This window comes from Hyperoodon ampullatus (genome assembly GCF_949752795.1).
Source record: "Hyperoodon ampullatus genome assembly, chromosome: 13".
NCBI lineage: Eukaryota > Metazoa > Chordata > Mammalia > Artiodactyla > Ziphiidae > Hyperoodon > Hyperoodon ampullatus.
Window position 1 is genome coordinate 17461629 of NC_136926.1, and position 72089 is coordinate 17533717.

At 40.7% G+C, this 72089-nt stretch overlaps 1 protein-coding gene across 1 annotated transcript; it reads right to left on the reverse strand.

Moving 5' to 3' along the window:
- Window positions 1-5837: 5837 nt before the first annotated feature.
- On the reverse strand, window positions 5838-57095 carry SPPL3 (signal peptide peptidase like 3; the record flags this gene model as incomplete). Its single annotated transcript, XM_079718140.1, has 12 exons — window positions 5838-7584; window positions 8332-8441; window positions 9501-9700; window positions 10446-10609; window positions 11085-11191; window positions 15567-15679; window positions 16625-16703; window positions 17477-17596; window positions 24771-24859; window positions 46673-46750; window positions 48220-48297; window positions 56926-57095. The coding sequence occupies 12 exons, from the start codon at window positions 57093-57095 to the stop codon at window positions 7513-7515; spliced, it is 1380 nt and encodes a 459-aa protein (XP_079574266.1). The 3' UTR covers window positions 5838-7512.
- Window positions 57096-72089: the final 14994 nt, after the last annotated feature.

Consider the following 72089-nt stretch of genomic DNA (forward strand, 5'->3'; position numbering starts at 1 on the left):
AAGAAGACATACAGATGGGCCAAAAAAAACCATGAAAAGATGCTTAACATCACTAATTATTAGAGAAATGCAAATCAAAACTATAATGAGGTATTCACACCAGTCAGAATGGCCATAATCAAAAAATCTACAAACAATAATGCTGGAGAGGGTGTGCAGAAAAGGGAACCCTCTTGCACTGTTGGTGGGAATGTAAATTGGTACAGCCACTATGGAGAACAGTATGGAGGTTCCTTAAAAAACTAAAAATAGAGCTACCGTATGACCCAGCAATCCCACTCCTGGGCATGTATCTGGAGAAAACCATAATTCAAAAAGATGCATGGACCCCACTGTTCATTGCAGCACTATTTACAATAGCCAAGTCATGGAAGCAACCTAAATGTCCATCGACGGAGGAATGGATGAAGATGTGATGCGTATATAAATGGAATATCATCACTCAGCCATAAAAAGGAATGAAATAATGCCATTTGCAGCGACATGGATGGACCTAGAGATTGTCATACAGAGTGAAGTAAGTCATAAAGAGAAAGACAAATATATAATATCGCTTACATGTGGAATCTAGAAAAATGGTACAGATGAACTTATTTGCAGAGCAGAAACAGAGTCACAGATGTAGAAAACAAACTTACCAAGGTGGGGAGGGGGTGGGTGGGATGAATTGGGAGATTGGGATTGACATATACACACTACTATACATAAAATAGATAATAAGGACCTACTATATAGCACAGGGAACTCTACTCAATGCTCCGTGGTGACCTAAATGGGAAGGAAATCTAAAAAAGAGTGGATATATGTTTAACTGATTCACTTTGCTGTACAGCAGAAACTAATACAACATTGTAAAGCAACTATACGCCAATAAAAATTAAGAAAAGAAAAAGAGTAGCCTTCACCCTCTACCTAGTCTGGCTCCTGTTTCTCTCCTGTCTTGTGGGCTGACTAGAGCCAAGAGGCTTAGAAAGACGTTGCTCTTTATGTGAAAACAGGTTGGGAGTTTGGCCCACTGAGTCTTTTGTTCCAAGTGTGTTCAAGACAAGCCTTGAGATTTGAGAATACAGGCCCACAGTGACTGACCGGGTAGCTTTACAGTGTAGCAGTTACCTTTTCCCTCAAAACAAGCAGCAGAGCTGTAAAGTACAATAAAGTAAAAGAGGGCATAGGAAGCATTTATTATGAAAAAAATCAAAAGTATAGAAAAATAAAAATGTCAACCAATGAAAGGTCAGCGTTGGTTTGTTTGCAGAATCTGGTTAGAGGTTGATACTGTTGGCTTTAAGCAGCCAAAATGTTAAGGATCCGTTAGACAGACTCTGTCCCAGCTGAGTTACTGCAAGAACAAGTCCAGGACCCTTTGCAGGCCCCCCTCTGTGTTCTGTAGCCAGGACACTATGCTTCTGTTGCGAGCCTTCTGCTCGGACTGGGCTGCAAAATGATTAAGGCCTAAGCTGACCTCCTAAGGAATGGCTCCTAAGGGCCACTCCTGAAACCTGACCAGCGTGACCGGCTGGGCCCTTCCCCAGTGGAGCCATGGCAGCGGAGGGACTGCCCAGACATCCTAGGACACGCAGACCCGGACCACCTCTACTCAGGCTCACTCAGCTCCCACTCCTTGTGCCAAGTCCTTCAGCGTGTCCAGGAAAACGTCAAGATCCTGGACTGGCCTAGGATGATGGTAGAGACCCTGTTATCTATCCAGCAGCCACTCAATTTTGAAAGCCTAGACTAGGATTGAAGAGCCTTCACCCCTCAACAGTGGAAGGATAACCAGTTTCCTCAGTGATGAACTGAAAGTATTACAGAAGCTGTGGTCATTTGAATAAAGAAAGTGTGTGCATCTGTTTAAGTCTGATTTTTTCAACTGTATTTTAACTCCATGAAGACTGGTAAATTGTGGAGTACACGAAAACTCAGTAAACCTGAACAGTGCCTAATAGTCACTTAACACTTTAAGTAAGGTGCACCTTTATTCCCATTCCAGATCGGGAAACTAAGGCTCAGAGGGACTCTGTCACCAAAGCAAGGCCCCACGTGGCTGTGAGGGATGTGTGCTGGCGGGTGCCTCGACGCACAGGACCTTGTGGGAGCCATTCTCCTACCTCTCACTGTTGAGAACAGCTTGTATATTTCCTAAGGCTTTAAATACCATTTCTATGCTTTCATCCCAACTTTTTAGCTTTAGTTACTCTACTGGGTAGAACAGGACTCACTCTCTTTTCCTTAGCTCAGTTCTGGCAATTAACTGTTCAGGTCAGAAGCCAGAGTCATTTTCTAATCACCACATTCTGCATCCAATGTGGCACCAAGTTCTGCCTGTTCTTCCCACCCCCCCTTAGCCCGGGGCAGCTCTCACAGGAAGGCCTGTTGGCAAAACAGCTCAGTGAAGGCCAGATGGAGGCAGGGAGACCCAGTAGGTGACATCCAATGGCACAGGCCCCAAAAACATCAGTGGCTGCTGAACAGGCCAGGGCAGTGGGAGGTGGTAGCGGGGTGCGTTAGGGTGTTTCTCCATTCACAGAGCTCTGGCCGGGGCTGGGGCTCGACCTGACAGCGTTGGGGAACGCAGCACCGTTTCCACCACTGTCCAGCTGGCAAGACCAAGACTCATCTGCAGAGCGCTTCGTCATCTCAGAGGCCAAGGCTGGGCTGCTCCTCCCTGAACTACCAAGTCCTCAATCTCCTCTTTGAAGCCAGGATTCTGCCCTCCCCCTGTAAGCCTGCATAGCTGGGCACGGCTACTGTATACCCGGGGAAAAAACCTAAAATAATCAAGCCACAACACTGACCGAAAGTGGGAAGAAATCCAGTCTCCAATGGAAAAGGTTCAACTACTAGAAGTTAGGTGCATGAGCTTGCCGCACCCAGGAAGATCCAGTGGGCTGAGTGAACTCTCGTTAGAAAGTTGACGTGCAACCTGCCTGCAGGAGCAAGTCTGTGGCAAGGCAGAGGACTGGCCCCCAGAATCCCAAGGCTGGAATGCTGGCAGGCGGCCACCTTGCTGCCCTCTGCCTTTGTCCTCTGGACACCCACTTCCTGTCTTTCATTCCTCACGAGGCAGAAGTCTGCAGCCCACTGCCTGGCAGACCTCCCGACTCCCAGTTCCAACCCGTGTTTCCTCTCCCTAACAGGCTTCCCACTCCTCTCTTCCTGGGGTCTAGTGAGAACCCTAGGACTCAGTGGGCGCTGGAGGAAGCCCAGGGGCTCTCCTATTTCAGGACTCCTCAGAGCTTCTGTTCGCCTGCGAACCAGTGGCAGGTTTTACAGGTTCCACCCGACAGGGGACCGACTTTTTGGAACTTAAGAATTTTTGACTACGCAGAATCCAAATGAAAGAAACCATAACTAAGCCTGAGCCTTCCACGTGAATCTTCAATAACTCAAATATCTAAGAGCTCTACATCACAGCAAAGGGATCACTGCTGAAGAGCACCGCATGAAGTTAGAATTTCCACAGAGGACCGTAGGACACTGAGATAAAGCGCCTGCTAACTAACTGCTGGCTCTAAGTAGTGAGACTTCTGAACCGCACTTGGCACTGCTTTCAGCTGTCAGGGATACATTTGGCCCAGTGCTGGCCTGTGTCCCTCAGGAGCACTGGGCTTCACCTGCACCAATGGTACAGGAAAAAAGGGCACTTATAACCCTGCTTTCAACCTTCTCTTGGCCAGGCGCACCCAGCCCTGTGAATCAGCATTCCCAGCCACACCTTTGCCATTTACAGCTAAGCCCAGATTCGAGCACAGAAAGCTATGACTGCAGCTCTGTGCTGTGCTGCTGAGTAACCTCGTGGGGGGGATGCTCGCCACCCCACTTTCCCCACACATCAAGCAAGTTGAAGCAAGGCCTGCATTAGACCACGAGGGTAGGGATCAGGATGTCTGGTTCTGTTGAAGGAGCACCCAGTGACTAACACAGTTTAAGTGAAACATGACTGAATTACCTCAAATGGATGGCAAAGGGCTTTGAATTCCAAGGAAAAGGTTGGGGAGGAAACAAATTATGGCTTGCCACAGTCAAAAGAAGGAGTGGGAAAAATACTGTCCCGGGAGAGGCTCCATACACGAGAAGCTGGATTCCGAACCTGAAGAAGTTAAGAGCCTTGCAAGTAGAAAGCAGTCTGTAAATTGCATAGGAATAGAAATAATTTCTGGATTAAAAAAAAAACCCCAAACCCCTCTTACCTGGCTTATCCTTCTGAGAAGAGGGGAGGGCCCGAGTTTCACAACTAGATTTGCAGCTCTTCAGTAAAAACTCCTGTAGCAAGGTTGACACCTGTGTTAGGAGCCCTTGTTCTTGATTTCAATGACGGAAATTGCCAAAAAAATGGGACTGAGTGAAGGAAGGAGGTTGTCCAGGCCTGTATGCACTGGAAGACCAGAAGCAGAATGGGCTGGTTTCCTTCTGAGCCTGTGCTGTCTGACCTGTCTCTGTGGAGAAGAATTACAGTTGACATTCACATATGTACAAAACTGCTACATTCCAAGGCTCTGACATAAATGTTAGGCTTTACAAAACACAAATGTCTACATACAACACTGGATCTGGTCAGCAGTAATGTGAGAGCTGCTATGCAGACTCGGCAGATTCTATTTTTAACACTTCATTGGCAAAACTCCCCTCCATTCTTACAGAGAACTAGTCCTTTTGTTTTTCTTGTGGGTAACATAACTTACCTGCTTAACCAAGGCCTGTGTTGACAAAGGCAATTCAGATAGTAGCCTACCGCCCCCCTAGCCCCCTGCAAAGCCCCCCCAGTTTCAGTTTGAACTGTTCCTACACAGGGAGCTGTGCAGCTGTCTTATTCAGAAAAGGCATAAGTGGTAATAACAGTAGTGGAACGTGCTAGGCTTTGGATAAACTTCGCTGCCATATCTCCATTAGCTCAAATTAGAAAGAAGAAAGTTACTGTGAAAAAGTGAGAGTTCCAACATGCAGACTCTTTGGGGGAAGAAGATCCCCAGACCAGGGAGGGAGGGAGGGAGGAAGGGGGTCCATGCTGGAACTTTGTCAACATGCCTTGCCTTGCCTAATGCAAGAAACTTCTTAGATACAAAACCCCAAAACTCAGTATCTGAGAATCCAGGAAAAATAAGACCAGGATGTAAGTATATGAAGCAGGGGAGAGAGGGAGGCTGTAGGAGAAACTGAGAGCATGTGCTTTAACTGCACACCCCACCCTCAACCTCTCCCCATTAGAAGAGCCTGACACTTCCAGAACCGGGCAAATTCTAGCGTGTCTCCTGTGTTTAATTTAAAACAAAAGGAACATTTGCAGTTACTCTGCCAACGTTTCAAGGGCTCTGAAGACTACAACTGGAATCCAAATTACATTCAGGAGTCCTGTATGGGTATTTTCCCCCGAAACCTGCACAAAAGCAAGGACAAAAATTTACATTCTTTCCGTCTGGAATTTAGTTTTGTAATGAAAAGTTAGAAAAATTAAAATGACAAACTGCCAGGATATTATTTTTAACTATCATTGGCACTTGCCGTTCATCAGAGTCCTTCTGGAAGATTCCCCCCACCTCCTGCTCTGCTCCCTGTTTAAGTAGCCATTAGCATCCCTGAGGGCTAAAAAAGAAGTACAGCTGCTCAGCAGAGAGTACACGGGGGTACTTCTGGTCTTCACTAAACCCAGAGGCTGTTTTGAGTTCTGTGGACAGCAGAAGCCTCCGTTCTCTGACGTTTGTAGGCTGAACCAGAGCTGCAGGGGACCCCGTCTGGAGACAGACAGGGGCTTCCTGAAGTCAGTCTCATGAACAGGCAGAGCAGGTAGGAGGGGACGGGAGCGCCATTTGGTACCAACAACCAAAAGTGAAGATGAGTAACAAAGGCTAGAAAGGAGTCATTTATTTAAAAAAAAAAAAAAACCCAACAACAAAAAACATACAGTCTTCAGCAGGATCTGAAGACATGACGGAGGAGCGCACCCTCCTCACCGCCACGTGCACCACCTGTGAGTGCCACCCACCGCGACCTCCAGCCATGGGGCCCACAGCGCCCCAGTTTATACACAGGTCACCTGCTTAAGGGAGAGCCCGGGAAACATGGGCCCTTCTCCAACCCCTGCTCTCAGGTGGGCAGGCCAATCCCCGGCTTCTCTCTGCCTCCAAACAACAGGTAATATCCCCTCAGGCTGTGGACACCACTCCCACTAGTCACTGCTGGGACACTGGGTCTCCAGCCAAGGCCACAGCACATGGGCGGATTTAAGAGTCACAGCAGCTCATTCTTGCCACAATTCCTGGAACGTAGGGCCCATCTCCGGGGGTGTTTGACATTTGTCCCCAAAACCCAGTTGTCACAACAGGTAAACCAAGACTATAATCACAACAGCAAGGACAGGATCGTGTTGCTTTTTTCCTTTTTTTTTCTTAAAGGAGTGAGGGCATGGAAAATACAGCACACCAATGAAACAAAATGCCAAAAAAAATACAAAAAAATAGAAAATAGAAAAATGTATTTACAAGTAGTACATTACTATGATCAGAAAGCACAAAGACACCTGCTGCTATAATACATGCACTGTTTCAAGAAGAAACTATCAAAAACCCTGCAAGGGAGAAGCCTGTAAAAATGAAAAAAGGGTCAAAAAGTTTTAACTTTTCATCCCTAATTTGCTACACTGATCAAAACCAAATGAGCATCCCCTAAAGTCCATGAGTATATCAGTACAAATACTATACTGTTTTTTAACTGCATGTTCAGTTGTGGAGGGAAAGACAGCCGCTTATCCATATACAAGGAAGCCAGAGTGAACTGCTCTACATGCTAAAAATTACAGCAAGCCCCTGTCTGCTATACAGCATGATCTTAGCAGGTTTTAATTTTTGTTTATTCATATATATCCATGTGCATGTGTGTGTGTATGTATAAAAACCGTGCCCTCGTTCGCTGCCAACACAACATCTGGGTGGACATGAACTCATTACAACAAATTCTTATGTGTATGTTGTTAAGAAGTCACTCAGTGTCTGTGGATTTAATAAGTCACTTCACACCACAGAAAATATTTAATAAATCCAAAAAACGGAAAGAAGAATATAATGACAGAAGAGTTTCTGTCTCAGTTCTCTGAAACTGAGTCCCCCATAGGAAACTGGTCCCAAAAGTTCTTGAGGGTTCACTGAAGAAACCAGTTTGCTAATGTTTTTCATCCTTTTAGTGTTCAAAGGTATAGAACGACTCCTTGCCCTTGTCAGTTTAAACAGTCACATCTCCGTCCCCCAAAGGTTAACAGTCTGGTGCAGATCCATAAAAACAGGGGAGGGAGGAGCGCTGGGGAAGGCCTGTCACTTCAGGAGGGGCTCCAACCTCTCCAACGGCAGGAAGAGAAGGAACCACGCAGGCTCCAGCACCTCTCTCCTGCAAATGCATAATCCGGTCACATGGCAGTCCTTAGACAGGTACATCTCCGAGTACCAGGCCAGCTCTAAGAGGAAACAAAACCACGCGTGGACAGAAAAGGACTGAGAGGCCATTCTGGTCGCTCTCTGTGATCCATCATACTTCCAGGAATCGGGAGCTGCTGGACTTGGAGTGGAATGGCTCAGACCACATCCGCCGTAGGTCACCCTGGGAAAGAAGGAACTTCACTAAGTCATAGATTTCAACTCGAGGCATACATACCTACAAGTCCATTCTGACTCCTGATCTCAGATCAGATTGCTTCTGTGGAGAATCAAAGAACATTCAAATTTTACTCATTGAAAAGTAACCCCTCATTCTTTGAAGAACTCCTAGAAGGGCTCTTAGGCCCCTTGAGCGGGTAAGGGCTTTTACCAACTCCGTCCTGGTGGCAGTTTTATCACTTATGATTCAGATGATCTAGGCAAGATAATTAACCTCTGTGCCTGTTTCGTCATCTGTAAAATGTGGATGATAATATAAATCTTGTAAATCAGATAATGCCCTTAGTTTTTACAATGCATTTCTTAATTATTTCCAAACTTTAATGCAGAGTACTAAAGGGCTATTAGGTGGCAACAGGGTGCTGTTTTTTAAGAGAAGTAGGAAGTCTCTGTAGCGGGGCTTTAGGGATTTCAGTTAATTAATCCATGACCAGGTGGTAAGGGGTCTACTCATTAGTATTGTCAGCCAATGGCTGTAAGAACCTGGAAGAGGTTGCTAATATCAGGTTAGCAAAAACAAGCAAGCAAGCAAACAAAATCCTCCCCAAACAACAAAAACAAAAAGATCCCACTCTCAAGATCAAGAGCTTAGGGTCTTAAGCAGAACCACCTCTAGCAAGGAGAATACATACCCAAGTCCAGGGTCAATGCCATGTTATTGCTTTCACTGGTTTATAACTGCCTCTCTCACCTTTAAATAGGCCATCGTGAGGAGTGGCAATAAGGTAAATGGCACCAAGTAGAGCAGGGCGGGCTGGGCTGCTCGGTGGATTCGGGACGCCACAGTAGCAGTGAGCAGACCTGCGAGGAGAGAGAAACATTTGTGAATAACTCCAAGGGGACAGCCCCAAGAGAGGAGAGCCACTGTTACCTGGCTGCTTCTTGGCACAGTCCTGAGATTGTACAGCTATAATGTGACACATTCCATCCAATGGTGGGGAGTGAAATGCCCAGCTTGAGCAGGTAAAGAAACAGGGAGCAGCACAGCTTTTAAAAGCGTAGAATTCCAAGGACCTGTGAGTAGCCCAAGTCCCACTCTGTGCCCAGGTCCCCGGTTCCAGGCCTCATTTCAGCCCTGGGTGTGCCTGGTCTCCCTCTGTCTCCTGTGGTATATGATGATAGACTTGGAGGCAGAAGACCTGGGTTCAAGTTTCAACTCTGCTGCTTATGACAGCCATATAACCTTGGCTAAGGCCTTTCACGTCTTGAGCCTCAGCCTGCGCATCCGTCTAATGGGGATACCACAGTTGCCCTGCCCCCACTCAGAGCCAGTGGAGTGGAGTGGCAATGAACCCACGCCTATGAGAGCACCGTGGACTATGAAGTGCTCCTTCAGTAGGAGACACAGAGGCAAGAAAGGTGCTCCTTTCCGTTCACTGTCGTAGCGGTTGGAGTACAGACAGGTTACTAGCCCAATTACAACCGTCTCTTACTGTCTGCCCGAAACGGAGCTGGCTAGAGAAAAGCTGGCCAAGGGAGAGTCCGAGGTCAGAGGTGATGGAAACGTTAGAGCAGATGAAGGGAAGTATCTGTCTAATAAAGTAGGAAATAAACGTGACATTCGTTAAACTCAAGCCGAAGATTTCATCGTGTGGTAGGTCTTCTCAGCTTTGAGGCCTGACCACCCTTTTCCTGCAATGTTCTTCAAACATATTATTGGATAGGGAACTAGGCTGCTGGCCAACACATAGAGCATTTTTCATCTCGTGGGTCAGTTTTTTTTCCTTTGTGGTTGTTTATAACAGCAACCAGAGTCACTGCTTTCCTTTCATCTGGCATCTGCAGCTAGAAGACCTGATTTAATTCCAGGGGTAGGACAGCCAGAGAGGGGCCTGCATGCAGTCTCTCTGGTTCTCTTACCTACGAAGTATCCAATGAGGGTGCAGTGAAAGTAGGAAACCTTCTGCATGCGTCCGGAGATGTTGGCGGGTCCAGAGGCACTGCAGGAGTCACCGTTGGCTTGCTTTTTGTAGTTGTCGTAACGAAGGACAAAGCACAACAGGAGTCCAGGCATCACGATGTCTCCAATGCCCAACATAGAGAAGTGACTGCCAGTGGAGCTGGAATGTAGTGTCACATGTCAGGGGTGCCGCCTTCTACAACCCCGTTTCTCCTCCTGTGCAAAGTCTGTTCACTTTCTAAGAAGTCAAAGAACTTATCTGAACGGTAGATGGCAATCTCTATGGGTTTAACAACACTAGTTTTTAAGAGTCCAGAGATTAAGAGCCACAAGAGTACTGGCGATTGAGGTCTTCAGCCCCACCCTCAGCGCTTCGGGAGAGCACCGCATAAGTGACTGCTGGAGCCATCTGCTTGAGCGCTGCCGCCTCTAGAAATGTCAAGCAGCTCACTATGTGTCACATTCACTGCTAAGACTTCAAATAAGCACCTACTACTACCAGACATGGGAGATTAAAGCAGCACATTAATTTTTCCAAGATTATAGCTCCAGGAACTGTATAATTTTAGCATTAAGACATTTTTACAAATGTCTTAGAAGTAAAAAGATCCAGATTCTCCCATTAATTCCCTCTAGCCAACTTTAAACTATGGTAACAGCGGTAACATAGGGTTGTTTGATAACATTATTCAGTATTAAAAAGCTGCACCTGTATCACTTAATGATCAGTCTTTGCAAGTCAAGTCAGTATTCTTGTCCTCATTTGTAAAATGGAGATGACTCACAACCCTTTTCCAGTCCAGCATCAGAATGCTGATGACAAAGACAGACAAACTGGGGAACAGAGGGGCAGAGGAAGGCAGTGTCCTCACCATCATGAGATGAGGCCGACACGCCAGTCTTACCTGGGGAAGACCAGTTTTCCAGGCAGAGACAGGCGAGGAACATCACGCCCAACATTGGGCCCCAGGTGGAGCTTCCGGGATAGAACGTCAAGGGGATTGTCAGCAGGCTGTGTGGCCACCTTCACCATGACGTTGCTATTAAAGATGTAGGCAGAGAAAAACACCTGCCGAGGGGAGAGTCACCTTTACCAGAGGGAGCTGGAAGCACCCCGATCTCAGCAACAGCCCTCTTTGTTCTTAAGAGCAGAGTCTCAGTACTGCATCATCAAGCTTTTTAGACTGCACGCTTTGAGGAGAAAGAAAATCTTTGCTCCTGTGTGTACGTGTTCTCTCCACACCCACAGAGGAAGCCCTTACAGCAGAGCTGCCAGTGCTCCAGGGCAGAGAACCTTGCCTGCCTGCTCCCTTTTCCACCCCGAGAGTCACACGTGTACTCTCTATTGTAACAAGTCTCGACAAACACAGGCACAGAAAGCTGCCTGCTCACCTTTTAACAGGTACAGTGCAGGCCGGGAGTGGTCTCAGCCAGGAGGTACTCTGGCAAGCAGACTTTGGATATTTAGAGTTAAAAATTTTCCTGAGTGAATGTTCCAATTAAACACAAAGGAGAGCAGCAGCTCTGGGGAAACAGACACTCACCCAGAAGACATCGTAGATTAAAAGCCCTGAGAGAAGCAGGCAGGAGACCTTGAGGCTGGGCAGGCGGACGAAGGCGATCATAGCGACACAGAGACCCATGGCCAGGGCTGCGGAGGAGACAGCAGTCAGTGTAGAGCACAGGCTCAGCTTCTCTCCACAAGCTATTCAGCTCATAAACCTAACAGAGTTTGTAAGTCCCCCCAAAAATCAGGCAGCCCTAAACCTCAGTCTAAGATGTTTACACCCTACTAGTGCAAAGTGTCCACCGTTAGCCCACTGTGACCTGCTCGTATTTGGGGAAATCCCTTTTCTCATGCGATAGATGGTGCTCAACTATCTAAGACCCAGGGGACTGTTCTGAATGCTAAAGCTCTAAGCCAAGCTCAGTTCTGGCCTCCCAGCTCTCATCTCCTGCTTCCCCCCATTACTTCAGATGCATTGCCCTTGCTCCTTTAAAGCCAATGCACACCCTAGATCACATCTTTTTCACTTACTTAAGGACACTGTTCCAGCCACTCATTTTATGCTCATCCTCCCCACCTGGGTCTAAACTAAACACGACAACTCAGAACTGCTCAATGACAGGATTCTCCATGACTCCACACAATGTCATTCTATCCCTAATCTTCCAAACAAGAAACTCTGGGTTCCTTTTCATCTTATCGTAACCTTCATCACACACACTCAGGCTGCAACCACTCTGGGGTGCTCTTCTTGACTGTCATGGCACACCCCGGTCATGATTCCCATACTTCCTAGTGTGATGTGTGTATCCTTTCCCATTTTCCGTCTCTCTCCCCCACTTACTCTTCACTGCCATTGTCAAAAATCAGTTCACATCATTCCCTGCCTTAAATCACGAGGTCTCCTACTCTCTGATGGATCAAGTCTGACTGTGAAGGCATAAGTCACACAGAATGGCACTGCACCACACGCGCTTGGCCTCAAGCCTTTCTTTTGCTCCTATGCCTCCACCTACTCCTTCTAAGTTGGGCGATAGCCTCTTTCCAATCATGCCCACCAAGTCTCCCCACTGTACTCCATGTTTGAAGAGGCAGCATGCATCCCATCTGACTTCTTCAGAGAAGGTTCTTAATACAAGCATGTTGAATGAGAATCACTCCCATCCCCAACTGAACAGTGCCACCAGCCATGTCACATCCCTGAAACACACGCTCAACTATTCATCCAGTTTGCTCCTCTTTTTCTTCATTCATCAGCTTTTGCAAACATACCACACCACTTACTGGTCAAATTCTTTCAAGTCTTCCCAAATTTAAAAGATTAATTTGTAAGATGAAACTGAGTAGATAAAAAAGTTATAGATTTAGTTCAAAAAACTCTGAAGTACTTTCTTTCTTTCTTTTTTGCAGTATGCGGGCCTCTCACTGCTGTGGTCTCTCCTGTTGCGGAGCACAGGCTCCGGACGCACAGGCTCAGCGGCCATGGCTCACGGGCCCAGCTGCTCCGGGGCATGTGGGATCTTCCCAGACCGGGGCACAAACCCGTGTCCCCTGCATCGGCAGGCAGACTCTCAACCACTGCGCCACCAGGGAAGCCCTGAAGTACTTTCTTAATATTAATGCTTCTTGGTATAACTCTGAAAACATACTTCATGCCTCGCCCTTTAAAATAACCACATTTATCATTCTGTTTTCAGAAGAACATATTTCAGAATGTTACAGACACGTGCTAGAAAGCTATCTTTTCTGTTAGTAGCAGAAAACAAGTCAAACACACATCAAATACCAATCTGAGAAACAAAAAACTAAAAAGCTCAAAGACTCCGTTTTTTGTTTTTGTTATTTTTTGAGGGAAAACTAAGCTTGGTCACAAGGGCAATTTAACTAGTGTAAACTGCTAAGAGCTCCTTGGACAAGTAGATATTAGAAAGTAGCAACAATGACAGAAAACGATATAAAAGTTTACAAGTTAAGGCCAGTAAGGGTTTGGGGAGCCTCCCTGAACACTCAATGACAGCACCACTGTAGCTGAGCCGTCCTCAGAGCTGCCAGGGACACAGTGCCTGGAGGAGAGGAGCCCCTCAGACCTGGCACTGCCTCCAAAGAGCTCTGTTCCAAGGTCTGGATTAGCCTCGTGGTTGCTTGGAATGGGTAACAGGAAAAAGTGTGATCCATACCCATAACCTCTGCTTTCCAAATTCCTCCCTTAAAAAAATTCTTTAGATAGTGTTACAAACGGTATAAAATTGACTTCTGTGTTTTAGCTTCCTTCCCTTCTGAAACACCAAGAAAGGAAAAGGTGAACAGACTTTGTGGGGCAGAGCAGTTAGATAAACTTTCGTGAGATTAATAAACTATGAAAATAAGAGAAGTAATAAGGACTGAATGAAAAAAGAGATGGAGATGGTTACAGGGTCTTAAATAAAAGTCTAACAATGTCTTAAGGGAGAGAACAGAAGAATAATGGTGGACTTTGAGAAATGTCCTTCTATCAAAACAACTATCAAGATGTTTTGATAGTAAGTATGAAATATACACAGGAGTTCTGTGACTGTGGTTAGTCACTTCTTAGAACCTGTTTCCTCTTCTGTAAAATAAGAACAATAATAGTACCTACTTCAAAGAGCTGTATTCAGGATTACATGAGAAAGTCCATGTAAAACACCCAGCAGAGTGCCCAATGTATAAAAAGCACTCAATAAATGTTAGCTATTAGTACCTTTATAAAATGATATAGACATGTATTTATATTATTACACAAAAGAAGTCTCTATCATATAGAGACTCTAACATATTATATGTCTCTAACATATTATATGACATACATTATATATTCCACATATATTTATATATAATATGGATATTATATTACAGTATAATTCCATTTATATTAAGAAAGTATAGTCTACACAAAAATCTGTATTCCAATTTTCACAGTAGCATTATTCACAATAGCCAAAAAAGTGGAAACAACTGATGAATGGATAAATAAAATTGATGCATCTATACAATTAAACAGTATTTGGCCATAAAAAGCAATGGAGTACTGATACAAGTTACAATATGGATGAACCTTGAAAACATTATGCTGAGTGAAAGAAGGCAGACACAAAAGGTCATATGTAATTTTATTTAGGCAAAATGCCCACAAGAGGCAAATTCACAGAGACAGAAAGTAGATTAGTGGATGCCCGGGGCTGGGTGGGGAAACGAGGAAGTGACTGCTACTGGGTGTGGGTTTTGGAGGGTGGGTGTGAAGATGCTCTAAAATTGATTGTAGGGGACTTCCCTGGTGGCACAGAGGATAAGACTCTGCGTTCCCAATGTAGGGGGCCCGGGTTCAATCCCTGGTCAGGGAACTATATCCCACATGCATGCCGCAACTAGGAGTTCACATGCCGCAACTAGGAGTTCACATTCCACAACTAAGGCGCCAGTGAGCCACAACTAAGACCCAGCGCAACCGAAATAAATTTAAAAAACAAACAACAAAACAAACTGGGGACTTCCCTGGGGGCACAGTGGTTAAGAAACCACCTGCCAATGCACGGGACATGGGTTCGAGCCCTGGTCCAGGAAGATCCCACATGCCACAGAGCAACTAAGCTCGTGTGCCACAACTACCGAGCCTGTGCTCTAGAGCCCATGAGCCACAACTACTGAGCCCACGTGCCACAACTACTGAAGCCCGTGTGCCTAGAGCCTGTGTTCTGCAACAAGAGAAGCCACTGCAATGAGAGGCCTGCGCACTGCAATGAAGAGTAGCCCCCACTCAGCAACGAAGACCAGCCCCTGCTCAGCAACGAAGACCCAACGCAGCCAAAAATAAAAACAATTAAAAAAAACAAAAAAACCCCAAAAATGATTGTAGTGTTGGTTGCACAACTCTGCAAAAATACTAAAAACCACCGAATCGTACACTTTATTTTTTTAATAAGTTAAATTAATTAATTAATTTATTTATTTTGGCTGCACTGGGTCTTCATTGCTGCGCGCAGGCTTTCTCAAGTTGCAGCGAGCGGGAGCTACTCTTCGTTGCGGTATGCGGGCTTCTCACTGCGGTGGCTTCTCTTTGTTGCAGAGCTCGGCCTCTAGGCACATGGGCTTCAGTAGTTGTGGCTTGCAGGCTCTAGAGCGTAGGCTCAGTAGTTGTGGCGCACAGGCTTCATTGCTCCATGACATGTGGGATCTTCCAGGACCAGGGCTCGAACTGGAGTCCCCTGCATTGGCAGGCGGATTCTTAACCACTGCACCACCAGGGAAGTACCCCGAATTGTACACTTTAAATAGGTAAATTGTATGGTATGTGAATTACATCCTAAAAAAGCTGTTATTAAAAAAGATCTTAAGAATGTAGGTAAAAATAATAAAAAATTTGATACATAACACCATCTTTGTACATCTAATTTTCATGGTAATCAGAGGTACCACTACTAAAACACAGAAAGTAGAGGAAGAGAGGACAAATTTAACCATAAATGATATTAAAATTTCAACTCGTAACATAGTAGTTACTTACCATCCATGAGAAGCCAATGGCCAGTGAGAACCCAGATGAGGACGAGCATGACAGACAGAGAGAATGATAGTAATTCAGCAGCAGTGAAACGCCCACAACAACCAAAGGAAATCCTGGAAAATACACAACATGTATTGGACTAATGGACAATGAATTATATTCAGTAATCAAACTCTCCTTTGGTTCTTCATGATCAGAATTTGTGACGGCCAGATTAAAATAGTAGGCAATACCTAGATACCCAGAAATCCAAAATACCCAAATCTCTTTGGAAAAAACTACAGAAAGTTCAAAGGAATTATACTTCTGCACCCATTAGATAATGTACTTTTTACCCCAAGTTATCAACATGGGTATTGAGAAGTTTAAAGTGATAATATCAATCTTTAGAAAATCTAAATGTAGGGGAAATTCTAATTCTTATGAGGAAAACAAAATGAAGAAAGTCAACAATTCAATTCATTAAGCAAAGATGAATAAAATTAAGATGGTACATCTATGGTTATCACTAATTCCTGGGAAAATCAGCTGCCCCAAGTGACCGATTTCCTAAGTGCATACAGCATTCTCCATTAGCACAGCATTTTGTTTCCATGGAGCAACAGCTTTAGGAGTTAAGGTGTGAACACTGGGATTAAACCTAAGTGGCTAGTATATATTCTAGGTCATCAAAGACGAAAGGCAAAGAATGTTTGTGTCGAGCACTATTTTCATATTCTATTAACTAGTAAAGGAATGAAAATGTTGCTTCAAAAGAAAAGGAATGAAAATGTTGCTTCAAAAGAAAACTCATCTTTCAATGTAATCAAAGCAAGGAAGCATATTACAGTGACTCTGACTTCCTAAGATTTGTTTATATTTCCTCTGCTATGAAAAGGTACAAAAAGAAGTACTATCTTACAGTTTTAAAAAAAATCAAACTTTTCACTTTCCAGTCTTCTGGCATTTGTGTGCTTCAGTCAATACCAAAAATTCAGACCCCTAATACTGCCATCAAGTATGAGACAAAAACATACATATACAAGTTTACAATTTAGAGGAAAATCCCAAGTCCTTACTTGTTCTGAGGTGAACAGGGTCTTGTTAAATACTGGCACATCGGGAGAAGAAGAAAAGCAAAAGCTATCGTTGCAAGAACTAGAGAAAGAAAACGTATGGTTAATTTTTTTGTTGTTTATTATTTTACTAAGCATAAGAAAAATGGCATGACTTAAGGAAACAATCATTGCCCAGAATACTTTTCTCGACAAGTGCATACAATAGTATTAATTAACTAGAGAAGAAAAGTATCTTCCTTTAGCACCGCACAGACAACCTCTTAAAAAAAGATTACCTGATTTGAAGTAGGGGTAGCAGTGGTAGGTTTTCTCTTTCTCACCTATCTCAACAAGAAATGATAAACAGCGGGCCAGGGTATGATCTAACAAGTCTAGCATTTTGATGTTTCACCCATGTCCATCATCTCTCAGCTTGAAAACTGATCAGATAGCTGACAGTCAAATTACTGTGATTAGCTAGGAGTGTTTCTATCTGCAGAAACATGGGTAGGGGTTGCCAATGACTACTCTGCCAAACTGGACTTTCTGGTAACCTATCAGACAAGGAGTCACAGCCAAAGCAATCCTGCTCTGGTGCCACAAAGCTTATGAATTTTCAACCCCTGGCCTTTCATTCAGATTGGGTTGGCAGGTCTGAACTGATGATACAGGTATCAAGTATCTTGCAGGACTGAACTGATGATACAGGTATCAAGTGGTTCAAGGAGGAGTGGGGGGAGAAAAAGCCAGACTTATGAAGAAAAACTTGCACGGTGCAGTGCATAAATCTTAATTTTTAAATGATGATTTTAAAAAAGGTTTAAAAATTTCCTTTCAGCTTAATGTTAAGATCAGATAGAGGAACTCATTTACCTGCTGTACATATTGTAAAAACTACTTGAACTGAGTCAAAGAAGAAGAACATTACTAGGAGAGAGACAGATGCTCCAATTGGAAGGAACAGGGCCTGGGTAGAGTCAATAGTTTGGATACCTGAAAGAGAAAAAGGGACATATCAACAACTTACCTAACAGACACTGTACCCATGTACTTCAGATACATTAACTCATAAAATGCAGACAGTTCTAGGGATTATTATATAAAATATAGATTATCTAGGCCCTTGGATTCTCTCCTTCCCAGTGAGACTGTGAGCTCCTTGCTGTCCTCATAGTGCCTTTATTATAGTAGGTGCCCAAGAAATACTTGTTGAATTGACTTACTACCTCCTGGTGCTAACCATCTGGATGACAGGGTGCCAAAACAAACAAACAAACAACAAACAAGAACATTAAGAGGTAGTAAAAATTCATTTTAGTCAGTTTGAGTACATCTGTGGTCCTGTATATATAGGTTTGGTAAAAGAGGTGGTTTAAACCCCCTGACTAAAATAATTTCTCATCATCTGTGGATTTAATGTACTCATGTTAATTCTGCCCCATTGCTGCTAATAGTTGAGGACTGACTTTGGTGGGGGAGGGGGGAGAACAAGATGTATCTGGAAACAGTAAATCAAAAACATTTCTTTGTGGGAACATTTTAGAGTAAATAGGAGATAAATGGGGGAACCAGAAGCTCTTGGGATAGAGCAGGATTTAGCACAGTGGTTTTCTCAAGTCTTGGCTGCTCATTAGAATCACCTGGACAGCTTTAAAAAAATCACAGTGCCCGGGCCCAACCCCAGAGCCAACTAAACTGAAATCTCAAGGGGTTAGTAGGTCCAGGAAAAACTCCCCACAAGATTTTATTTTGGGGGCTTCCCTCGTGGCACAGTGGTTAAGAATCCACCTGCCAGTGCAGGGGACACGGGTTCGAGCCCTGGTCCGGGAAGATCCCACATGCCGCAGAGCAACTAAGCCCATGCACTACAACTACTGAGCCTGCGCTCTAGAGCCTGTGAGCCACAACTACTGAGCCCACGTGCCACAACTACTGAAGCCTGCACGCTTAGGGCCCGTGCTTCCCAACAAGAGAAGCCACCACAATGAGAGGCCCGCGCGCCGAAACGAAGAGTAGTCCCTGCTCGCCACAGCTAGAGAAAGCCTGCGTGCAGCAACGAAGACCCAATGCAGCCAAAAATAAATAAATAAATTAAAAACAAAAACTGCTCATCAGTATTCAAATTTACCTGTCCTCAAGAAAGTTATTTAGGGATTTTTTTTAACATCTTTATTGGAGTATCATTGCTTTACAATGGTGTGTTAGTTTCTGCTTTATAACAAAGTGAATCAGCTATACATATACATATGTTCCCATATCTCTTCCCTCTTGCGTCTCCCTCCCTCCCACTCTCTCTATCCCACCCCTCTAGGTGGTCACAAAGCACCGAGCTGATCTCCCTGTGCTATGCGTATTTAGGGATTTTTGTGAAATGAATATTAAATATTTCTAACAAACAAAATTGCTTCTTATTGGCTAGGTAGATGAGTCAAATAATTCACTAAGGAATAGGGCAATTCAATTTCAGAAGAGTGAGCCATGTGTCAAGACAAACAGAAATGATCTGGAGAAGAGTCTGACCTGAACTGCAGTCAAACCCATTCATCTTGGCCCATGGATAGGTTTTTTTTTTTTTTTGGGGGGGGCGCATATCTTACAGTATCTTATGGGCATTTGTAAGGCAAAACTCTATGAACTCTCTAACTAAATGTCACCTAAAGAGTTGTTTGTATTTGAGTGTTCTACAACAGTTCAAAGAACTACTTGGGGAAGCTAGAGTTCAGGTGACTTTCACAACAGAAAATAATGGTTTCTCAAATAAATGATTATTTGTTATATAAGAAACAAATCTTTTTAAAAAAATCTATAAATCTGAAAACACACACTCACACTCCCCTCCTTCTGTAAAACAAAGCATCATATAGTCTACAGATTAATTACACTGGTTTAAAATATGAGAAGAAAAAAGATCAAATGACTGGCTAGAAGAAAGACTGTTTACTAAAGCAGGCATATAAGTATTTGTTTATAATCAATCTAAATTTTACAAGTTCAGTCTGCAATTAAAATGTGAAACAGAATACAAAGAACCTTTCTAGAATATTAGATAGAATGCACAGATTTTTTTTTGTTTTTTTTGCGGTACACGGGCCTCTCACTGTTGTGGCCTCTCCCATTGTGGAGCACAGGCTCCAGACGTGCAGGCCCAGCGGCCGTGGCTCATGGGCCCAGCCGCTCCGCGGCATGTGGGATCCTCCCGGAGCGGGGCATGAACCCGTGTCCCCCGCATCGGCAGGAGGACCCCCAACCACTGCGCCACCAGGGAAGCCCCAGATTTTTGTTTTTTGAAAGCACAGATTTTAAACCAGTAAGTATTAGACATTATTTCCATTAGTTTTATAGAAGGACTGCCCAAGAGAGTTTATCAAACAGCAATGTCACAGGGCAAGTGAAGCTCCTTTAATCGCTGACAATATGTTACCAAAAATAATGTACACAACTCTAATACTGCACTTCCTAAAGGTCTGGAAATAATGGTCCTGAAGGGGAAGGAGCTAATTAATTAGAAATTTTAGCCAAACTCCAGTGACAAAACAAAACAGAGCAAAAGCAAAACAGAGCAGCCATAATTGGGCGGACTTACTCAACTGCAGTGGCATTATCCTTAAAGGCAAAATCAACGTAAGAAACAGGCATGATGATGGAATTAAAAATTATGTACAGAGACATTATTTTTTGTATTTAGTGAACAGGTTGCAGAGCAATACGCCAATGTAGTACTGGTAACTGTTTATGAAAGTTACTGATTTTGCACCTCCATGAGAGAAGCAACGGATTTTTTTTAAAAAACTCATTTCCAGAGCTTATGGGGTTTGCAGTCTAGGTGGGGAGATTAAGATGTGTTTCTCTATTAATGAAGAGAATTCTAACTGTACATCTCCATCAGTCTTCACAGTTCAAATAAATTATAGGGGAAGCCTAGTAAAGAACTTCAAGATATCAGATAACTGGAGGTGGGGGCGGGGTTTAAACCCTCTTAATGCTAATTAGATGAAGGAGTGGTGTGCCAGAAGGGGAGAATTTCTATATAGGTTTCCTGGGGCAGATTCAGGGATAAGACAGGAGTTAGAACAAGGTTAGGGAAAATCAGAGAGGACCTGGAAGGAACTCCCTCCCCTCCACTTTCTAACCATTTTTACTGTAAAACGTAACACACATACAGAAAAGTACATGAAACAAAGATGTAGAGTTCAGTGAATCATCACATGGCTAATACCACCCAGGTCAAGAAAGAGAACCTTGCCAAGGCCATAAGTCTTTCTTGTGTCCCTCCCAATCACTGCTCTTTCTCTTTCCCCCAAAGGGAACTACTATTATATCTTGGCTTTTACGGTACTTTTTATTTGCTTTATGTTTTCTACCAAGCATGCATCCTAAAATACTAATATTTATTTTGCCTGTTTTCTGAACTTACTATAAACACTGAATTATGTAGTACGTATTTTTTTGTGTCTGGCTTCTTTCACTCAACATTGTTAGAAACATCCATGCTGTTATACATAGCTGTAGTTCACTAATTTTCATGTCTTTTCCACAAATTCCTTGATTCGTATTTTGGGAGTAGGCAACTGCAACTTTTAAAAAACCTATATCTACTCTTTCTCCTTCATTAATTAGTTCATAACACTTGGCCAAATCTTAACACTAAAGTCATACCCTCCTTTTCTTAGAACTCCCCCCAGTTCTTCTTCATTGTTAAGCATTTCAATCTCCTCAGCACCTACACCATCTCATGTTTCTGTTCATTTTTCTGGCTATTATTATTTCTTTGATTTTTGATGACTGCATCCAATTTTCCATGCCACCCCTTCAAACTGGAATGATACCATATTCCATAATCAAGTTCTGGCCTTCTCTGCAATGGCCATTTCTTACATTATGTTTTTCCTGATTATGTGGAAGTGGACTGCATTCTGTCCTGGTCTGTGCTTATCCTTTTTGGTATCCATGGCCCAGATTAGGCACTGAAGAAATACTTTTGTTGAGGATAATTTTAGCACAACACAGGAGGTAGATTTAAGGAAATTACCATCAAACAACCACCAACTACTCTTTAGATGCTGATTAACAATGAGAAATACAAAACTCATGTTACCAGGTAAATTCCTTCCACTGCATGGACTGACTTAACCATTTATTTATTTGAGGATAAAATGGTACTTAGATACATACTATTGATTTCTTTTAGATTTATGTGATGCAATGCACAACAGATTTGTAATCTGGTTTAAGCACATCATTTGTATATATGCTATATAACAGGAATTTAAAGGAGTTTCAAGTGTATGTAGTGATTTGGTTTAAACTATGGATAGAAGGTAAGCTGCTATGTAATAATTTAACCCTAAAATTGGATACTGACACTGGGTTTTACCTGGTTCCTGTGAAGTTATTGCTATGGTATTTTACTTAATATAAGGATCTGTGTCATAAGTTTTTGCGTGTGTGTGTCATAAGTTTAAGAAAAGGCTCATTCTATTTAAATGATTCTACTTACTGTATTTGTCATGCCCACTTTACATTGCTGGGAACAATGAAACACATTTAACTCAGTGAAAATTGGGCAAGTATAATTTAGTTGATGGGGTATTATAATAACTAGAGAAAATGAAATAGATATTAAGTGATCTCTTTTCAATTTAGTTTCTAAGATCCTCCATCAATATTCTATTAAACTTTATATTAGATCTCCAGTCTTTCCTATTAGGCGGTGACCTTGATTTGTCCTACAAGTCACGCTTATTCTCCTCCTCTGTGCCTGTATTATATGCTCTTCCCACCTGGAGGAACTTCTCCAGCAATCCAAGTTCACTGTTTCATGTCAAATTCACTTTCTCCAGGAGAGTCCCTTACTAACTTGACCCACTGTTGCTCACTTTGGCTTGCCTTTCTCTTTTTTCTCTTTGTACATGGATGTCAAAATGACTTCCCTCTGGTGCTTACTCTGATCTATTGATAGTAGATTCTTGTTCAGAAGGATTCTGAGGCTATGGTAAGGGTCCATGAGAAAAAGTACCTGCTCTAGGTATAGTATGGAAAGTGGTATTTGCTCTGTCTTAGCACTTTATTAACACCTTGGGAAGTATTTTGGCCACACTGCCTACGTGACGGCTTGAGTACCAGCTCTTGTACTTTTGCATCTTTCAAAATATCTAATAAATGCCAAGTGCATGGTAGGTACCCAATATCAATCTCTTAGTATTATCAAATCAAGTCTCCTTACTTCCAATTCAGTTCTCTTTCTATAATAAGCATTACCAATTTTCTAGTACAATTTACATACCATAAAATTTACCCAGTTTAAGTGTGTAATTCAATACCTTTTTTTTTGTTTTTGGTAAGTTTACCAAGTGTGAAACCATCACTATAATCTAGTTTTAGAATATCTTCATCACCTCAAGAAGATCCCTCATGCCAGTTTACTGTTAATTCTCCTTCCCATCCCTTGCCCCAAGCAACCACAAATCTGTTTTCTGTCTCTATATAGTTGCCTTTTTGGAAATTTCATATAAATGGACTCATAAAATACATAGTTTTTCTATCTGGCTTTTTTTACTTAACAATTTTTTTAAAATTAATTTATTTATTTAGTTATTTTTGGCTGCGTTGGGTCTTTGTTGCTGCACGTGGGCTTTTTTTTTCTAGTTGGGGCGAGCGGGGGCTACTCTTCCTTGCAGTGAGCAGGCCTCTCATTGCGGTGGCTTCTCTTGTTGCGGAGCACGGGCTCTAGGCGCGCGGGCTTCATTAGTTGTGGCACGTGGGCTCAGTAGTTGTGGCTCACAGACTCTAGAGCGCAGGCTCAGTAGTTGTGGCGCACGGGCTTAATTGCTCTGCGGCATGTCAGATCTTCCCGGACCAGGGCTCGAACCCGTGTCCCCTGCATTGGCAGATGGATTCTTAACTACTGCACCACCAGGGAAGCCCTACTTAACAATTGAAAAAAAATTAATTTATTTTATTTTTGGTTGCGTTGGGTCTTCGCTGCTGTGTGCGGGCTTTCTCTAGTTGCGGTGCGTGGGCTTCTCATCATGGTGGCTTCTCATTTCGGAGCATGGGCTCTAGGTGCACAGGCTTCAGTAGTTGTTGCTTGCGGGCTTAGTTGCTCCGCGGCACGTGGGATCTTCCCGGACCAGGGCTCGAACCTGTGTTCCCTGCGTTGGCAGGCAGATTCTTAACCACTGCGCCACCAGGGAAGCCCTTAACAGTGTTTTGAGGTTCATCTATGTTGGAGCATATTTCAGTAATTAACTTTTTTTTAATGCTGAATAGTATTCCATTGTATGGACATACCATATTTTGTTTATCCATTAACTAGCTTATTGATCTTTGAGTTGCTTCTACTTTTTGGCTATGATGAATAATGCTGCTGAATACTTGCCATATAGCACACTTCTGTTTTTTCAAAGCAAATATTCTTTAAAATCTTAAGTATCAGAAAAGATACAGTAGTTTTACAAGTACTTCAAGTAGCTATCTTTAAGAATCACTAAATGAATTTATGATCAACACCTACAAAATTATCAACCTCACCAAAGGATTTAAATGAAGTTATAAGCAGGCAGATACCCACCTATCCTGTTCGTCTTTAAGAAAATAAAGAGGGCTTCCCTGGTGGCACAGTGGTTGGGAATCTGCCTGCCAATGCAGGGGACACGGGTTCAAGCTCTGGTCCAGGAAGATCCCACATGCCGCAGAGCAACTAAGCCCGTGTGCCACAACTACTGAGCCTGTGCTCTAAAGCCCACGAGCCACAACTACTGAAGCCTGCGTGCCTAGAGCCCATGCTCTGCAACAAGAGAAGCCATCACAATGAGAAGCCCGCGCACCACAACAAAGAGTAGCCCCCGCTCGCCACAACTAGAGAAAGCCCGCACACAGCAACGAAGACCCAATGCAGCCAAAAATAATAAAGTAAAATAAATTTATTAAAAAAAAGAAAATAAAGAATCTTGGCAGCAAGCTTTTAGGCATGAATTAAAAGCAGTACACAAGGAATCCGTAGTTCAGGTTCAGAACATAAGACTTTAACAAATTATACCATATAGATTTAATTTTATCATTATACCAAACATAATCCTTGAACCCAGTAAATTATCTACTGGGATTATAGAAAGAATCAAATTAAGATAACTACATGTAGAAAACTAATTGTCATAAAATGCCTTACTATTATTGGTGCTGTTGCCATTGAAAGACCCAGAAGAACTGTTACTGTCTTTCTCCTTATCTTGATTTTCAAAGTCCATATTAAGGGACCTGTGGGAAAAAATTGTATAAGTAAGTTTTAGTTTTACTTAAGAAGCAGACCAGAAAAGTCAGTAATGAAACATACTTTTAAATGCTAAAGCATTAGGAAAGAAAGGAAGATCTCTTTGAACAGCTCTGCAAAACACTTCTTGGTGCCACATTTAAAAAAACAATCTACATTCCTTACAGTGTCAGTTCAAGAGTTTTCCTGACTGCAGGTAAAAGCATTCCATTGTGGCTGAATATTCCAGCCATATCTCTGTGCACATCTTTAATTACTTCCTTATGCTAAATACCTAGAAGGAGAAATATTGGGTCAAAAGGCAAGCACAATTTTGAGACTTTTACATACCACACAATTGCTTCCAAAAAGGGTGGACCAATTCACTCTCTGAGAACAGTGTATAAGAGCACTTGTTTCTCTACACCTTGCCAGCTCTCATTCAACAACACGGATTTGAGTTTTTGCTATATCTGGGAATATCCAAGGTATTGGAGAGACAATAAAGAGTGAGTAAAATATGCTCTCATGGATTTTACATTCGAAGAGGGGGGAGACTGACAATAAACAAGAAAAATAAGTTAAATATAGGGTATGCTAATTGTAAGAGCTAAGGAGAAAAGGCAGGAAATGGAGAGGGTAGATCTGACATTTTAAACAGGGTAGGCAAGGGAAGGCCGCACTGGTGTGATTTCTGAGTCAAGACCTGAAGGAAGTAGACACAGTCAATCTGGGGGGCTAAAAATGCCGTCTCTGTCCTAATTTAGAATTCTTTAACTATTAAACAATTTTATGTACCTGAGCTTGCCCATTTTCTCTTTTTGTGAACTAACTGTTCAAGTCCTTAGCTCATTTTCTACTACTGCGTTCCTTTAAAGTGTTTGTGCGTCCAAAAGAACTTCCTGTGATGGTGGAAATGTTCGGTACCTGCACTGACCCATTTGGTAGATATTAGCCACGTGAACACTTGAAATGTGGGAGCACAACTGAGGAACTGAATTCTACATTTTATTTCATTTTAATTAATTTAAATTTAAATAATTGGAGAGCTAAAACTATAAAACTTTAGAAAAAAATCTTCGTGACCTTGGATTTGGCAGTGGATTCTTACATATGACACCAAACACACAAGTGAAAATTTGATAAACTGGATTTCATCAAAATTAAAACCTTGTGTGCTACAAAGAACACTTTCAAAAAAATGAAAACACAACCCCAAAGGATGGGAGAAAATATGTGCTATTATGTATCTGATAAGGGCCTTACATTTAGAATACAGAAAGAACTCCTCCAATTCAATACTAAAAAGACAACCCAATTAAAAAGTGGGCAGACTCTGAATAAATATTTCTCCAAAGAAGATAAGCAAATGGCCAATGAGCACATGGAAAGTTCTTTTTTTTGTTTTTTACACATATATACATGTACATGAAATATTTTTATTGTTGTTAGTTTTACAAAAACAGGGTCATATTATTCACATTTTCTGCATCTTGCTTTTCCTTTTTATTTTGAATTTTATTTTTATTTTTTTAAACAGCAGGTTCTTATTAGTTATCCATTTTATACACATCAGTGTATACATGTCAATCCCAATCTCCCAATTCAGCACACCACCACATCCACCCCCTGGGGCTTTCCCCCTTGGTGTCCATACGTTTGTTCTCTACATCTGCGTCACTATTTCTGCCCTGCAAACCAATTCATCTGTACCATTTTTCTAGGTTCCACATACATATGTTAATATACGATATTTGTTTTTCTCTTTCTGACTTACTTCACTCTGTGTGACAGTCTCTAGATTCATCCACGTCTCTACAAATGACCCAATTTCGTTCCTTTTTATGGCTGAGTAATATTCCATTGTATATATGTACCACATCTTCTTTATCCATTCGTCTGTCGATGGGCATTTAGGTTGCTTCCATGACCTGGCTATTGTAAATAGTGCAGCAATGAACACTGGGGTGCATGTGTCTCTTTGAATTATGGTTTTCTCTGGGTATATGCCCAGTAGTGGGATTGCTGGGTTATATGGTAATTCTATTTTTAGTTTTTTAAGCAACCTCCATACTGTTCTCCATAGTGGCTGTATCAATTTACATTCCCACCAACAGTGCAAGAGGGTTCTCTTTTCTCCACACCCTCTCCAGCATGTGTTGTTTGTAAATTTTCTGATGATGCCCATTCTAACTGGTGTGAGATGATACCTCACTGCAGTTTTGATTTACATTTCTCCAATAATTAGTGATGTTGAGCAGCTTTTCATGTGCTTCTTGGCCAGCTGTATGTCCTCTCTTTGGAGAAATGTCTATTTAGGTCTTCTGCCCATTTTTGGATTGGGTTGTTTTTTTTTAATATTGAGCTGCATGAGCTGTTTATATATTTTGGAGATTAATCCTTTATCCGTTGATTCTGAGGGTTGTCTTTTTTTTTTTTTTTTTTTGCGGTACATGGGCCTCTCACTGTTGTGGCCTCTCCCGTTGCGGGGCACAGGCTCCGGACACGCAGGCTCAGCGGCCATGGCTCATGGGCCCAGCCGCTCCGTGGCGTGTAGGATCTTCCCAGACCAGGGCACGAACCCGCGTCCCCTGCATCGGCAGGAGGACTCTCAACCACTGCGCCACCAGGGAAGTCCCTGAGGGTTGTCTTTTTGTCTTGTTTGTAGTTTCCTTTGCTTTGCAAAAGCTTTTAAGTTTCATTGGGTCCCATTTGTTTATTTTTGTTTTTATTTCCATTACTCTAGGAGGTGGATCAAAAACATCTTGCTGTGATTTATATCAAAGAGTGTTCTTCCTATGTTTTCCTCTAAGAGTTTTATAGTGTCCGGTCTTACATTTAGGTCTCTAATCCATTCTGAGTTTATTTTTGTGTATGGTGTTAGGGAGTGTTCTAATTTCATTCTTTTACATGTAGCTGTCCAGTTTTCCCAGCACCACTTATTGAAGAGACTGTCTTTTCTCCATTGTATATCCTTTCTTCCTTCGTCATAGATTAGTTGACCATAGGTGTGTGGGTTTATCTCTGGGCTTTCTATCCTGTTCCATTGATCTACATTTCTGTTTTTTCACCAGTACCATATTGTCTTGATTACTGTAGCTTTGTAGTATAGTCTGAAGTCAGGGAGTCTGAGTCCTCCAGCTCCGTTTTTTTCCCTCAAGACTGCTTTGGATATTAGGGGTCTTTTGTGTCTCCATACAAATTTTAAGATTTTTTGTTCTAGTTCTGTAAAAAATGCCATTGGCAATTTGATAGGGATTGCACTGAATCTGTAGATTGCTTGGGGTAGTACAGTCATTTTCACAATATTGATTCTTCCAATCCAAGAACATGGTATATCTCTACATCTGTTGGTATCATCTTTAATTTATTTCAACAGTGCCTTATAGTTTTCTGCATACAGGTCCTTTGTTTCCCTAGGTAGGTTTATTCCTAGGTATTTTATTCTTTTTGTTGCAATGGTAAATGGGAGTGTTTCCTTAATTTCTCTTTCAGATAGTTCATCATTAGTGTATAGGAATGCAAGAGATTTCTGTGCATTAATTTTGTATCTGCAACTTTATCAAATTCATTGATTAGCTTTAGTAGTTTTCTGGTAGCATCTTTAGGATTCTCTATGTATAGCATCATGTCATCTGCAAACAGTGACAGTTTTACTTCTTCTTTTTCAATTTGTATTCCTTTTCTTTTTCTTCTCCGATTGCCATGGCTAGGACTTGCAAAACTATGTTGAATAACAGTGGCGAGAGTGGACATCCTTGCCTTGTTCCTGATCTTAGAGGAAATGCTTTCAGTTTTTCACCATTGAGAATGATGTTTGCTGTGGGTTTGTTGTATATGGCCTTTATTATGTTGAGGTAGGTTCCCTCTATGCCTACTTTCTGGGGAGTTTTTATCATAAATGGGTGTTGAATTTCGTCAAAAGGTTTTTCTGCATCTACTGAGATGATCATATGGTTTTTATCCTTCAATTTGTTAATATGGTGCATCACATTGATTGATTTGCGTATATTGAAGAATCCTTGCATCCCTGGGATAAATCCCACTTGATCATGGTGTATGATCCTTTTAATGTGTTGTTGGATTCTCTTTGCTAGCATTTTGTTGAGGATTTTTGCATCTACATTCATTAGTGATATTGGTCTGTAATTTTCTTTTTTTGTAGTAACTTTGTCTGGTTTTGGTGTCAGGGTGATGGTGGCCTCATAGAATGAGTTGGGGAGTGTTCCTTCCTCTGCAATTTTTTGGAAGAGTTTGAGAAGGATGGGTGTTAGCTCTTCTCTAAATGCTTGACAGAATTCACCTGTGAAGCCATCTGGTCCTGGACTTTTGTTTGTTGCAAGATTTTTAATCACAGTTTCAATTTCATTACTTCTGATTGGTCTGTTCATATTTTCTATTTCTTCCTGGTTCAGTCTTGGAAGGTTATACCTTTCTAAGAATTTGTCCATTTCTTCCAGGTTGTCCATTTTATTGGCACAGAGTTGGTTGTAGTAGTCTCTTAGGATGCTTTGTATTTCTGCAGTGTCTGTTGTAACTTCTCCTTTTTCATTTCTAATTTTACTGATTGGAGTCCTTTCCCTCTTTTTCTTGATGAGTCTGGCTAATGGTTTATCAATTTTGTTTATCTTCTTAAAGAACCAGCTTTTAGTTTTATTGATCTTTGCTATTGTTCTTTTTGTTTCTATTTTACTTCTGCTCTGATCTTTATGATTTCTTTCCTTCTGCTAACTTTGGGTTTTGTTTGTTCTTCTTTCTCTAGTTCCTTTATGTGTAAGGTTATATTGTTTATTCGAGATTTTTCTTGTTTCTTGAGGTAGGCTTGTATAGCTATAAACTTCCCTCTTAGAACTGCTTTTGCTGCATCCCACAGGTTTTGGATCGTTGTGTTTTCATTGTCATTTGTCTCTAGGTAGTTTTTGATTTCCTCTTTTATTTCTTCAGTGATCTCTTGGTTATTTAGTAACGTATTGTTTAGCCTCCATTTGTTTGTGTTTTTTACGTTTTTTCCCCTGTAATTGATTTCTAATCTCATAGCGCTGTGGTCAGAAAAGATGCTTGATATGATTTCAATTTTCTTAAATTTACTGAGGCTTGATTTGTGACCCAAGATGTGATCTATCCTGGAGAATGTTCCATGCGCACTTGAGAAGAAAGTGTAATCTGCTGTTTTTGGATGGAATGTCCTATAAATATCAATTAAATCTATCATGTCTATTGTGTCATTTAAAGCTTGTGTTTCCTTGTTAATTTTCATTTTGCATGATCTGTCCATTGGTGTAAGTGAGGTGTTAAGGTCCCCCACTATTATTGTGTTACTGTCAATTTCCTGTTTTATAGCTGTTAGCAGTTGCCTTATGTATTGAGGTGCTCCTATGTTGGGTGCATATATATTTATAATTGTTATATCTTTTTCTTGGATTGATCCCTTGATCATTATGTAGTATCCTTCCTTGTCTCTTGTAACATTCTTTATTTTAAAGTCTATTTTATCTGATATGAGTATTGCTACTCCAGCTTTCTTTTGATTTCCATTTGCATGGAATATGTTTTTCCATCCCCTCACTTTCAGTCTGAATGTGTCCCTAGGTCTGAAGTGGGTCTCTTGTAGACAGCATATATATGGGTCATGTTTTTGTATCCATTCAGCAAGCCCGTGTCTTTTGGTTGGAGCATTTAATCCAGTCACATTTAAGGTAATTATCGATATGTATGTTCCTATGACCATTTTCTTAATTGTTTTGGGTTTGTTTTTGTAGGTCCTTTTCTTCTCGTGTTTCCCACTTAGAGAAGTTCCTTTAGCATTTGTTGTAGAGCTGGTTTGGTGGTGCTGAATTCTCTAGGCTTTTGCTTGCCTGTAAAGCTTTTGATTTCTCCATCAAACCTGAATGAGATGCTTGCCGGGTAGAGTAATCTTGGTTGTAGGTTCTTCCCTATCATGCCACTCCCTTCTGGCTTGTAGAGTTTCCGTTGAGAAATCAGCTGTTAACCTTATGGGAGTTCCCTTGTATGTTATTTGTCATTTTTCCCTTTCAATAATTTTTCTTTGTCTTTAATTTTTGCCAATTTGATTACTATGTGTCTCGGCGTGTTTCTCCTTGGGTTTATCCTGTATGGGACTCTCTGCGCTTCCTGGACTTGGGTGGCTATTTCCTTTCCCATGTTAGGGAAGCTTTCGACTATAATCTCTTCAAATATTTTCTTGGGTCCTTTCTCTCTTCTCTTTCTGGGTCCCCTATAGTGCGAATGTTGTTGCGTTTAATGTTGTCCCAGAGGTCTCTTAGGCTGCCTTCATTTCTTTTCATTCTTTTTTCTTTATTCTGTTCCACAGCAGTGAATTCCACCATTCTGTCTTCCAGGTCACTTATCCCTTCTTCTGCCTCAGTTATTCTGTTATTGATTTCTTCTAGTGTATTTTTCATTTCAGTTATTGTGTTGTTCATCTGTTTGTTTGTTCTTTAATTCTTCTAGATCTTTGTTAAACATTTCTTGCATCTTCTCGATCTTTGCCTCCATTCTTTTTCCAAGGTCCTGGATCATCTTCACTATCATTATTCTGAATATTTTTTCTGGAAGGTTCCCTATCTCCACTTCATTTAGTTATTTTTCTGGGGTTTTATCTTGTTCCTTCATCTGGTACATAGCCCTCTGCCTTTTCAACTTGTCTATCTTTCTGTGAAGGTGGTTTTTGTTCCACAGGCTGCAGGATTGTAGTTCTTCTTACTTCTGCTGTCTGCCCTCTGGTGGATGAGGCTATCTAAGAGGCTTGTGCAAGTTTCCTGATGGGAGGGACTGGTGATGGGTAGAGCTGGCTGTTGCTTTGGTGGGCAGAGCTCAGTGAAAAGTTCTTAACAACACTAGTCATCAGGGAAATACAAATCAAAACCACAATGAGGTACCACTTCGTACCCACTAGGATGGCTGTAACCAAAAAGTCAGATAATAACCAAGTGTTAGGAAGGCTGTAAAACTGAGACCATCACACATTGCTAGTGGGAAATGTAAACTGGTGCAGCCACTTAGGAAAACAGTCTGGCAATTTTCAATTTCTTTAATAAGTATAGGGCTATTTGGGTTACCTATTTCTTTTTTAATTTTTTTTTTTTTTTTTTTTTTTTTTTTTTTTTTTTTTTTTTTTTTTTTTTTGTGGTACGCGGGCCTCTCACCGCTGTGGCCTCCCCCGTTGCGGAGCACAGGCTCCGGACGCGCAGGCTCAGCAGCCATGGCCCACGGGCCCAGCCGCTCCGCGGCATATGGGATCCTCCCAGACCGGGGCACGAACCCGCATCCCCCGCATCGGCAGGCGGACTCTCAACCACTGCGCCACCAGGGAGGCCCATCTTTTTTAATTTTTGATTAATTAATTTATTTTTGGCTGCATTAGGTCTTCATTGCTGTGCGCAGGCTTTTCTCTAGTTGCGGCCAGCGGGGGCTACTCTTCGTTGCGGTGTGTGGGCTTCTCACTGCAGTGGCTTCTCTTGTTGTGGAGCATGGGCTCTAGGCACGCGGGCTTCAGTAGTTGTGGCGCACGGGCTTAGTTGCTCCGTGGCATGTGGGATCTTTCCAGACCAGGGCTCGAACCCGTGTCCTCTGAATTGGCAGGCGGATTCTCAACCACTGCACCACCAGGGAAGCCCTACCTATTTCTTCTTGAGTGAGCTTTGGTAGATTGTACCATTCAAAAAATTTGTCCATTTCATCTAAGTTGTCAAATTTATTGGCATAAAGTTGTTTATAGTAGTCCCTTATTATCCTTTTCATATCTGTATGCTCTAGTAATATCACCTCTCTTACCTCTGATATTAGATTTGTGTCTTCTCTTTTTTTTTTTTTTTTTTTTTTTTTGTGGTACGCGGGGCTCTCACTGTTGTGGCCTGTCCCGTTGCGGAGCACAGGCTCCGGATGCGCAGGCTCAGCGGCCATGGCTCACGGGCCCAGCTGCTCCGTGGCATGTGGGACCTTCCCGGACCGGGACACGAACCCGTGTCCCCTGCATCGGCAGGCGGACTCTCAACCACTGCGCCACCAGGGAAGCCCGTGTCTTCTCTTTTTTTCCCCAGATCAGTCTGGCTAGAGGGTTACCAATTTTATTGATTCTTTAAAAAAATCAGCTTTTATTTTCACTGATTTTTCTCCAGTAGAGGAAATCTATTTGATTTACTTTGGCTTTGATCTTTATTCTTTCCTTTTGTCTACTGAATTGGGTTTCATCTGCTCCTTTTTTCTAGTTTATTAAGAAGGGTAAAAGCTTAGATCATTGAAACTTTTTGCTCTATTCTAATCCAGGCATTTGGAGCTACAGTTCCCTAAGCGTTGCTTTTGCAGCATTCCATAAATTTGGTGTGTTGTGCTTTCACTTTGTTTTAATTCAAAGTATTTTCTAATTTCCTTCTTGATTTCTTATTTGATACATAGAAGTGTTATTTTTGTTTCCAAACATCCGGGAATTTTCCAGAGCTCTTTCTGCTCAATTCAATCGTGACTTGTTAGGAACTGAATGTTTGTGTCCCCCAGAAAGTTCATTTGTTGAAGCCCTAACCCTCAATGTGATGGATGGTATCTGGTGATGGGGTCTTTGGGAGGTAATTCTGCTGAGCTCCTGAGGGAGGGGCCCTCATGATGGGATTAGTATCCTAAGAAGAGAAAGCAGAGAGTTTGCGTGTGCACTCTCGTGCTCTCTCCTTCTGTCTCCTGGAGCATGTGCACACTGAAGAAAGACCATGTATGTGAGCACACAGTAAGAAGCGGGTCATCTGCAAGCCAGGAAGAGAGTGCTCAACAGAACCCACCCATGCTGGCACCCTGACCTTGGGTTTCCAGCCTCCAGAACTTGAGAAAACAAATTTCTGTTGTTTAAGCCACCCAATCTGTGGTATTTTGTTATGGCAGCCCCAGCTGACTAACAGAGATCAGAAATCATACTTTGTATGCCTTGAATCCATTTACTGAGACATTTTTTTATGTCCCAAAATACATTCTATCTTGGTAAATGTTCCACATGCACTTGAGAAGAATGTGTATTCCATTGTTGAATGGAGTGTTCTATAAATGTCAATCAGGTCAAGCTGGTTGAGAATATTGTTGAAGCCACTATATCCTTACTGATTTTCTGACTACTTTGTTCTATCGATTACTGAGAGAGAGGTACTAAAATCTTCAGCTACATTTGTGGATTTGTTTTACTTTTTCCTTGAAGTTATATCAGTTTTTGCTTCATGTATTTTGAAAATCTCTTATTAGATGCACAAACATTAAGGATTATTATGTCTTACTCCTTAACTGACCCCTTTATCATTATGAAATACAGTTTTTTGTCTGTGGTAATATTCCTTGCTCTGAAAGTTGCTTTGTCTGAATCAATATAACCACTCCAGCTTTCTTTTGATGAGTATAAGGTGTATCTTCTCCCAACCTTTTACTTTAAATTCTTTTTCTGGCTTTATATCTATAGTGTGTTTTTTCTAAGCATCATGTAATTGTATCTTGCTTTTTAATTCAATCTGACAATTGCTGTCTTCTAACTGGAGTTTTTAGGCCAATTTCATTTAATGTGATTACTGTTACAATTAGGTCTGAGACTATCATGTTTGTCCTATCTCTTCTGTTGTTGCTCCCCTTTACCTGCCCTCTTTTGGATTAACACAGTATTTTTTATGATTCTGTGTTATTTCCTCTGTTGTCTTATTAGCTGTAGGTCTCTGCTCTTTTGTTTTAGTGGCTGTTGTACAGTTTATAGTATACATCTTTAATCAGCACAGCCTACCTTCAAGTTATATGGCAGTACTGCATATATAGTATTAAAACCTGATAACAGTTTATTATTCCCCCTCAACCTTTGTACTATTATTACCATGCATTTTATTTTTACATGCTATGCTATGAACGCCATACTATATTATTATTTTTGTCTATACAGTCAATTATCTTTTAAGGAGTTTTAAATAATACGGGGAAAAAAACCCTTTTATATTTATCACTGTAGTCACCATTTCTTTTTCTTTTCTTTTTTTTTTTGTCTATGTCCTGCACGGCTTGCAGGATCTTAGTTCCCTGGCCAGGGTCTGAACCCAGGCCAGAGCAATGAAAGCACCGAGCAAGTCCTAACCACTGGACTGCCAGGGCGTTCCCATGTAGGTGTCATTTCTGGTGATCTTCATTCCTTTGTGTAGACCCAGACTTCCAACTGGTACCACTTTTAATCTGCTTGAAGTACTTCCTTTAACACTTCTTGTGGTGCAAGTTGGTTGGTGAAGAATTCTTTCAGGTTTTGTGTGTCTTGAAACATCTTTATTTTGCCTTTTCTTTTGGAAGATACGTTTGCCATAGAATTCTATGTTGACAGTTTTTCTTCCTGTACTTTAAAGCTGTTGTTCCACTGTCTTCTCACTTATATTGTTTTCAGTGAGAAATCAGATTCCCTCCCACCTCCCATCCCCTCACCCCCTCGGCTGCTTTTTGGATTTTTTAAATCACTGGTTTTGAGCAATTTGATTATGATGTGCCTTGGTGTAGTTTTCTTCACTGTTCCTGTGCTACGGGTTTACTGAATCTGTGGGTTATAGTTTTCTTCAAGTTTGGAAATATTTTGGCCATTCATTCTTCAAGCATTTTTCAGTCCCCCTCTTTCTTCTCTTCCTTTCAGGGATTCCAATTACCATATTAGGCTACTGGAGATTGCTCTTTGATGTCCAATGATAGCTCGATAACACTTTTCATTAAAAAAATTATATTTTTCTTCTCTAAGTCTCTTTGGATAGTTTTTATTGCTGTGCCTTCAAGTTCATTAATCTTTTCTTCTGTAATGTCTAACTGCTGTTAATCTAACCCTATGTGTGTTTTTTTGGTTTTTTTTTTTTGTGGTACGCGGGCCTCTCACTGCTGTGGCCTCTCCCGTTGCGGAGCACAGGCTCCAGACGCGCAGGCTCAGCGGCCATGGCTCACGGGCTCAGCCGCTCCACGGCATGTGGGATCTTCCCGGACCGGGGCATGAACCCGTGTCCTCTGCATCGGCAGGCGGACTCTCAACCACTGCGCCACCAGGAAAGCCCCGAACCCTATGTATTTTTGATCTCAGACATTGTTGTCTTCATCTCCAGAAGTTTGATTTGGGTATTTAAAAATATCTTCTATGTACCTATCTAACTTCTTGTACATATGGAATATATTACCATGGGTCACTATTACACAAAACAGAAATCTGGCTAAATGAGGTTGTGAGGCCCCATATATTTGCTCAAACACGGAAGATACATGCATTCCAGCTTTATAAAATGACATCCTGGACCTAAGTTTAGCAGATCCCAGGCTTCTATGAATGGGGTCTAGTAATGGTTACCCACACTGCATAGCTGACAGCAAACTTAAGCTGTTAAATAGAGCTTTTGTAGAAGGCCCTGCCTCCTGAGCTATCCAGGGACCATTGTGAATTATGGGTCTTTATCCCAACTTACTTGGTAATCTTTATTAACTCTACAGATATGAAATTGCTTGGCTGGACCTAGAACAGTTTGTTCCATCTTCATAGAAGACTACCCTTCAATCCCCCCACCCATGCCATCACAACCCTATTGTTATTACTATGCAATAACATACAATATGATATTTATACATCATAATGTTATTACTAGATATTCCATCCAGATTGTATCTTAGCTATCTGCTTAACAAACAGCAAGTCTAGGTTACTGAAATCAATGTTTAAATAGTAACAGAAAGACCTGAGCTATGGCTGTTCCATCACAGACAACCATTTACCATTACAGAAAAAGCCATCTAAATTATAGCATATTATTTGCTATTTTCAATTTGTCTTTTCACCAACTATGACTAAACAGGAAATAGTTACGGGTGTCAGTTGTAGGAGGCAGACAAATTTCCAATTGTCGATGCTCATATAGACCTACATTAAGAACCTACTACTAAGAATCCAAGTAGAAGAGATGGTCTTCTGACTATGCAGCCGTGGATTAAAATATTTTTAATAGTCAACATTTATTGAGCTTATACTGTCAGGCACTATGCTAGGAGTTTTGCAGTCCATATTTCTTTTGATTCATAGAATAACTATAATTAAAAATGTGACTGCATTTGGAGACAGAGCCTTCAGAGAGGTAATTAAATTAAAATGGGGTTGTTAAGGTGGACCCTAATCCAATATGACTGCTGTCCTTATAAGAAGAGGAGATTAAGACAGAGAGAGAGACAGATACACTAGACACATGCACACACAGAGAAAAGACCACAGGAAGGGCACCATCTACATGTGAAGATGGTCATCTATAAGCCATTTCAGAATGAAACCAACTCTGCCAATACCTCAATCTTGGACTTCTAGCCTCCAGAACTGTGAGGAAGTAAATTTCTGCTGTTTAAGTCACCCAGTCTGTGGTACTTTGTTATGGTAGTCCTAGCAAACTATACAGAGATGCTCTATTATTATCCCTATAGTAAGGAAACCAAGGTTATTATACCACTCTGCCTTGGCTGTATCATCTCCCCTTACAAAACAACCAAACTTCTATATTTTTTCTGAAAAAGTAATATATATGATTATTTAAAAACTCAAACAATAGAGAATGGTACAAAAGACTCCTATAATCCCTATCTCCAGAGATATATATGTTTGGTATATATTTTGCCTTTCAAAAAAATGAGGATTAATATGTCATCTCACAAGTTAATTTTCATTCAGTAGTATGCCAAGACTATCTTTCCACATCAATACATACAACTCCTTTTCATTTAAAAACAACAACAACAAAAGCTAAGACTACTTCTCCTTGGGTTAACTTGATCTGACATTATTTTTGGATGAATTGCATATATCCTGCCTTATTAGAGAGAAATAGTAAGAAAAGCATGGGCTTCCCTGGTGGCGCAGTGGTTGAGAGCCCGCCTGCCGATGCAGGGGACACGGGTTCGTGCCCCGGTCTGGGAAGATCCCACATGCCACGGAGCGGCTGGGCCCGTGAGCCATGGCCGTTGAGCCTGCGCGTCCAGAGCCTGTGCTCCGCAATGGGAGAGGCCACAACAGCGCGAGGCCCACATACCGCAAAAAAAAAAAAAAAAGAAAAGCAACCTTTTACAGGCAGATGATATGGTTTGATCTTGATGGGTGGGGTATAACTGACAACTGAGCCTGCTAGATAAGTAGTGTCAGAAAGAATGACAACTGATCAACATTTTTCAAATTTAAGTTGATGTATAAGTATAAACCCCAGGGTGCATTTTTTGGTCACTTTGATGTATATTTAACAAGTAGTTTATCACAGACAGTACATCAGGAAGTAGTTTAACATTCTCTGAGTGCTTTAATAAGGTTTTATTGTGGCTGAGGTAGAGATCTGGTTATATTTGCTCCAAATTTTTTTCAGGCTAAAACTAATTCAGTTGTAAGGAACAGAACTTTAGGAAGTCAACTATTAGTATCTTTAGGTACTAGACTGGATTATACAGGGTTTTCTGAGAAAGTCCTAGGCCCATGAGAACTTCCACTCCTTGCTGAGGACAAGGGGAAATATGGGCTTATAGTTAGGCCATTTTACGTTCCTTGGTTGTGACAAAAATGCAAATGTGCTGTAAGAACTGTTAAGACAAAGAGGTCTGTATTCAGCCAGCCACGGAGTACACATCTGGACCACTGCCCACATTTATCAAGAAATCAATATTCAGGAATAATCAGTTGAAGAATTAATAACCCATTAATTTCTCCAGGTATTGTACAATGTAACGTTAGACCACAGTAAGCTAGCAATCTAGACCACAGCTTTCTGTTGCTGGCTGTGTCTCCCCAGTTTTGGAGAAATTACTTTTGCTGAAATCTATTTTCACAAAATGCTACCAGCTAATACTGAAGGGTACTAATTCATTCAACAAACAATGAATGCTTATTATGAATGCTATGAAATTCAATGTTGCATCCTCTTTCTGAGGGTCTTTGGGATAAAGGTCTGTCTAATCTTAAGACCAAGAATAACTGCAATTCACCTGAACTGGGTTCTTTTTATTCAAGGACATTGTAAAGTTTTTCTTTCTTTCTTCTGAAAGTTGGCTGCTAGAAAGCTTACTGTGGTGTCCATGGACCACCAGTAGTAAGGGTGCTGGCCAATATGGTATACATTTTTAGACTTATTTTTGGCTCTACTTTGTCTCCACCCATACTTTTCTTTGGCCCCATTTTAATTTACCTTATCTCATCACAACTTGTAAAACTTAATAAATGGTCTGAAATCCTTTTGGACAGGGCAGAGCAAAAATAAACAATTGCAGGAAGCAAAATGGAGCTGAGAACACATTTACTGAAAGTTATACTTGTTCATCTGTTTGAATTCTGATAACAGAGTACAACTGTGAATATTGGAGGAGAAAGGCAAATTGAAATTTTTTATTTTAATATTTTAATTTAAGAGTACCATGTTTTTTGATCATTTCAGTTTTGGAAGCAAGCACAATGAAGGGGAGAATTCACCTGGTCAAGGTAAACACTATACGGCTGAACTTGGCTTTATGCTAAATGTATGTTCCTAGAAAAGTTACAGTGGTTTTTATAAATGGAACATTGAAAAAGGAACTGATAGAACTGTTAAATATATCAAGGAACTTGTCCATATACATTACAATGTACATAACCATTCCCTACATTATCTAATAAATTCAGATTTCTGTATGTTTTCTTAAAGTAGGACAGGTTATGAGAGGGCAAAAAGAACAATTCAAAAGATAAGCATATCACACATCAGTGTGTGCTAAACACATCATGACATTTGTGAACCATAGTCAGACTTATTTTGGTTAACCTGATCTAACTTAATTACATGCATTTAGTATGAAGGGCAACACAATCATATAAAGTGCATTTCTTATCATCTCTGTGGTCTTATTAACTTGAAGACATTGTCTTCCTAGAGTAGGTTTGGGTATAAGCAAATAAACTATCCTCACCATTAAAGAAAGCACAGGTAGGTGCTTGCCTTAAAAAAAGGTAGTAGTTACTCTATAAAAGTTCCATTATTCCTTTATATAGCAACTTCACATATACAGAGATATATGTATTATAATTATATATTAGCTATTTGTCTATTGATCATAAAGTATATCTTCCTTTTTTTTTTTTTTTTTTTTTTTGCGGTCCGCGGGCCTCTCACTGTTGTGGCTCCTTCAGCTGCGGAGCACAGGCTCCGGACGCGCAGGCTTGGCGGCCATGGCTCATGGGCCCAGCCTCTCCGCGGCACGCGGGATCCTCCCAGACCGGGGCACGAACCCACGTCCCCTGCATCGGCAGGCGGGCCCTCAACCACTGCGCCACCAGGGAAGCCCTATCTTCCTTTTGATTTCCTTTTACATCTACTTCATTTTTAAAAAAATTAATTAATTGATTTATTTTTGGCTGCATTGGGTCTTCGTTGCTGTGTGCGGGCTTTCTCTACTTGTGGTGGGGGGGGCTACTCTTCGTTGCAGTGCACGGGCTTCTCATTGTGGTGGCTTCTCTTGTTGCGGAGCACGGGCTCTAGGCACGCGGGCTTCAGTAGCTGTGGCAAGCCGGCTCAGTAGTTGTGGTTCGCAGGCTCCAGAGCGCAGGCTCAGTAGTTGTGGTGCACAGGCTTAGTTGCTCTGTGGCATGTGGGATCTTCCCAGACCAGAGCTCGAACCCGTGTCCCCTGCATTGGCAGGCGGATTCTTAACCACTGCGCCACCAGGGAAGTCCCTACATCTACTTCCAACCTGTTATTTTTTTGTCTATGATTCCTGATGGGACAGAACTTAAGTGTCCTGACAGTAATAAGCTGCCTAAGAAATTCTAAATCATCCTCACATTGTGATTCTTGGGTCCATATGCCCATCAGGACAGTCCCTTTCTCCTCCCCTCTCCCCTCCATTAATGTTCTCCTGTTGATTGGTCAAAGGCTTTGGGGACATACATATTAGATGAGTAATTATGCTATTTTTTTCCTGAGCAGCTGGAAAGATTAAGGAGAGACAGGTGTCATCTTTAAGAAATATAGGAAGTCCAGCTAGCAAAGCTCAGCCAAGGGATGGCGAACGTTAAGGGTTCCTAAATCAAGGAATTGTTCTGGGCTTTAGAATCTCATTTTATTTAGCACAGTTTTCCCCTCTGTACTTTGAAATGTGAAAGCCTGGGGGTAAATAACCAGTACCATTCACAAATCTTTTATCCTGTATTTTATGATTTTCTCCATGTCATCCCAGCTCTAAACAAATAAAATGGAATAATTTTTTTTTTCTTTGCGGTACACGGGCCTCTCACTGTTGTGGCCTCTCCCCTTGCGGAGCACAGGCTCCGGACGCGCAGGCTCAGCGGCCATGGCTCACAGGCCCAGCCGCTCCGCGGCATGTGGGATCTTCCTGGACCAGGGCACGAACCTGTGTCCCCTGCATTGGCAGGCAGACCCTCAACCACTGTGCCACCAGGGAAGCCCAAAATGGAATAATTTAAATGAGCAAATAATATATTTTTATGGTCCCAAATCAGAGGACATAAGAACATATTAATATTTGGCTGGGCATTTGGAGGGGCAATAGGGTTAGGGATAAACAAATTCAAGAAGCATTTTTTTGTGCATATCCTATATGGAATGGAGCATGAAAGTGAATCATGGAAGCCAAGGGAGGAGAAATTTGCAATAGTAAGTGGTGGTAAACCATCAAGGCTTATCAAGGATGAGGACTGAGGGGAAACTTTTTTGATTTAGCAAAAAGGGAAACTCTGAGAACTTCAGGAGAACTTCAACAGAGTTGTAAAAGTTAAATAACATATCAGTGAATGGGTCCGTAAAATGCTACCAGCAATGAAGAACCAACAACTTAAGTGTTAGGTAAGAGTTTATCAAAGTGTGCTGTGTAGGTCACCTGAATGAGGTGCTGGGCCCCCCATCCTAAGCCTACTGAACAATCTTCCCCAGGTGATTTTTATGCACAATAAGGTCTGAGAACAACTGCTGAAGAAAAAAAATCACCAAAAAGGGGTTTTTAAGAAAGCTTCTCATTCCTTCTGACTTTACTACCAGATCAATTTATTTGCTTCATATTTAAAATTTTATTATTGTTCTCAATAGCCAGCAGCAGTAAAGTACTGCTTGAGTTTGAATCCCAGCTCCATCACTTATTACTTGGGTGAGCTGCTTACATTTCTGGGCCCTAGTTTCCTCATTTATAAAATGGGAATAACAATACCTATCCTGTTGAATTGATGTGAGGATCAATGAGACTTTATGTAAAGCACTTAGCACTGTACTTGGTACATAAATGTTCAGTAAAATGTTAGCTATTTTCTTCATCAGGTTTCTTTAATATAGTCAAGGTCTAAGTAAAAAAAAAATTATAATAGCCAATAAAAATCATACATCTCTACCCAATCCCCTCAGAGTAGGAAAAAGAAGTCACTCACAACAATTGAGAGGCATCTAAACTGGTAGAAATGGTAGAAGTCAGAGAGCAAGATAGATTGGGAAGCATCATTCAGCACCCTAGGGTACCCAACTGGCTGTGTCTTAATGAAGAACTCCCGTAAGTATTTTCATCAAGGAATCCACATCCAAATAAGTAACAGGTCAGTTCTTCATCTAGCTATCCCTTGTTTACATTAAAGCAAGAATCAAGGAAATTACCCTGCTACCAGTTTTACCTCACTGACTACTTTTGATAAGAGGCATTCCTAAAAGCCCCCACGTGATCACAGGTCAATGAGTAAAAAGAAACTATCAGTTGAACTACAATATTTGACAAGTTTTGACCTATCAAAACAGTAATTTCAGTATGGTTTGTTTATTAAATACTTAGAAAGAGATGTGAAAATTTGTTGTAAAACTATTTGGTTAAGCACTACTAAAACAATACACTTACAAATCACTCTGGAAAGCTTAAAGAGAGAGTGCATTACAAGTCAGATAGTTAACACTATGCCACTATTGTTATAAATTATAGTTATAGTACTCATAATTAATGAAATAACAACTTTCAAGATATGGGTTCACAGAGGTTAAGTTACTTGCCCCAAATTGAACAGTGGCAAGAGCCAAACTGGAACCAATATCAGTCTCCTAACAATTTGTGTCTGCTTTGTGTATCAAGTTTCCATGAAAAATCTGCTTTTCTTACAGAGCTTCCCATCTCAAAAATGGCACCATCACTGGGTCCAGCTGTTTCAGGCCATAAACCTTGGAGTCACCCTTGACTCTTCTCTCTCACACACTATATCCATTCCATCAGCAATCCTGTCCTAAATCCACTGATATCTCATTCCACCATTATTAGCTTAGTTAAAGCACCATCATTTTTTGCCTATACTAGGGCAGCAGTCTCCCATGTTTCCCTTATTTCACTCTTTCCTCTTATTCAACAATCTATTTCCCATACAGAACCTAGACCAACCTTTCTAAAACACAAACCAGATAATATCACTCCCTGCTCTCAACACTCTGTTGTAGGTTGATTTTTCCAACTGCATATGGAACATTCTCCAGGACACATCATACGCTAGGCCATAAAACAAGTCACAAATTTTTAAAAGGATTGAAACCATAAAAAGTATGTCTCTGAGCACAGCAGAAGTGAGCCTGTTGAAATTCTTTTAAATAACAGAGAGAATTTTGACATATTCCAATTATTAGGAAAGTAAGCAACACATTTATAAAGAACCCACAGGTCAAAGAAAAAAATCACCAGGAAAAATATCTTGAATTGAATGAAATGAAAATACAACATAACAAAATTTATGGGTTGCAGTTAAAGCAGTGTTTATAGGGAAATTTGTAGCTTTAAATGCCTATGTTAAAAAAGAAGAAAGGTTTCAGGGCTTCCCTGGTGGCGCAGTCATTGAGAGTCCGCCTGCCGATGCAGGGGACATGGGTTTGTGCCCCGGTCCGGGAGGATCCCGCATGCCACGGAGTGGCTGGGCCCGTGAGCCATGGCTGCGGAGCCTGCATGTCCGGAGCCTGTGCTCCGCAATGGGAGAGGCCACAACAGTGAGAGGCCCACGTACTGCAAAAAAAAAAAAAAAAAAAAAATCCCAAACAAAAAAAATTAATCAACAAAAATATAAGGGAAAACAGACAAATTCCAATCACAGTTGAATACTTTTAACTATCCTAGAAATTAACAGATAAAATAAAAGGCATTCAGATTTGAAAGGAAGAAGCAAAGCTGTCTTTACTTGAAGGCTGCATTATCCTGCATGTAGGGAACACCAAGAAATCCATACACAAAAAACTACTAGCACTAATAAATGAGCTCAGCAAAGCTACAGGATACCAGGTTAATATTTTTAATCATTCATAGTTCTATATACTTAGCAATGAAAAATCTAAAAATAAATCAAGGAAAAATTCCATCAACAGTAACATCGAAAAGAATAAAATACTTAGGAATAAGTTTAACAGAAGTGGTGCAAACCTTGTACACTGAAAATTACAAAACATTACTAAGAAAAATTAAAGATTATCTAAATAAATGGAGAAACATTCCAGGTCCCTGGATTGAAAGACTCAATACTATTAAGACAGCAATTCTCCCCAAACTGATCTATAGATACACAATACCTATCAAAATCCCAGAAGAGGGCTTCCCTGGTGGCGCAGTGGTTGAGAATCTGCCTGCCAGTGCAGGGGACACGGGTTCGAGCCCTGGTCTGGGAAGATCCCACATGCCGCGGAGCAACTAGGCCCGTGAGCCACAATTACTGAGCCTGCGTGTCTGGAGCCTGTGCTCCGCAACAAGAGAGGCCGCGATAGTGAGAGGCCCGCGCACCGCGATGAAGAGTGGCCCCCACTTGCCGCAACTAGAGAAAGCCCTCGCACAGAAAGGAAGACCCAACACGGCCATAAATTTAAAAAAAAAAAAAAATCCCAGAAGAATTTTTGTAGAAACAGACCAGCTGAACCTAAACTTAATAGGGAAATACAAAGGATCCATAATAGCCAAACACTTTTGAAAAGGAACAGAGCTGTAGGGCTTATACTACTAGATTTCAACATTTACTATAAAAGCTGTAGCAGTCGGACTTCCCTGGTGGTGCAGTGGTTAAGAATCCACCTGCCAATGCAGGGGACATGGGTTCGAGCCCTGGTCCGGGAAGATCCCACATGCCACAGAGCAACTAAGCCCGTATGCCACAACTACTGAGCCTGTGATCTAGAGCCCGCAAGCCACAACTACTGAAGCCCATGTACCTCGAGCCCATGCTCCTCAACAAGAGAGGCCACCGCAATGAGAAGCCTGTGCACCACAACAAAGAGTAGCCCCCACTCACCGCAACTAGAGAAAGCCCGCGTGCAGCAATGAGACCCAACACAGCCAAAAATAAATAACTAAAATAAATAAATTTATAAAAAAAGAAAGAAATGGAGAGTCCCGTGACAAATCTTTACACTTATGGACAACTGATTTTTGACAATGGGTGAAGGATCGTCTTTTCACCAAATGGTGCTGGGACAACTGGATAGTCATATTCATAAAGACGAATTTAGATTTGTACTTCATTTGTATTTCACAAAAATCAACTCAAAATGAATTACAGACTTAAATGTAAAACGTAAAAATATAGGAGAAAAACTGTGCTCATGGATAAGGCAAAGAGTTCTCTGGTACAACACCAAAAGCATACTCCACAAGACAAAAAGTTGTTAAGTTGGACTTTATCAAAATAAAATATGTTTACACTTTGAAAGACACTGTTAAGAAAATGAAAAGGTAAGCTAGAGACTGGAAGAAAATATTTGCAAATCATGTGACTGAGAGAGAACCTGGATCTAGAATATTTAAAGAACTGTTACAATTTGGTATAAGACAACCCAATTTTATAATAGGCAAAGATTTGAATAGACATTTCACCAAAGAAGAAAAACACATGCCTAACAAGTACATTAAATGATGCTCAACATCTTTTCAACCTGATCTCAGTTATCAGGGAAATGCAGTCAAAGCAGAATGAGATATTTCATACCCTAGCACTAGAACGGCTATAATAAAAAGATAGTGGGCTTCCCTGGTGGCACAGTGGTTAAGAATCCTCCTGCAAATGCAGGGGACACAGGTTCAAGCCCTGGTCCGGGAAGATCCCACATGCTGCAGAGCAACTAAGCCCATGAGCCACAACTACTGAGGATGCGCTCCAGAGCCGACGAGCCACAACTACTGAGCCCGCATGCCGCAACTACTGAAGCCCACGCGCCTAGAGCCCATGCTCCACAACAAGAGAAGCCACCACAGTGAAAAGCCCGTGCACCACAAGGTAGAGTAGCCCCTGCTTACAGCAACTACAGAAAGCCTGCGCGTAGCAACGAAGACCCAGTGCAGCCAAAAATAATAAGTAAATAAAATAAATTTTTAAAATAAAAAATAGATAGTAACATGTGTTTTAAAAAGCCCTTACCAGCTACTGAACTGTATGCTTAGAAATGGGTTAAAATAGTAAATTTTATGTTATGTATATTTTACTGCACACGCACACAAAGCCTTTACCAATTCTTTAAAAAAAAAAGATGAATAAAGCAGGAAAAACCAAAGCCAAACCCCCCCAAATCTTCCATCTTTAGATGGCTTCTCTGGTGATTTCTATCAAATATTTTAAAAAGAAGTAACACAATTTCACGTAATCTTTTCCAGAAAACAGAAGAGGAGGAAATACTTCCAAATTTACTTAAAATGAGGTAAATTTAAATGTATAATTAAAGGCATCATGATTTACTTTTTGCAGGAAGTGCATTATTAAAGTATAAAAGACATAAAGTATTGGACCACAAGTCTTAAGAACTGGGTTCCAATCCAGATTTTGTTACCAACTAGTTGTATAATCTTTAGCAAGTTACCTCATCTTGTTGGGCCTCAGTTTCCTCATTTGTAAAATAAGGAGATGTACCAGAGAAATCCTTTCCATCCACATAATATAATTCTATGGTATATTTATTACATAAAATTTTGTTTAAAACTTGCCCAATTCTAAGTTGGTATAACCCTTCTGGAAAACAACATGGCAATATGTAGTAAGAGCCAGTTCATACTCTTTGGAGAAGTTTTTCAATTTTTGGATATTTATCTTAGGGATATTTTTCAGCCAAAGCAAAAGAATACATAAAAAGATGGTCACTTTAACAACTCACATGTCCCAAAAGAGTGGAATAAGATAGTAATACAAAGAAATATCAAATTACTAAAAATTAGTATGAAGAGGATGATGAAAAATATTTTTGTTAGACAATAATCAGAATATAAATTATTTAAACTATAAAAATGTACACAGTATATAAGTATGTGCCAAATAAAATGTCATATGAGCTAATGAAAGGAGTATTAGAGTTGTGAGTCTAAAGGTTTTTTTTAATTATAAAGACTTTTGAAATGTTGAAACATTATATACTCAAAAAGAAAAACCCAAAAACTTGTCCAAAGGATAGAGATACAAAATATCAGGGTTATGCTGATGAGGTTCTAAATTGCCCTGGCTTGACTAATGCTTCCTAAGAGTGGTTATGAACCTAGGGCTCCCAGCTGAAGTCTCAATGATTAAAACTTTTATCAACTGATACTGGAATTATCAACAGTATTTTACTTGTCCTACTCAGTGTTGGGATAAAGCCTGGAAATCTTATGATTTTACCAAATACCCATTAAAATCCAGATATAATACTGGATAGTTCACAATCCTTATGCCTGATTATTTTGTTTATCACTGTTGCTCCCTTTCAAGTTCTCAATTTAAAATTTCTCAGGCAGCCTTCATTTTTAAATGTATCAGCCACAAAACTATTTGAGTTATACAACCACCAAATTTCCTCTAAAGTAAGAATAGTGAAAAGAAGGGAGTACCTAGCTTCCTGATTTTCCTTTGTATTTCTATGGCTGTTTGCTAGGATGGGAACTTCAAAAAGGTCAGCAGAGAAAATACTTGGTAAATGCTACCATGCACAATCCTCATAAAAGTAGGTTGAACCATGATATTGTTTGTGTAGGTCAAAAATTTGACTATCAGCAGTCTCATATGGCTCAACGTAGGTCAGTGCCTTTTCTTTAATTAAGAAAAACTTTATGTCCCCTCTGAGACTCTGCAGAATCACTGTCAAGGACTCTCCTTAACCCTCTCAATGAGTGTATTTACATGAATCCTTTTTTTCAGAACCAGAATTTAAGCAATTAGTTTTTGCTTGTTTGCATTAAAATGCCAAAGCCATAAGCAAAACCAAGAAGTGTTTTAACAGAAGCCAACCAAAGAATAAATATCAGAAATATCCTGTTCAACTCAATTCCTGTCAAAGTCATGTTTTTCCTCACAGAAGCAGTAAGTTTGGGTGCCAACATTTTCAGAGCAACGCTTCTTTCACTTCCAACAGAAATCAATCCCATTTTGAGAGCATCTTACCTGAAACTACCATAGACTATAAGTAGAATGGAAATCAGAAATGTAGACACTTGACTGGAATCCACCAGGGAATAGGCCCTAGAGAAATAAGAGGAAAAAAATTTTAATCACATGGCAGCAAGTCCTCATGGAGTTTACAGTCTAATGGATTTCTATAAACCCCACTAAGTTTTATTTTTGTCTTTAGGAAGGAAAACAGGTATAAATTAGCAATTAACAAAATACATAATTAAAACATAGATCTGCTAGCTTAACATTAAGAGTAAATGTATGATTCACAGCTATTATTAGTTAACATTCACAGGATGTTAAATGACATTAATGTAAAAAATGCCATCTCCGTATGATAGGCAATATGTGCTTCCACTCCCAAGTTAAAAAGTACCGGGCTTCCCTGGTGGCGCAGTGGTTGAGAGTCCGCCTGCCGATGCAGGGGACACGGGTTTGTGCCCTGGTCCGGGAAGATCCCACATGCCGCGGAGCGGCTGGGCCTGTGAGCCACGGCCACTGAGCCTGCACATCCAGAGCCTGTGCTCCGCAACTGGAGAGGCCACAACAGTGAGAGGCCCGCGTACCACAAAAAAAAAAAAGTACCAAAACATCTACCAACTCTGTACACTTGAATTATCAATAGTATTTTACTGGTTTTGCTCAGTGATGAACTAAAGCCTGTGTCTCTCTCCTGGATTCTAGTTTTATTTTTATAACTGCCTATTGGTTGTCTCCATCTAGGTGTCCCACAGAAGGTTCTTTAAAGTCAACAAGCCCAAAACTAAAGTCATTATTCTTACCTTCATACCCAAATGTCTTAAGGAATGATATCATGATTCCCTCAGCATTCTTGACACCCTGTTCTCTTACTTCCCACATGTGACGACAGTCAGTAAGTCTCACAACTTCCACTTCCGCAAATACCCTACTTCTCTCAGGCCTACTACCAATTCCTTAGCTCCCTTCTATGGCTTGACTATCAGAGATCTTTTTTTTTTTGGTGGGGGGTGGCGCACATCGTTCGGCTTGTGGGATCTTAGCTTACGGACCAAGGATCGAACCCAGGCCCCCTGCAGTAGAAGCGAAGAGTCCCAGGGAATTCCCAATGTTTGCAAGTCTGTCTTCAGGAATTCACCGTTCACACTATCCATTCATGTTATGGATTTTCCTAAAACAAATTTCTCTTCATTTTTTTCCCTCAGTATATATTTAATGATGCTTCTGTGCCCAGCACTCTGCTAGCCCCCAGGGACGTAATAAAAATCAAGACTGTCTTGGTCTTGTCCCTGAATGTCTTTTCTAAAGGAATTTAAAAATTAAATTTTGTTCTAAAGCAATGAAAACAAAAAGTTAACATAAGCAAGTGGATATAATTGTTGAAAATGTTATAAATTTTCAACAAGTATAGGGTACCTTGAGAATGTATAATAGGTGGATTCTACCTAAGAACTAGGGGTGGGGGGGCTTCCTTAGGGGGCAGATGAATGAGAGAGATAGAAGACTCAACAAAATAGGATTTGTTGATTGTTTATGAGGCTAAGAGAGGATCCCCAGGTTTCTGCTAAGCAGCTGGTGGATGGCTATACCATTTGGCAAAAAAGGCAACAGGAGGAGCAGATCTGAAGTTCTGGATGTGCTGAGGAAACAGCTGGCTATCTGGGTCTAGAGTTCAGAAGCAGCTCTAAGCTAAGGATACATATTGGGAGCTCATAGCCTTCCACATGGTAATTGAAGCCACGGGTATGGGTGAGAAGAGGACCCAGGATGAAAGCCTGAAAATTCAGAAATTTAAAGATCAGAAAGAAGGAGGAGCTGCAAAGAAAACAAAATGAAACAGTGAAAGAGGAAGAAAACCCAGGATAGCAGGTAACTGATGAAGTGTCTTCAAAGAGGAGCAGGATCAGAGATGCTGCCTGAACTTAAACTGCTCTACCCCTTACCAGCAGTTAGTTTTCATTTGCGTTAATTACTTTTCTGATGTAACTAATTTTAAAGTGAATTAAAGTGAGATTGAGCAGCTTTTCATATAATTAAGGGCCAATAGGTATTTTAAAAAGCAACTTAAAAGTTTTTCAGACTCGATCTATAAAATATGAAGGGAGCCTGTTTTTGTGGGGGGGGCACTTTTCTTTTGATGGTGTTTTACTTAGATGACTTAGCTTTTCTGTACCCGTCATGTTCTGAAGCATATTGCCATTCCCTAAAAGGTAGATTAAACATTTACACTTCCCAAACTCAGTGTCTTAAGGTTTGGTACTATTGTTTTTTTCTTTTGCTATAACTCTCAAATCAATGGAGACCCTCCAGAGACATCACTTAAGACTTTTAGAAGTCTGGGTTGAATTTTGGTTAAACCAGCTCTTTCTTCCTCCTCCACAGTTTCTCTATGCTGTGCTCTACTCTGTGTGACTAACCATACTTAGTCACTGACTTTCCTCACAATCTGTTTTTCAAGGTGCAGTCTTGGCCATGTGTTAAATAAATACCTTACGAAGAGGCTGATTAGCACTACTAGTTCTCATCTCCATTTTCTGGCGATAAGCATGCTACCCACTACAGAGCAAAATGCATGGTTTCAGAAAAAATGTTCTGATGTTTCATTTAATGGTTTCTTCTATACTGGACCAGTTTATTTTTCAAATAAATCTGTACCAAGAAAATATGGTTAAAACTGACTCCTAATATAGTTTATGGTATTTTATAATTTACAGTAAAACTTTTTAAAAAGTTTGAACTTTGCAAACTACCAAATATCACATAATTAGAAGTTATAAGTTATTTCACAGTGTTATTTGAACTTTCATATATTTCAACTCAAACTACCATTATGGAAGTTTTACAAAAAGCCTTTTAACAAAAAGAATTTATTATAAAATACAGAACATGGATTAAAATCAAAGGCCAGCAATCTTTTTTTTTTTTCTTCTTTGCGGTACACGGGCCTCTCACTGTTGTGGCCTCTCCCGTTGCAGGGCACAGGCTCCGGACACGCAGGCTCAGCGGCCATGGCTCATGCGCCCAGCCGCTCCGCGGCATGTGGAATCTTCCCGGACCGGGGCACAAACCCGCGTCCCCTGCATCGGCAGGCGGACTCTCAACCACTACACCACCAGGGAAGCCCCAGCAATCTTATTTTACAGCCCCTCTGTATCCTATACTTCAGACTCTACCAAAGCATCAACAGAAATGTATCATCTCTCAGGCCCTCCCATTGAGGTGACTGTTTCCAGAGACGCTGGATTCACGATAAAGAAAGCAGGAATTACTCTACACTCTGAAGTAAAGGAATTCTTACAGAAATGCAAAAAAGAAGCTACATACATGCAGCTGAGACACGCTGAAAGCAGGTTAGCCAAACGCACTAAAAACAGACTTGAAGACTTTGCCAAATAATGTATTAGTATAGGTCAGCTGTTGAGTTGAAACATTTTATATGGTCATTATGAAAACCATTAATTCTTTAACTACACTCCCCCAAGTCTTAATAGACAAAGAGCTACCAGAAAGTTCTCTCATATATAAGGTTATATTTCACACCCTAAGATTTTTAGAATCATGCTGGATTTTAGGAGCTGCTCTACAGTCAAGCATCTATTTCTAGCTGCTTTACCAGCAAGTGCTTAGACACATATCCTGCTAAAAATCATGCCAAACTGAGACACAGAGAGTTCTGTTCTATAACGTGTTCTATGTGTCAGCCTGCCAGCTATACAATGAAAGCATTCTTGTCCACCCAACAAACCAAGCAACTACTATTACAACCCTGCACACTGACCTAGAATAGCACTTGGCAAACTTTTTGGTCTTGAGACCATCTATACTCTCAAGGACCCTGAGGGCTTTTGTTCCTGTGGGTTACAACTATTGATATTTACAATACTAGAAATTAAAAGTGATAAAAAATTTAAATGCTTATTTACTAATTCATTTAAATATAATAAAACCATTACACGAGCACATAAATTACATTTTTAAAGGAAAGATAACTATTTCCCAAAACAAAAAATTTAGATAAGGGGCATCCTTTTACATTTTTGCAAACCTCTTTAATTTCTGGCTTAAACAGAAGATAGCCAGATTCTCATAATTGCTCCTGCATTCAATCTGTTGCTATATGTTACTTTAGTTGAACTTTATGAGGGGGAAAAAAATCTGGCCTTACACAGATGTGTAGCTGGAAAAGGGAGGAATATTTCAATAACCTTTTCAGATAACTGAGGATATTCTTCTTTGACACTACACTAAAATTCAATAAGTGGTAATTTCTTAAAGGTTACTTGCAGTGTGGAATCTGAAACCTTATCAGTGAATTTAAAAAAAACTATATTACATTAAAATCCCATGGACTATATTATAGTTGAATGGATCTTTTACCCATGGATGATTTTGTAACATCATGCATTGGTCACCTGGAAGACACTGGTCACTGAGTTATGCAGCTCTTCCAGATGTTGTTACATTTCATTACACAATATTTGAAAAACCACATTTGTTAATTTCACTTTTTAAATTTTTTAATTTATTTTTGGCTGCTTCGGGTCTTCGTTGCTGTGCGTGGGCTTTCTCTAGTTGTGGCAAGTGGGGGCTACTCTTCATTGCAGTGTGCGGTCTTCTCATTGTGGTGGCTTCTCTTGTTGCAGAGCACAAGCTCTAGGCATGCAGGCTTCAGTAGTTGTGGCACGTGGGCTCAACAGTTGCAGCTCACGGGCTCCACAGAGCACAGGCTCAGCAGTTGTGGCACATGGGCTTAGTTGCTCTGCAGCGTGTGGGATATTCCTGGACCAGGGCTCGAACCCATGTCCCCTACATTGGCAGGCAGATTATTAACCATTGCACCACCAGGGAAGCCCTGTTAATTTCACTCTTGAGGCTAATGATAATGGGCACAAAATTTCCAAAATTCCTATTTTCATGCAAATTTTATCCCTGGCAAAAATAACTTTTTTCCCCCTTGAAGTAACAGGCTCACTTCATTCATTTTTGAGAAACTGTCTGCCACACACCCAAGTGTGAATAACTCCATAGTTTGTCCACTAGTCATCCTTCAAGTAAAAATGGAAGGTTCCAAGAAAAAAGCAGCTAGTTCAGCTAGCATTTTAAATGACTGCACAAGTGTTTTTCTTAAGAAAACCAATGGTATTTTATTATATAGCAGAAGTGCTTAATAAGAACTTTAAAAATTTTAATTGAAGTATAGTTGACTTACAATATATTAGTTTCAGGTGTACAACATAGTGATTCAGTATTTTTATAGATTACACACCATACAAAGTTATAAAATATTGACTACACTCCCTTTGCTATACATCTCTGTGACTTATTTATAACTGCCGGTTTGTACATCTTAATTCCCTTCACCTATTTCACCCTTTTCTCCCCTGTGGTAACCACTAGTTTGTTCTCTGTATCTGTTTGTTTTGTTATATTCATTTGTTTGTTTGGTTTTTTTAGATGCCACATACAGTATTTGTCTTCCTCTGTCTGACTTATTTTACTAAGCAAAACACCCCCAGCAGGTCCATCCTTGTTGTCACAAATGGCAAGATTTCATTCTTTTTTATGGCTGGGTAATATTCCACAGTGTGTGTGTCTATGTATACATACACATGCCTCCACATCTTCTTTATCCATTCACCTGTCAGTGGGCACTTAGGTTACTTCATGTCTTGGCTATTGTAAATAATGCTGCTATGAACATTAGGGTGCATTACCTTTTCGAATTAGTGTTTTTGTTTTCTTCAGATAAATACCCAGAAGTGGAACTGTTGGATCATATGATAGTTCTATTTTTAAATTTTTGAGGAACTTCCATACTGTTTTCCGTAGTGGCTGCATCAATTTACATTCCCACTGACAGTGCACAAGGGTTCCTTTTTCTCCACATCCTCACCAACTCTTGTTATTTCTTGTCTTTTTGATGATAGCCACTCTGACAGGGGTGAGTGATACCTCATTGTGGTTTTGATTTGTATTTTCCTGATGATTAGTGCCACTGAGCATCTTTTCATGTGCCTGTTGGCCATCTGTATACCTTCTTTGGAAAAGAAGGTCCTCTGCCCATTTTTTAATCGGGGGGAACTCTGTGTTTTATTATTAAAAAAGTGTGCTCAAGGATTGAGATTTAATAAAAGCAATTTTCACTGCTTTGCTCTAAGTGAAACTGCCTTTCCTTTTTTTTTTTTAAGCAGTGTGTGCATGGTGGTGAAGAATACAATGATTATTAGCTCAGTTTGGTGCCACTGCGTTGATTCATGTTACAGCAGCACAGCAATGGTTTTTTAAAATGTGCCACTGCTTTTCACTGCAAGAAAAAAAATGTCAAAATGAAAAAGGCAAATAACTTTATTAGCATTATGAAAATAGTCTGACCTTGTAGACTCCCTGAAAGGGTCTGAGTAAACCCCAGTGATCCACAGGCCACAATTTGAGAACTGCTGCCTTATACAGTTCCCCACAAGCCCTGGCTATATAAACTGCTAGTATTTTCTCACATGCAATTCTAACACATCACAAAACACCAAGGGTAGCTACAATTTTTTTGTGCTTTGCAAAATATTTGGCTTCAAATACAATATGCAGAAAATGACATATTCCAGGCCTAAGAAATGTTACAATCTTTCTCTTCATGATGGAATATATTGAAACAGAATTTAATTTGTATTTTTATCAAAAATATTGTCTATCAAAAGGTCCACAATAATTCTCTTCCACATTTTTTCTTATTTTAAGGGAAAAAAGCAAGTATGTATTCTAAGCATAGTAATGGAACAGGTGTCTCATCAAATAAAATTTTAATAAATTAAATCCACGTTTAAGATACAAAAAGACAAAAAGTAAGACAGTCATTTAAGAAGGTTACAATCTAGTAAAGACACACTGTACAAGGCGGCAGAATGTAATGCTTAATAGGAAACAAACTGCTATGGGACCTAATCAAACTTATAAGCTTTTGCACAGAAAAGGAAACCATAAATAAAACGAAAAGCTAACCTATGGACTAAGTCCCCAGTATAATCAAGGCAGCTATGAAGCAAACACGGCATTTCTTCCTACAAGAGATTACATGGTGCAAGCTCAGGAGCAGATGTTGGGTTGCTTTCCAAATGAGGGTGGGATGGGGTTTGGGGAACCTGGAATTTAAATATGACCTGTGTTATAGTAGCTGCTTAAATTTTTTTTAGCTGCCTTTTGATGAATTAAGGTATGGAAGTTTGCTGCTGTTTCCTATGTGAAAAGCTGTATCAGTAATCAGAATAGCAATATTTACCTGCAATAGTATTTAGTGCTGAATCAAGATATCAATTGATGTGATGTGACTAAATAAATCTTAAAATACATATGTAATTGCAATGTTGGTGCTTTTAAAATTTTAGAAAACCTTCATCTTTAAATTTGGCTCTCTGAAATAAAATTCTACTATAGATGGGATGTTACATTTAACTGTAAAACAAGCTTCTAGCATTTGGTCAAAAATAAATGAAGGGGCTTCCCTGGTGGCGCAGTGGTTGAGAGTCCACCTGCCGATGCAGAGGACACGGGTTCGTGCCCCGGTCCGGGAGAATCCCACATGCCGTGGAGTGGCTGGGCCCATGAGCCATGGCCACTGAGCCTGCGCGTCCAGAGCCTGTGCTCCACAACGGGAGAGGCCACAACAGTGAGGCCCGCCTACCGCAAAAAAAAAAATAAATAAAATAAAATAAATGAAAAGTATAGCCAAATCAGAAATCACAAACACTTCTTTGTCCTTTTCTTAACGTGCAGATCTTAAACACATTTTTAAAAAATTCAGTGTTATTTAAAAAATTCAAATAATAAAGAAATGTGAAATGATGAGTACCATTTTTAATAAAAGTGGGATTATGTGATATATTGGTCTTCAGCCTGCTTCTTCCTGTAACAGTTTTCCACACTGTTCTTTTAAATTTCTTCATAAACAAAACACAGTGACTGTAGGAAAAAAAAAAAAAGTTGAGGGAATTCCCTGACAGGCCAGTGGTTAGGACTCTGCGCTTTCACTGCTGGGGCCTGGGTTCGATCCCTGGTCGGGGAATTAAGATACTACACGCCACGCTGCACGGCCAAAAAAAAAAAAAAAAAAGTTGATTCACCTCACTTGTTTCAGTTAACTTCATCTATAAAAGGGGGATAATAATGTAAAGTATTTAATACAGCACTTGACACACTACTCAATAGAAGACTGTTGTTATTACTTAGAGGAGGGAGTCACCAGCCTATATATATAGCGCTATGGGTTGCCACACACCAGGAGTGGACAAACCATGACCTACTGCTATTCCAATAAACAGAGCCAAGCTCATTCATTCGGGTACTGTCTATGGCTGCTCTAGAGCTTCACTGGCAGAGGTGAAAACAGTTAACCCCTGAACAACGTGGGGGTTAGGGGTGCCGGCTTAGAGTTGGCCCTCTGTATCTGAGGTTCATCTGTATCTGTGGATTCAACCAACCACGAACCGGGTAATACTGTGGTACTTACTACTGAGAAAAATCTGCCTTATAAAGTGGACCCGCACAGTTCGAGTGGACCCCCATGTTGTTCAAGGGTCAACTGTAGTTTTGACAGTGACCATATGACTCACAAAGCTCAAAATATTTACTATCTGACCCTATACAGAAAGAGTATGTCAACCCTTGCTGTTTACTATTGTTACTGCACAAGGGTACCTGGCCTAAGTTAGTAACCTCCACCCCAATCACCTTAGAAGTACTAGGTGCTTGCTACCCTGCTCTATCTTCTGCTGGCTTGTGCCCAGGGATGAAGGACTGCCGTTCCCCTGGCTCACCGCATCCCCTTGCTTCTGGGTCTGTAAGTAATAAATCTTATGACTATTTCCTTGGTGTGGGGGTATTGAAACTGCACCTTCCATCAGAACGACCCTGTGGATTTTACTTCCCCAAAGTGGGAGCTCAGATGCTGAAGAAACTACCTGGGGACCCCGCGTGGGTGGTTTGTGCCCCCTCATCCATGAGGTCAAAATCTACATGTTCTTAATTCAATACACCAGCTCCAGCTTCACAACACAGTAGGTGACAAAGTGTGGATTCAAATTCAGACAGTTTGAGCCCAGAGCTCTAAAGTACTCTGTGCTAAATATCTCCCAAAAGCAGACACTCCGCTGTCTGGAGAGGGCTCTTCTGTCCTTAGCAATAACAAGAATATTTAATACCCTTGTTTTTTTCTAGAGATGCACACAAAGAATTAATGACTGAAGTCTTTAGCTGGAATCAATCCACTATCACGCCTTTAAAAAGATTCAGATCAAATAACTACTGTCCAAAGACTCCAAGAGGAGGGGAAAAACCCCAATACAAATATACTGTTAGAAACCTAAACGATAATGAAAAGTCCTGGGTGATTCTACTTGTGAATTTTCTAATTGATCTTGACAAAAAGTGAGACATTCATAAGATGAATGTCCAAATTTTAAAGTCACACTAAGAAAAGACTACTTTTAAGTTGGTAGCTATAAAGGATGCTGGACTCTATTCTATAGTTGGAGACTTCTGCCACTTGTGAGAATATTTTCAGAGAAAACTGTTGGTTTAGTATGAGTCGAACTCTTGTTTACAAACAGAGATTAAATTATGGTGTTTTAAAAGGTTGGGCTATATAAATTCCCCAAAACTTGCAGTTTTCCTCTACACACAGGTGCCGCAAACACTCAGACAAATGTTACCTGGCCTCCCATAAATAATAAATATGAGAACAACCTTTAAAAGGTGAGTAATTCATTAAAAAGTGTCCAAAGCCCTATCTGAAAGGCCTATGAGACTGAGAAATAAAACTGCTGTTAGAGTAACAGTAACAGCAACAACAATAGCTAATGCTCTTGGGGCTCTCACTATGTGTTTAGACACTGTACTAGCTATTTACATCTAACTCATTTTATCTTCACAACATTCCTCTGAAAAAGGCACTATTATTATCAGCTCTAGAGATGAAGATACTGAAGCAGAGAGAGATGAACAAATTTGCCCAAGGAGGAATAAGAGCTAGCATGCCAACCCAGGTAGTCTGTCTCCAGATCTAGAGGTCACACTCTAAACCATTTCACAATATAGTAGTCACCCCCTTATCCACGGTTTCACTTTCCACAGTTTGCTACCTATGGTCAATTGCAGTCTGAAAATATTAAACGGAAAATTCCATAAATAAAACAATTAATAAGTTTTAAATTGCACATCGTTCTGAATAGCGTGATGAAATCTTGCACCATTTTTCTCTGTCCTGCCTGGTCGTGAATCATTTCTTCATCCAGCATATCAACTCTGTATACCTACCCTCCCATTAGTCACTTAACCTTCTCAGTTATCAGATCAACTATCATGGTGTCACAGTACTTGTATTCAAGTAACCCTTATTTTACTTAATAATGGCCCCTAAAGCGCAAGAGTAGTGACACTGCCACAGTAAGATATTCTCTTACCGTGCTTAATTTATAGCAAAATGGTACAGTCACTTTAGCAACAGTTTGACAGTGTCATATAAAGGTAAACAAGTTAGCATATTGACCCAAGAGAAATGAAAATATATATCCACACAAAATCCTAAATGTGAATGTTTACAGCAGCTTTATCCAAAATTGCCAAAAACTGGAAACAATCCAAATGTCCATCAACTAGTGAAAGGATAAACAAACTGTGGTACCTTTATACAGTGGAGAACTACTCAGCAATAAACAGACACAAACTACTGAGCAATGCACTATGTATGGATGAATCTCAAATGCATTACGCTCAGAGAAAGAAGGCAGACTCAAAACACTACAAATACATCCCATTTATATGACATTCTAGGAAAGACAAAACTAAAGGGAGAAAAAAGAGACTAATTGCCAGGGGTTGGGGGTGGGAGGAGGGATGATTACAAAAGGGCATAAGGGAATTTTGGGGGGCAATGGAAATGTTCTATTTCTTGACTATGATGGTCCAAGACTATGTGTGTTGTCAAAATTCACAGAACTCTACTCCTAAAAAGAGCGAATTTTACTGTTTGTAAATTATACCTTAAGAAAATCTGACTTTTAGAAAAGTAGGGATGACTGGCTGATGTATTAAGAACATATTATGACTCCTCTGGCGGCCCAGTGGTTAAGGCTTCACCTTCCAATGCAGGGGGTGCGGGTTCGATCCCTGGTTGGGGAGCTAAGATCCCACATGCCTCGCGGCCAAAAAACCAAAACACAGAACAGAAGCAATGTTGTAACAAATTCAATAAAGACGTTAAAAATGGTCCACATCAAAAAAAAAATCTTTGTGGGAACAGATGTATGTGTATGACTGATTCACTTTGTTATAAAGCAGAAACTAATAAAAAAAAAATCTTAAAAAAAAGATTATAGAAGCAACCTAAGTGTTCAATGACAAATGAATGGATAAAGAAAATGTAGAACATATATATAAAATATATTTCATATAAAAATATATATAAGTAAAATGGACTACTACTCAGCCATAAAAAAACAATGAAATTTTTCCATTTGCAACAACATGGATGGACTTGAAGGGTATTATGCTAAGTGAAATAAGTCAGACAGAGAAAGACAAATATTGTATGACACCACTTATATGTGGAATCTAAAAAATACAACTAGTGAATATAACAAAAAAGAAACACAGATATAGAGAACAAACTAGTGGTTAACAGTGGGGAGAGGGAAGGGGAAGAGGGTAGAGGGTTAAGAGGTACAAACTACTATGTGTAAATAATATAACTAAGCTACAGGGATATATAGTACAACACAGGGAATACAGGAATACAGTCAAAAATTTATACTAATTATAAGTGGAATAGAACCTTTAAAACTGTGAATCACTATGTTGTGTACCTAACACTTACGTAATATTATACATCAACTATACTAAATAAGTAAATAAATAAATAAATATCAACCTTGGGCGGGGGGAAGAACAGATTATAGTGCGGTAACGCAGAAGCAGAGAGAACGGGCTACTGTGATAATTCAGGCACAAGATGACAGATGACAGATGATGGCTGGCACTGGGGTAAAAGTCATGGCAACAGTGAGAAGTGATCTGATTCTAGTTATACTTTGAAGATAAAGCTCTGCAGAATTTCCTGATAGATTGAACATGGAGCACGAGAGAAAGAGGAGCAAAGGATGACTACCATGGTTTTAGCCCAATCAAGTGGAAAGATGGAACCACCACCAACAGAGATGGGAAGGCTACAGATGGAACAAGTTGCGGGGGGGGAGGAAGGGAGGTTGGGGAGTGGGGATCAGGAACTCAGTTCTGAGTTCTAGTCTGCTGTAAAATAGAGATTATGCCATTACTTAACTCATAGTTTGTTCTGTTTCTGTAAACATCACTGCATTCTCCATTTCAGTTGGAAGTCCTACTATGCAGACTTTGCTGTGATCCTAGAAGGAAGCCCAGGCATCATATAGTTCTGCTCATTGCAGCTTGATGGGTCTACCAGCTCTCACTCCCAAGTTAAACATGTTCCTCTTTTACAAAAGGGAAAAATGTGTTCACTATCTTTGGCTCCTTTAATCAGGTTCCACTTACACCCCTCTTGAAGAAATTCCTCCATGTTACTATTTCTATATTTCACTCCTTATGTTCAATGTTTATCCCACTAGTTTATGCGAAGGAGAGGTTGTATACTTTGGGAATTCATGTCTGAATCACTTATATTTCTGATACAGCTTTTCCTTTCTATTATGGAGTTTTTCATTTCTACTAGTAAAGTGCGTGCTTAATAGAAAAAAAACAAAACCTTTTTGTTCTCATTTCTCCCTTCTGTTAGCAGTTCCTCCTAAGTTCTGTAGCTCCTGATCCTTTTTGCAGAGTCTCTCTATTCTCTCCTTTACATTGACTATCATTTTAATCTGAGAGTTAAGAAAGAAAAAGCTACTATAGATTCCTACTGAAAGGTTTTCTTCCCTTAAGAGAATGCCAGTGCTGTTTCCTACGGTAGCACTGTCACCTAGAAACCAAAATTCTCAGCTGACATAACATTTCAGGGCTAATCTAATTCCTAGGAAACTACTTGGCACAGTTCAATACATAAAAACCAGCAGTATACTTGCCTTTATACCACGAACAATCTTAACTCTCAAATTGTAAATTCCTAATAGTAATTATAGCTCCTTGGCTTTACTGACCATTTAATATGTGTGGGGTGCTGTGCTATGTGCTTTATTTATTTTTTTAGCAACTTCATTGGAGTATAACTGCTTTACAATTGTTAGTTTCTGCTTTATAACAGAGTGAATCAGCTATACATATACATATATCCCCATATCTCCTCCCTCTTGCGTCTCCCTCCCACCCTCCCTATCCCACCCCTCTAGGTGCCCACAAAGCACGGAGCTAATCTCCCTGTGCTATGCGGCTGCTTCCCACTAGCTATCGATTTTACATTTGGTAGTGTATATATGTCCATGCCACTCTCTCACTTAGTCCCAGCTTACCCTTCCCCCTCCCCGTGTCCTCAAGTCCATTCTCTACATCTGCATCTTTATTCCTGTCCTGCCCCTAGGTTCTTCAGAACCTTTTTTCTTTTTTTTTTTTTAGATTCCACACATATGTGTTAACATACGGTATGTGTTTTTTCTGACTTACTTCATGCTGTATGACAGACTCTAGGTCCACCCACCTCACTACAAATAACTCAGTTTTGTTTCTTTTTATAGCTGAGTAATATTCCACTGTATATATGTACCACATCTTCTTTATCCATTCATCTGGTGATGGACACTTAGGTTGCTTCCATGTCCTGGCTATTGTAAATAGAGCCGCAATGAACACTGTGGTACATGACTCTTTTTGAATTATGGTTTTCTCGGGGTATATGCCCAGTACTGGGATTGCTGGGTCATATGGTTAGTTCTATTTTTAGTTTTTAGTGATGTTGAGCATCCTTTCATGTGTTTGTTGGCAATCTGTATATCTTCTTTGGAGAAATGTCTATTTAGGTCTTCTGCCCCTTTTTGGATTGGGTTGTTTGGGTTTTTTTTGATATTGAGCTGCATGAGCTGCTTGTATATTTTGAAGATTAATCCTCTGTCAGTTGCTTCATTTACAAATATTTTCTCCCATTCTGAGGGTTGTCTTTTCATCTTATGTTTTCCTTTGCTGTGCAAAAGCTTTGAAGTTTCATTAAGTCCCATTTGTTTATTTTTGTTTTTATTTCCATTTCTCTAGGAGGTGGGTCAAAAAGGATCTTGCTGTGATTTATGTCATAGAGTGTTCTGCCTATCTTTTCCTCTAACAGTCTGATAGTGTCTGGCCTTACATTTAGGTCTTTAATCCATTTTGAGTTTATTTTTGTGTATGGTGTTAGGGAGTGTTCTAATTTCATTCTTTTACATGTAGCTGTCCAGTTTTCCCAGCACCACTTATTGAAGAGGCTGTCTTTTCTCCACTGTATATTCTTGCCTCCTTTATCAAAAATAAGGTGACCATATGTGCGTGGGTTTATCTCTGGGCCTTCTATCCTGTTCCATTGATCTATATTTCTGTTTTTGTACCAGTAACATACTGTCTTGATTACTGTAGCTCTGTAGTATAGTCTGAAGTCCAGGAGCCTGATTTCTCCAGCTCCGTTTTTCTTTCTCAAGATTGCTTTGGCTATTCGGGGTCTTTTGTGTTTCCATACAAATTGTGCAATTTTTTGTCCTAGTTCTGTGAAAAATGCCACTGGTAGTTTGATAGGGATTGCACTGAATCTCTAGACTGCTTTGGGTAGTATAGTCATTTTCACAATGTTGATTCTTCCAATCCAAGAACATGGTATATCTCTCCATCTGCTTGTATCTTCTTTAATTTCTTTTATCAGTGTCTTACAGTTTTCTGCATACAGGTCTTTTGTCTCCTTAGGTAGGTTTACTCCTAGGTATTTTATTCTTTTTGTTGCAATGGTAAATGGGAGTGTTTCCTTTCTCTTTCAGATTTTTCATCATTAGTGTATAGGAATACAAGAGACTTCTGTGCATTAATTTTGTATCCTGACACTTTAGAGCTAATCAATGAATTTTGCTTGTCTATAAAGGTTTTAATTTCTCCATCAAATCTGAATGAGATCCTTGCTGGGTAGAGTAATCTTGGTTGTAGGTTTTTCCCTTTAAACAGTTTAAATATGTGCTGCCACTCCCTTCTGGCATGCAGAGTTTCTGCTGAAAGATCAGCTGTTAACCTTATGGGGATTCCCTTGTATGTTGTTGTTTTTCCCTTGCTGCTTTTTAATATTTTTTCTTTGTATTTAATTTTTGATAGTTTGATTAATATGTTTCTTGGTGTGTTTTTCCTTGGATTTATCCTGTATGGGACTCTCTGTGCTTCCTGGACTTGACTATTTCCTTTCCCATATTAGGGAAGTTTTCAACTATAATCTCTTCAAATATTTTCTCAGTCCCTTTCTTTTTCTCTTCTTCTGGGACCCCTATAATTCAAATGTTGGTGCGTTTAATGTCGTCCCAGAGTCTCTGAGACTGTCCTCAATTCTTTTCGTTCTTTTTTCTTTGTTCTGCTCTGCAGTAGTTATTTCCACTATTTAATCTTCCAGGTCACTTGTACGTTCTTCTGCCTCAGTTATTCTGCTATTGATTCCTTCTAGAGAATTTTTAATTTCATTTATTGTGTTGTTCATCATTGTTTGCTTGCTCTTTAGTTCTTCTAGGTCCTTGTTAAATGTTTCTTGTATTTCCTCCATTCTACTTCCAAGATTCTGGATCATCTTTACTATCATTACTCTGAATTCTTTTTCAGGTAGACTGCCTATTTCCTCTTCATTTGTTTGATCTGGTGGGTTTTTACCTTGCTCCTTCATCTGCTGTGTGTTTCTTTGTCTTCTCATTTTGCTTAACTTACTGTGTTTGGGGTCTCCTTTTCGCAGGCTGCAGGTTTGTAGTTCCCATTGTTTTTGGTGTCTGCCTCCAGTGGCTAAGCTTGGTTCAGTGGGTTGTGTAGGCTTCCTGGTGGAGGGGACCGGTGCCTGTGTTCTGGTGGATGAGGCTGGATCTTGTCTTTCTGAAGGGCAGGACCGCATCTGGTGGTGTGTTTTGGGGTGTCTGTGACCTTATTATGATTTTAGGCAGCCTCTGTGCTAATGGGTGAGGCTGTGTTCCTGTCTTGCCAATTGTTTCGCATAGGGTGTCCAGCACTGGAGCTTGCTGGTCATTGAGTGGAGCTGGGTCTTAGCGTTGAGATGGAGATCTCTGGGAGAGCTTTCGCCATTTGATATTACGTGGAGCCAGGAGGTCTCTGGTGGACCCCTGTCCTGAACTCGGCTCTCCCACCTCAGAGGCACAGGTCTGACACCTGGCCGGAGCACCAAGACCCTGTCAGCCACACAGCTCAGAAGACAAGGGAGAAAAAAAAGAAAGAAAGAAAGAAAAAAATAAAATAAAATAAAGTTATTAAAATAAAAAATTAAAAAGTCATAAAAAAATAAAGAAAGAGAGCAACCAAACCAAAAAACAAATCTACCAATGATAACAAGCACTAAAAACTATACAAAAAAAAAAAAAAAAAAAGGACAGACAGAACCCTAGGACAAATGGTAAAAGCAAAGCTATACAGACAAAATCACACAAAGAAGCATACACACTCACAAAAAGACAAAAAGGAAAAAATATCTATATCTATATATAAAAAAAGAGAGCAACCAAATCAATAAACAAATCTACCAATGATAATAAACTCTAAATACTGAACTAAGATAAACATAAAACCAGAACCAAATTAGATGCAGAAAGCAAACCCCAAGTCTACAGTTGCTCCCAAAGTCCACTGCCTCTATTTTGGGATGATTCGTTGTCTACTCAGGTATTCCAGAGATGCAGCGTACATCAAGTTGATTGTTGAGATTTAATCCGCTGCTCCTGAGGCTGCTGGGAGAGATTTCCCTTTCTCTTCTTTGTTCGCACAGCTCCTGGGGTTCAGCTTTGGATTTGGCCCCGCCTCTGTGTGTAGGTCGCCTTTTGGCATCTGTTCTTCGCTCAGACAGAACGGGGTTAAAGGAGCAGCTGATTAAGCAGCTCTGGCTCACTCAGGCCGGGGGGAGGGAGGGGTACGGAATGCCGGGGGAGCCTGCAGCGGCAGAGGCCAGCGTGACGTTGCAACAGCCTGAGGCGCACCATGTGTTCTCCTGGGGAAGTTGTCCCTGGATCACAGGACCCTGGCAGTGGCGGGCTGCACAGGCTCCCAGGAGGGGAGGTGTGGACAGTGACCTGTGCATGCACACAGGCTTCTTGGTGGTTGCAGCAGCAACCTTAGCGTTGCAGCCTTAGCGTTTCATGCCCATCTCTGGGGTCCGCGCTGATAGCCACGGCTCGCGCCTGTCTCTGGAGCTCGTTTAGGCGGTGCTCTGAATCCCCTCTCCTCACACACCCCGAAACAACATTCTCTTGCCTCTTGGGCAGGTCCAGACTTTTTTCCGGACTCCCTCCCGGCTAGCTGTGTTCACGCAGCCAATCCCAGTCCTCGCCCTGGGGTCTGACCTCCGAAGCCTGAGCCTCAGCTCCCAGCCCCCACCCATCCCGGCAGGTGAGTAGACAAGCCTCTCAGGCTGGTGAGAGCTGGTTGGCAGCAATCCTCTGTGGGGGAATCTCTCCGCTTTGCCCTCTGCACCCGTTGCTGCGCTCTCCTCTGTGGCTCCGAAGGTTCCCCAACTCCGCACCCACCCACCCCCGCCCGTCTCCACCAGTGAAGGGGTTTCCTAGTGTGTGGAAACTTTTCCTCCTTCACAGCTCCCTCCCACTGGTGCAGGTCACATCCCTATTCTTTTGTCTCTGTTTTTTCTTCTTCCCTACCCAGATACGTGGGGAGTTTCTTGCCTTTTGGGAAATCTGAGGTCTCCTGCCAGCGTCAGTAGGTGTTCTGTAGGAGTTGTTCCACGTGTAGATGTATTTCTGATGCATTTGTGGGGAGGAAAGTGATCTCCACGTCTTACCACTCCGTCATCTTGAAGGTCTCCCCTGTGCTATGTGCTTTAAATAAATCAGCCCATTTAATACTCAAAATAATCCTGTGACAAAGTTATCATTACTGTTATTCCTATTTTACACATGCAAAGATAGCATTCAATTTAAGATAACATTCATAAAAACAGGAGGTATTATGTCAACCTTAGAAATAAAATAAGCAAGCACCAAGTACCTAAAATTTGGTCTGAATGTCCAATATTTAGGCAGTATACTAAGGAGTATGGCATTTAATTAATCCCCAAAGGATCATGAGAGATCGGTTTCTGCCTTATACTATTATTTCCTGGCTCTAACATTAAAAAAAAAAAAAGAAAAAAAAATAGAGGCATGCCCCTCTTAAAGAAAGTGGATCATATGAAGATGTCAAGCTGCTCTCATAGCAGTTCAGAGCTCACTAGACTATACAGGCAACTTGTTGCCACGCTGTTGTTTAATATTAGATATCTGAACTACAAGGAAGACTCTTAAACAGTGTTTGGGACAGATGTTTTACCGAGCCCTTCCAAAGTATAAGGAATGCTTTATGCACTACATCAGCCCTATGGGGATATGGTGATAACTCACAGCTCCTGACTTCAAGATTACAATCTAAGTGGGAAGAGAGAATGCACATAAACAACTCTAAATGAACCAGAAAGACATCTAAAATTCAGTAAAAGGAACAGACAGACAGCTACAGGAGAGGAAGAAGAGACTACTTCTAACTGCAGAGTTCAAATTAGCCTCTTCTGAAGACGTGACATTTGAGTTGTTCTTGAAAGATGAGTAGGATCTGGATATGTGGAATCCAACAGGGAGAACATTCACAAGCAAAGACGAATGATGGCATAATGACAAAGAAGTATGGGGTGTGCTAAGTACCTGGAGGTTACTTGGAGCACGGGGACCAGAAAGGAAATAGCGGAAGAGAAGCCTGGTCAGGTTGGTTAGGCTGGGCGCAGACAGGCCTTAAAAAAGGGAGAGAGACTAGGAGAGAGTCTAGACAGGAAGAATATCCGAATCATTTTAAGAGGTAGAAGAGAAGTAGAATCGACAGCATTTGGCAGCTGACTTGGTATAGCAGAGCAAGAGAGAAATAGGAGTGAAGCTGGGTAAATAAGAAGGTGGTAGTACAGTAAAAAAAAATAATAAAAGTGTGGTGCAAAGGAGGAGAAACGAATGCGTGCAAGTAGGGACAGGGAAAAGAGTTGCTCTTTATATACTGAGCTTCAAGTGATAGAGATATATAAGCGGTGAGATCCACTTTTGTTTTATACAACTAAAGTGGGCTGCAAACGTGGGGCTAGAGCTCAGGATTGAGATTTCATTTTAACATACACACAAATATGAAAGGTGACTGTAAATCTGCACAGCACTGACCTTCAAAGACTCAGAATAAATGTGTCAAGGATCAGACACTTTCACTTATATTCTCCTTTAATCCTAATGAGATAATACTTATTTCCCAAGATTACTTATCACCATTTCCTGAAATTTTAATATTTGGCCTATAAATTCTTCCTAGCTAATGAGTTCACTAGTTGTGATTAACATACCAGTTTATGTTAATCACAATATGGAATGCAGAAACAAAGGAAACCTCCCCAGACTGAGTTTTAAAAGTCTTCAGTTCAGAACAGGCAACCAAGCTAGCATGAGAATTTTTCTGTTCATTTTCAGCACAATCACCTGTGCTAACCAATTTCAAGACAATTGTGCCATGGTTAATAAGGGGGCCACAGAGTAGTGAGAGGGGCTCAGTGGTCCAGAAGTCTTCTCAGTCATCTCCAACAGGGGTTGTGAGTGGGGTGGTGGGTGAGGATCCTGCCCTCTGAAGCACACTTTGAGAGACTGCCTGAAAGACGGACAGATGGGCCATGACAGCTTCCTCCTGGACACCTAACATTCAGGAGGTGGGAAGCAAAAGAGGACCATGGATGTTGCCTAAGAAGGAGAAGTTAGAAATGTCTACTAAAACAAGGGAAGACATTTCCTCCCCGTTGTCTATGTCTTGATACTTCTTTCTGCAATTTAAAATTCATTCTCCTTTCCTATCACAGTGAATATGGATCAGCTGAGCTATTCTCACCATTATGAATGGTATGAAAAGCACTAAATGAAGGTCTTGAACCACTCTGGTTTAACCAAAGATAAAAACAACCTTTGTGTTTCCCTTTCTGTAATTCTATATTTCATTAACGAATAATAAAACAAGTGTTCACCTGTGTGCACCGTGGGTAAAATGTGCCAAAAATACGCAGTAATACATCTTCCACACCATCACATGGAATCTGATGCATCTTATAAAAAAAAAGTGTAAGCCTCTAATAATTGAAACCTATGTTTCAGAATCACAATACTTTAGAGATGGAAGAGAACCTGTCCACATTTATTTTACAGCTATGGAAAAATGAGGTTCGGGCAGCTTACTTAGCTTGCTGTCTGTAACATTCTCTCCTTGTTTTGAACTTTATAACAGCTATTTGTGAACATCTTATTAGCCCCGTGGGACCACAATCTCCTGGAAAATAGGGACCCTGTTCTAACTTTCTTTTAATGATGTCTAACAGAGTATCCCATGTATAGAGAGTGCATAGTAAATGTCTGTGAAATCAGTTACCACTCAGAAAGGAAGGAGGAAAGGAAACTCTCAGCCAAATAACATATTGTTCTAAAGCTCAGAGTGAAAGGTCATTTCTATATTGGCAACCACACTATACCTAATCATCCCCATGATTTACTAAAGGCTCTCTAAGCATGTAGCCCTCACTGAGCACTAGCTCGAGTTACCTCTCATTCCACAAATTCTATGAAAGCTCATTCCTTACAATATAATAGATGATCAAGAATTTTTCTGGCAAAGTTCAGAATCTCTAACCTTTAACCCATTCTACTGCCACTCTCAAACAAAACAAAGGAAATGTAACATTTGATAGTAAAAAAAATCTTAAAAGAAAAATGCTCTTCTGCTTTCAGAGCCTTAGCTGAAATGAGTATCTCTTTCCTTCTACAATCTTATTCCCTCTTAAGAGATCTATTCTATGAAGTTGAAAATACCTTGAAAAACAATATCCTTACATCCTACCTAAAAAAGCTTAATGAAAGGAGGAAAATCTGTACGGTCTCTTAAAGTTAGTAATATAGAAAGCTGGAACTATGTATACAAAGCCCCTGCTATTGTAAGATCACGAGAAAACAGCTAGCCTGGGAAAATAAAAGAGAGGTGAACCATTCCTAACATCTTAACAGACACTTCAAGCAACCACTTGTTCTACAAATACCACAGGTCCCCTGGGAATCCTCAGATCTGGTTGCTAACTTGAACTCAGCAACTTGCCTTGCAAAGGAACCGTTCTCTGCACACACCTGCTGCTCCTCCCATCAAGACGCAGAGTCTGTTTCCCCTCTCCCTCGAACCCTGGTTACCCCTGTGACTGCTCCAACCAACAGACTACTACAGCAGTAAGGCTGTGCCAGTTCTGGGCCTAGGTCAAAAGAGACTCGGCAGCTTCCATTTGTGCCTTCTTGGAGCCCTGAGCTGGCATGTAAAAAAAAAGAGAAGTCCAGGCTCTACTGCTAGAAGCAAGAGGCCACATGGAGAGAGAGGCTCTGGAGGAGAAGAGACTATACGAGAGGCCGTGGGGAGGAGCACTTCGACACCCTAACGGAAAGCCAGCACCGAGGCTCCAGGCATGCGACTTGAGACCACATTGGATTCTCCAGTCCCAGTAGAGTCCAGCAGATACCACATGGAGCAAAGACAAACAATCCCAACTGAGCCTCGCCCCAACTGCGGATCCACAGACAAATACACATGAGCAAATACACTATTTCTGAAAGGAGAGAATTTAGAAATGGCAGACAGTGGCTGCCTGTGGTAAGGAATGAGACTGAGAGTGGCAGCTCAGCATCGAGAGGGAGGTGGGTATGGGGTATGCTCATAAAAGGGCAGTATGAGGGGTACTTTTAGTGTTAGTCCTGCCCACTACCTTGACTTGGTGGTGGATGCAAACACACACAGGTGATAAAACTGTACAGACCTTAACACACACACCGTGCAAGTAAAATTCGTGAAATCTGAATAAGATCAGTGGATTGTATCAATGCCAATATCCTGTGATATTACACTAGAGTTTTGCAAACCTTACCAGTGGGCAAAGGATACACAGCAATCTCTCCATATTACTTTCTTTTCTTTCTTTCTTCTTTTTTTTAACCACTGCATGTGAATCTACAATTATCTCCATTAAATTTAATGTCAATTAAAAATGGTTATTTTAAGCTATGAGATTTTGAGGTAGGCTGTTATACAGTAATAGAAGTGACACAGAGTAGTAATACTTTAATGTAACTAACAGCTCAGCTTTATAAGAGAAGACTTAACAAGTAGTGGTATGTTGCATTATTTTTACCTAGTTTATTTGCATTTGAACAAACAGCTCTCAATTACACACAGTAAAGACACCTCCAACAGGCTAGGTAGAGAGAAATGGAAGGAGACAAAAGCCAGACATGAAAATGTTTAATACTGTCAATGACACACTTTCCCACATTTTAACATCTCTGAAATTGAAGTGTGTTTTACAGTTGACAGTATATTTTTTAGTGGCACAAAATAATGAGCCATTTTAAATTAGCAGTCTAGGTTAGCTGAAATACATTATATTAAAATATGAGCCTTTTTAAAGTCCAAATATTTATTTAGCTACATTTTAAACACAAAACATTTGTGGTTTTTTTATAGTTGTTTCCTGTATAAGCCACTATTACCTTGAGTTTTTATTACATACAGTTAAACCTAATCCTAATAAATAAATATGGCCTACAACAGTATTATCCAAAATGTACCTCACGGAAGCTTAGTTTTTCAAAATATCCTTTTCTTGTGGAAAAGAGTTTCATAGTTCAATTAGTAGGGAAAATACTGTCCTAGCCATTAAAACCTAGATTCCTCAAAGTCTACAAAAGTCACTTCTCTGCCAGCACTGGAAACTCTCAAAAAAGACAAAAACAAATTTATAATTCCTTCTATGGGAACTACATACAACGTTCCTGAAATGTTCCTTAGATGACCTAGATGTTTCTAAATATAATTTTAAATGCCTCACCTTTTCACTGCTTCTATATTCTAGCTGTTACGAAAGTCTTATAACGGCTGATGTATAAACTGACCAATTAGTAGTTTGCCAAGTTTTAGAGAAAGAATGGGAATAAGAATTGGTTAATTTAAAAAAAAAAAAAAAAGAATTGGTTAATAATTTAAGACTGACCACAGGCTGGCATTTCAGGCCCTATTACAATTTACACAAGAGGGGACTTCCTTGGTGGCACAGTGGTTAAGAATCCACCTGCCAATGCAGGGGACACGGGTTCGAATCCTGGTCTGGGAAAGATCCAACATGCCGCAGAGCAACTAAGCCCGTGCACCACAACTACTGAGCCTGCGCTCTAGAGCCCACGAGCCACAACTACTGAGCCTGCGAGCCACAACTACTGAGCCTGCGAGCCACAACTACTGAGCCCGCAAGCCACAACTACTGAAGTCCACGCACCTAGAGCCCGTGCACCGCAACGAAAAGTAGCCCCCTCTCGCCGCAACTAGAGAAAGCCCGTGGGCAGCAACGAAGACCCAACGCAGCCACAAATAAAATAAATTTTAAAAAAATTTACACAAGAGACTAGTATTAAAAATTGCTAAGCAATTTAGCAAGGGTCTTCAGACACTGAGGTGAGGAATTGAACACAGTACCACCATAGTTGCTTTCTCAGACAGCAGTAAACAAAACATCATTTATTAATTTAGTGTGAACATTACTAATCATTTAAACCAGATTATTAAAATGTACCCAAGTATATTCTTACATAATACTAATATACTCACTCTACAGAGAAATCTGCTTTTGTCACACAGTTTTTTGCACCTTTATT